This window comes from Vitis vinifera, chromosome 7 (genome assembly GCF_030704535.1).
Source record: "Vitis vinifera cultivar Pinot Noir 40024 chromosome 7, ASM3070453v1".
Lineage (NCBI taxonomy): Eukaryota > Viridiplantae > Streptophyta > Magnoliopsida > Vitales > Vitaceae > Vitis > Vitis vinifera.
In genome coordinates this window covers 9848191-9920279 of record NC_081811.1, presented here as the reverse complement: position 1 = coordinate 9920279, position 72089 = coordinate 9848191, and the positions used below count along the sequence as shown (strand labels likewise).

The window sequence follows — 72089 nt, the reverse complement described above, 5'->3', positions numbered from 1 at the left end:
TTTAAAAAGTGTTTTTAGTTTTTATAAAAAAAAAATTATATTTCAAATAGTAAAAAAAAAAAAATTAAAAACACTTTATAAAATCACTGCACACTTAACTAGGTTATATAAAATAAAAAATTAATTTTTTTTTAAAAAAATAGGGGATGGGATGGAGGGGGTATAGGAAATTTCTTATACCCATAGCCATCCCTCTACCTTGTTAAGGTTTTTTTTCTAAAATTTTAAATTATATTTAAAAACATAATTTACAAATAAATATAATAAATTTTTATAATTTATCATAAAAATATTTTAATATATTAAAAAATTTTAAATAAAAAATAATCATTTAAAATAATTTTAAATTTGATATTATATATGATTAGGATAGTACAAAGTGAGATAATACCTAAACTTGTCTCAAACCCAATCAAATTTAAAAATAAAATCTCAAACCCTCACCAAATCTATTTGCTTTAATCCTAAATCATATGCATATCTTAAAAAACTCATTCCATTATCATAGTCAAATGAGACCAATTAGAATTCTTCATCAAGTTTGAGTTTGAGATTAGGCCCCAACATCTTGAAATTTTGTGCATTTGAATTCTTTGCATATTGTTATATATGAGCAAAAAGTCATCCTTATAGTATTTGTGTATTTTGTAATTGAAAATTCAAACAAGGAATTGGGACTCAAAAACCCATTTTGTCTAGAAGGTTGCTCACAGCTTTGAGGGTGCGTGGCCAGATACTGCGTAAATGAAAAATCCATTATCCGGAAACGAGTGGCTCGGGCCAATCAGGTTGGCCATCCGCAGTGGGCCGGGCTGACTACGTGATTCATCCGCTCCAAGCTTGAGATATCCAAAATGAATCCAAGCCCATTTTGATACCTACGAACGTCTGTTTACAGGAATGGGTTCAGCTTAAGACCATGCTACCATAGAGAGCACATCTCCGATGTGCATAGGAAAATCAGTCTCTTTATCAATCCTTCTATTTAATTCTCAGAAAATACAAAAGAAAGAGAAAAACTATTACAAAAATATTATTTTCTCATATTAGATTTATTATGAAAAATAAAATAGAAAAAGAATATAATTAAAAATGATTAGAAATTTATGTACTTTCAAATTATTTCTACTTTATATAAAATAATTAAAATAAATGATATGGTTTAAAATATCATGTAAAATTTATTTTTTATTTTTATTTTTTTTTATTTCTTTTATTTTCTTTCTTCAATTTCTGTGGTGTAAAGGATATACATCACGTACAACCATCTGTGTTTACGTAAGATTGGCATCATAGCTGAAAATAAAATAAAATAAAATAAAAGATAAGATCATTGACCAAATCTGAGACCATTAACACGTGATACAATATTTAGAACCTAAATTTTCAAAGAAAGCTCAGTGAATCCACTTCCAGAATTGGAAATCCAGGTAAGAGATCACATTAGTGATGGCTCATTGAACCGATTGCGCCAAATCAAGGTTAAGTGATTGGAAGATGCCACCTGGCAAAAAAGGAAAAATTAACCAAGGAGAAGTGAGGAAATCATGGACTCACGTGGGGGTTACTGTTTTGAGTGCAAACAAAGTCGCACGCACCTCAATCTTATTATTGGCCTATTTTAATGGATGCCTGCGCACATGTTCCTTTGGCTGGGGAAGAGGGTTTCATTACTTGCTCTTTTGGACTTTCTAGAGAGAGTAGAAAGGGAGAGAGAAGGGCGAGCTATGGCTCTTGGGAAGAGGGAATTTCTAGAGGGGAAAAGGAGGAAGGATTTGGCTTTTGGTTGAGTGGCTATCGAGCGAGAGAGGTGGGGCCTTTTTTGGGGATTAGGCTTTGGTTTTTGAGTCTCCAACACAATTATGGAAACCAATAGCAATGGGTGGGCTTGCATTTTCCTTTAGTTGGATTGCACACTTCATTGCATCAATTGGAATTCATATGATGACAAGCACTGTGGATGAATTATCAATTTTCTATCATCACTTACCACTGAGGATTAAACGATTCTGATGTACACATTTAGAGAAAAAACTTAATATAAGAAAATTATTTTCTTTAATATCATTTTTTTTCTAATATTTTCTTGAAACTAAATATAGCCAAAAAGATTTTGATTTTGATTTTTTTTACATAAAAGTGTCAAATATGTGTTTTGTAATGGTGATTATTTGATTATGAGATTTTGATTTTAGGGCACATGAGATGGCTCTCTCTAAAGGCTTCCTTTGGTTAATCAAGGTGGGAGATTACGACTGAGCATTTTCAATAATGTCATTGGATTTGATCAGTAAAAAATTGAATATGTTCACGTGTTCTTATACTATGGCTATTTTTGGCTCAAAAAAAAATGGTAAAAATTTGAATATGTTTGCACATTCTTATGGTATAATAATAATAATAATAAATAATAAAAATAAAAAAGAGGAAATATGATGGAAAGAAAATAAAAGAAAATTTAAAATTAATAAATTATTTTATATGTTATTTTAAACTTATTTTATTTATTTTAATTTTTATATAAATATTAAATTATTTAAATTTTCATAATTTTTAATTAATTTTAATTATGTTTGAAGACAATACCACGAGATAAAATTTCCTCCAACTTTTCCCTTCTCTTATTCTTTTATTTTTCTCATTATTTTTTAAGGAAAATAGTAAGGAAAATATTATGATATTTTCTTTAATATTTTCCTTTATATTTTTTTCCCATCAAATTTTCCATATCACCCAAACTAAAGAAAATAATTTTTCATATGATTTTTTTTCATTTCCTTAGCATTTCCCCGGAACCAAACATAGCCTAAAATTATGGGGAATGTTGTGAATTAAGTTTCTCACATCCAATTGGTTTCATTGGTTGTTAGGCCCTTGTATTTTTAAAGGCTTCCATATAATAAAAGCTGCATTGAAAATTGGACATGGAAACGTTATCTTGCCATAGGGGGTAAGTACATGGCAAAACATGTGTGTGGCCTCTTATGTATTATCTTACAAAATTAAAGGGCCATGTACTATATATATATATATAGAAAATCGTGTTTAATAAATTAAGAAAAATATTTATATTCAAATTATTCACATGTAAATGAACTAGTCGGTAAGGTGACATTACAACTAAAGTAAGGTTTATAAGGTCCAATCATAGGATTGATTGTATAAGTGTTGAAATGCATGATCAATTAGTAGTACAAGTAGAAACATAATTGGTTATTGTTGGGAATTAGATCTTATGTTTGGCGACTATATTTTTGAAAATTTTTTTTTATTAAAGAAAATAATAGTTTTAACATGCTTAAAAAATTTAATTAAATAAAAATCTTTTTCCCATCCCATTCAAGGAAAAGCATGAATCTCCTAGTTTCTCCAAAATGTGGATAAATCCTACAATTGAAATTTTTGTCCTAATACTCTAAATAATCGTCAAATGTTCTCATTTTATTTAATTTAAAAAAAAATTAAATGTAAATTTTTTTTTATCTTTAATAAAGGTAAAGTTCAAACACGATCACCAACATTCCCAAAAAAATACTAAATAATTTCTTGAAGGAATTACAAACCTTGAATTAGAATTTTGAGTCATCATTTGATTATCAATAAGTATTTTATTTGGATCTAAAATTAAAAAAGAGAAAGAAAAATTATTTAACAATGTAACATTTTCCATGATTTTCACATTGTATCATTTTGATTTTGCATTAAATGTTTGGTTCTAAATGAAAAAATTAAAAATGATCCACTCTTCATCTTTATCATTTTCCTAATCAAATTTCTAATTTTCATTAGTTTCCTCTCATATATAAGTTACAAGCTATTTAATGTACTTTTAAGAAAAACTCAAAACAAGAAGATATAATTATTGAATGAACAATTGTAGAACCATTAAAAAAAACTATCTTTAACAAGCCTAATTTTCTTTGCTCCAAAAAGAATGAGAGTGTTAAGAGTATGGCTTCAAACAAGTACTCGTGTCATTAAAATTATAGTGATCCACCCAAAAAAGAGCTGCTAGGAAATGATGAGCCCACTCCATATTGGAATCTAAAATGGAATCACCATCTTAATAAATCAATATAGAGTCTAGAAAGAATATAACATAGCTAAATGATGTTGATAAAGCGACAACAACTCGATACATTGGTTGTTGAAGGAAAGATTTAAAAAATATTTGTCATATAGCAAATAACAACTAAATTGAATTACATAAAGGAAATAGGCTACATATTCCACAAGTCTAATAAGGAAAAACATTGGGCATCAAAAGAATATAACATAGCTAAATAATGTTGATAAAGAAACAACTACTACATAAATTGATTGTGAAAGCAAATGTTTAAAACAAATATGTCATGTAGTACATAACAATTATGTTGAAGCTAAAGTACATAAAGAAAATAGACTTTATGTTCCACAAGTCTAATAAGGAAAATTAGTAGAGTTAGGTGTCTAATGATTTGCTCTTTGAAGTTGATTTTTCCTCTTTAATAATAGACATAGAGAGTCCTCATGTGAAATATTAAAATCTAAAAGGTTAAGATAGATCCCCTAAGAAGATTAGATGCATGAACCTTTTGATCTAGGGCTTGGAATTTATTTATCCAAGGTATTCCAACAAACGTGAGATCCAATAAATAGTCATAATATAAATCTATTAGGATAGTCAATCCAAGATTTCTAAAACATATCATATAATAATTATGGTGTATAGAAAAAATATCATAACATAATTATAATAGCATCTAAACATATGAGATGAAAAATATGCAATCATAAATCTAAACATACCTATGGTCAATCCATTAACAATATACTAACCTACTTATACTCCATTACCGTTCCTTCATTAGCACAATCTTCAATGTCTTGCTATCCTAGATCATAATACTAATAAGCTCATCTTTTGTTTATCCCATTGATTATTATTCAAAAAGAGCACATTTGAAGTAATAATTCTCATGCATTTCATATCTTTTGAGTAGTAATTATGTCTCGAATACCTAATTAATATGTTGTTGCCCTTGCAAAAGGTACTAACAAGTTTTATGAAGTTTTGGAGTTATTTCAAGGTATTTTGATAAATTGTTAATGAAAGAGATGAATCGATTTGAAAAATACAAATAATATTAATGATGATCCAAATGCATAATGGAAGAAGCAATATAATTAGTTTGGATTGAAATCTGTAGCTAATTTCGGGGTAGTTAAAGTGGAGTCAAAAGAAGAAAATTGAATAAAGAACAAAGAGAAGCTCAAAAACCAAATGTTGCATATTTGCATGATCATGCAATCATTTCACATGATTGTGCGAATTGGACCAGATGAGGGACTTGTGTTGCAAGCTAAGAAGGATGTCTAAGTTGATTTCATATGAATACGCAAAACTTCACACAACTATGTGAAATGGTCTAGAAAGTTGTTGTTGTTGCTCTACTAATTTCGCACGATAGTGTGAAAATGATATTCTTGTGCGAAATGGTTAAAGCTCATGCGAAATGGTGATTTTGCTACTAAACTCCATATTATTAAATTGAGAAGGTTCCGAAAGACCTTTTAGATGATGTAAAGTATCTATTTAACCTTAGCATATAAATAGGAACTTGAATCTCTCATTAAAAAGTTTTTGGGTACTTTTGATTGTAGAATTTTCTAGATTCTCTCTCTTAATATAATTCTTTGTTTTCCTTCATTTTCTAATTGGTCAAACATGCTTTGTGAGACCAAATCTCTAAGTATGAGTCACTAAATCTCTTCTTCTTTTTTCTTAGAGGAATGAGGATCTAGAGACAAGATTCATGGTGAATTAGAGAAATGAGCTTTAATTGCCAAGGTAATTTAATATAATTGATTGATTACTTGAATTTTGGGGATTTTTCTCTTTAAATTATCTTGAATGGCTATTACATTTCAAACTAGGTAGATTCATTAAATTTTTAAAGTTAGATTTGATGAGATCGAATAATCGCATTGTATGAATCATTGGAAGATGATTTAAGATGAATTAAATATATAATTTAAATCGATCTCTTGGATTAAATAACCTAATTTGAAAATAAATTAAGTCTAAACTTAAAGCTAAATCTAAAATTAGTTTAGATAAAAATTTAGGTTTTCAATCTAACTTGATAAAAAATAGATCTCAACATCTATTCATCATAAAAATTGTTTTCTAAAAAATCCTAACTCTAAGAATTCCTTTTCTTTATTAATTTTCTCTTATTTTACATTTTATTATTCTTTCAAATTTGAAATCATTGTTATATTGATCAAATTTGAATTTCACTTTATTATAACCATTTCTTTTCCCTCATTCAAGCTTTAATTACCAAGAATAATTCATCATAGTGGACGACACCTAAAAACCACTATATTATGATAGTTTGTGCTAAAACTATTTTTGATCAGGTGTAAGCTACTCTAGAATAGTGAACTAGGGTATAAATTGTGTTTTGATCCGATAAATGATGAAAAATCAATCAATAAAAAATGGTGTCATTGTTGAGAATGGTATCAAGGTGATTGAGTCAATTTTATTTTTATTTTTTTGTGAAGATTAACCCTTGTGATTTACATCACAAGATTGGTAAAGTTTTCTTTACCGATTCTCCATGTTTCTTCTTATTTTTTTAATTCCATTTTTATCTTTTATTTCTCTTTTTATTCTTCTTGGTTTGTTTTGGTTTTTCTTAACTTGTTTTGTAGGCTCTCCATTGCATGATATATTGAGAATAAAATTTGAGGAAGAGATTGCAAAGGAATTATATTGCTAATCATCTTTGGCTTGTGATCCAACTTTGCAATACTAGACAATGAAAAACTTTATGCTTGTTGGGAAATATATATGGAAGCAGTCAATGTTTGTCCTCATCATGGTTTTGACACTTAGATGTTGGTAAGCTACTTTTATAAAGGCATGTCTCTAACTATGAAACAATTGCTAGAAACCATGTATGGAGGTGACTTTTATGAGCAAAAATCCTAATGAAGCCTTTGAATTTTTGAATTATGTGGTTGAAATATCAAGATCATGGGTTGAGCCACATGGAAAGGATTCACACAAGTTCAAGTATTAAAACAATTCAAATGGATGAATGCATATGGTGAATGAAGATGTTGATCTACAAGTTAAAATGACAATTTTGACAAGAAGGTTAAAGGAACTTGAAGCTAAGAGATTTCATAAGGTAAATGCAATATATGATAATCCAATTTACATGGTGCAATGTTCTAGTTGTCAATCTATAGAACATGAAGTGAGTGATTATCCTACAATACCAACTATGAGATAAACAAATGTTGAAAATCACCCAAACATGTCATGGAATTGTGGAAAACAACAATTTTCTTCATGTCAATACTTACAAAGCCAACACTTCATGCAAGTCTCTACACAACAAGTTTCTTTGGTTGAGCAAGATATTGTAAACTTGAGTAAAATTTTGGGAGATTTTATTGGTGATCAAAAGAATATTAATACTCAAGTAAACCAAAGAATAAACCATGTGGAGACATCTTTAAATTAGGAATTTGATAGCTTGCAAACCAATCTCATACAAAAAACTGAGAATATGAAAATTGTTACTTCTAAACTCACAAGCATGCATACGATCTAAGAAAAAGGAAAATTCCCTTCACAACCCTAATAAAATCCAATGAGAGTCCATGAAGTTGGAGAGGCAAGTGAAAATTCTACTAAGATAGATGAAGTGAAGACAATCATCACCTTAAGAGGTGGTAAGCTTGATCAACCTATGCCATAACCAAAAGAGAAGAAAGAAAAGGAAGAATGAAAGCAAGAAGAAAATGTGAAAAAACAAGAAAATGGGAAAAAAAAGGTTAACAAAAATGATAAATCAAAGGAAAATGAGATTATTAATGAAGAGGTTAAGAAGAAAGATAAGTTTTTATCCCCACCTTTTCTCATAGCTCTTCAATCTAGGAAGGTGGTAAACAATGCTTTAGAAATTTTTGAAGTTTTAAAGTAAGTAAAAGTCAATATACCACTCCTTGACATGAATAGACAAATTCCAACCTACGCCAAGTTTCTTAAGGATTTATGTATCATAAAGAAAGGGATGCATTTGAAAAAGAAAGCTCTCTTGACCAAACAAGTTGGTGCAATCATTTAATGTAAGACCCCAATCAAGTATAAAGATCCTGGATGTCCAACTATCTCAATGAATATTGGCATCACGTTTGTGAAAATAACATTTTTGGACTTGGAGACAAGTGTGAATCTTCTTCCCTACTCGGTATATAAGCAATTGGGGCTTGGAGAACTAAAGTCTACTTCCATCACACTTTCATTAATGGATAGATCGGTTAAGTTTCTAAGAGAAATTGTTGAAGATGTGTTGATCCAAATCAATAAATTCTATTATCTAGTTGATTTTGTGGTGCTTGATATAGAGCAATCAACTAGTGGACTCAACCATGTTCCTATTATACTTGGTTGACCTTGCCTTGCTATAGCAAATGCATTGATTAATTGTTGATATGGGGTGATGCAACTTACCTTTGGTAACATGACAATTGAGGTAAAAAATTTCCATTCATGTAAGAAACATGGTACTAAAGAATATGAGGAACTTATGGAGACTTGTTTGATTGAATTTCCTATGGAAGAGCTAGTGAAAGAAAATGTTGAAGAAAATTTTGGAAAACTTGGTAAAACAATTTCCAATGAGTAGATTGCAATTTAGAGGATTAATGAAGAAATTCAACCTCTGAAATTAATGAAGTGGTTCTTTGACTTCAAGAAAGTGAAAACAATGAAGCATGGTATGCACAATAATCTAAAGGCCATTAAAAAGAAGCTCAAGAAATGGTATGACCAGCTTATTCAAAGAAAAAAGTTCAAGGAATGTAATTTCAAGGCATATCTTTTTTCGAGAAAGCTTAAGTATAAAGGAGTTAGTCCATTCATTATTTGCAAGCCATATTCAAATTGAGAAAATGCAACATTTGATGGGCTTAGTCATGTCAATGGAATGGTTTCTTGTTTCTCTACTTTCCTTTGAATCTTGATTTTTTTATTGTTTGATTTTTTTAGTTTCCGTTGAATAAATCCATCTCAACTCCTTGATTTGTGCTTTGAAGGGCATATAAGGAAAATGGAGTCTATCAAGCAATGTAAGAGGACATTCTAATTGTCTATCACCATTTCACACAACCATGCAAAAATAAGGGAAGTCATACCAAAACAGGAAAGTGTTCATATTATTGAAAATTCATAATTTTTAAGCCTTTGTCTCATTTCACATGATCATGCAAACTTTTGCATGACTATGTGAAAGTTCTGTTGAAGGTTGCAATTTCAAAAAAAAAAAAAAAAAACACTCTTTGAACCAATTTGCATGTATATGCGAATTTTCGCATGATTGTGCCAAATTTTTTAAAAGAAGAAAGTAGTTTCAATACACTACACCTTCTTGTTTGATATTCAAACACTTGTGTGAAACTTTAAAATTCCATGTGAACCATTGGCTCATCATTGAAACCATGTTTCCTTTGGACATAGTTATCATCTATACCTTGATTTCACCCCACACATTGTGTATCTAACATAGTTTTTTATTTATAGTTTTTTTTTTTCATATTTTATTCTCTTATGTAATTTTATATCCTACAATGCTCATGTTTGATCTTATTTTTGCTTTAGCTTTTGAAGTTGAAATTCATAAGAGATTAAGGTATTTTTCCTTCCTTTCTTTGTATATTTTCATCACACATTGAGAACAATGTACAAGTTAGGTTAGAGGGAGGGTTAAAAGGAAGAGAAGGAAATATGTTATTAGTTTTGCTAGTTTTGCTGGTTTTTCTAGTAGGATTTCTTTTCAAAAATCATATTTGTGATTTATTTGGTGATATATATATATATATATATATATATATATATTAGATAACTAGAGCATTTGTGATTGATAAATGAGCATACCTAACTTGAAAGAATTTGATTTAGAATAATATCTTATTTGCTTAACCTTAGAAGACTTGTTACGTGAATTAAAGTTGATTTGACTTTGAAATTTTCATTTTCCTAAGGGTCATTTTTATTTGAGTCTTGACACACAATATGCACTCTAAACCCTGGATATAAGATAAAAAAACTAGTCTAATCTTGAGACTTGGTCTTAATTATCTTGGTAACATGGATTACTTTTGAATTAAGTTGAGATACCTTGAAAAGAGGCTAATGTGAACAAATTGAAAAAAAATGGAAAAATGGAAGGACATTGATGAATAAAAAGGGTTGAGTTATGCTTATCTTGAAACCCGAGCAAGGTGCAGGGTTATATAGCCCAAAGGTCTTTGAAGCCCGGTTTCTTAAGCCATTTTGGTTAGGAGTCGTCAACCTCAATGCTCGTTACATGGGTGGATAGGTGGAGTATGAGCTCAATTGTAGGTGTTAAGGTATTGGATCCTATTTTGAGGAGTCTGGGGTGAAGTTCAAGGAGTTAATTAGTGGTTGAAAAGTCTTATAAACTTAGTGTCCTATGCCTTAAGGTTGGGATTCATCGATGAATCCTTGCTACATGGACCGTGTACTTGGAGATACCTTTAGCATTGCACTACTACAATAAGTCATTAGAAAAAAATAGTAATAAATAAAGATAGGTGCATTCTTGACCTATGAGAGAGTGGTTTTTATTGTTTCATATGAATTGAGCTAGGTTAGAAGGAGGATTAGTTTTGAGTACTATATTCAGGGGCTAACATAATTACACTCAAGACTTGTTTAGAAAGATTGTTTGGGGAATGGAGATGGATATGTTTTTAATACCTTGATTTGCATGATATTCTATCTATTAGAAATAGTAAATAAGTTAGGATTTTTGTTGATACAAATGGATAGTAGGGTGTGCTTTCTTATCAACCATTTATGTTATGGAAATTTCAAATATATTCTCCAAATGATTTGCTTATATGACTTATGATTCTTTTTAGGTATTCTTTTTCTTTCTTTTTGTCATACCATTGCTATGAGACTAACAATGTGTTGGTTGGGATGAATGATTACTACTCAAAAAGAACATATTTTAAATAATAATTCTCATGTATTTCACATTTTTTTAGTATTAATTATACCTAAAATACCCAATTAATATGTTGTTGTCCTTACAAGAGTTACTAACAAGTTTTATGAAGTTTTGGAGTCATTTCAATGTATGATTTTGATAAATTAGTGACAAAAGAGATTAATCAATTTGAAAAAGGCAAATGATACTGGTGATAATCCAAATGCATAATGGAAGAAGTAATATAATTAGTTTAGATTAGGATTTGTAGCTAATTTGGAGGTCTTTAAGGTGGAATCAAAAGAAGAAAATGGAATAAATAACAAAGAAGAGCTCAAAAACCAAATGTTGCATATTCACATAATCATGCAAAAATTTCGCATGATTGTGCGAATTGGATCAAATAAGGGATTTGTGTTGTAGGCTATGGAGGATGTCTAAGTTGATTTTGCATGAATATGGGAAATTTCACACAACTATGCAAAATTGATAGTCTTCATGCGAAATGGCTAAAGCTCATGTGAAATGGTGATTTTGCTACTAAACTCCAGATTATTGAATTGAGAAGGTTTTAGAAAACCTTTTAGATGATGTCAAGTGTCCACTTGACCTTAGCATATAAATAGGAACTTGAATCTCTCATTAAAAAACTTTTGGATACTTTTGATTGTAGAATTTTCTAGATTGTCTCTCTTAATATAATTATTTGTTTTCCTTCATTTTCTTACTGGCCAAACAAGCCTTGTGAGACCAAATCTTCAAGCATGAGTAGCTAAATCTTGGTTTTTCTCAGAGGAATGAGGATCTAGAGGAATGATCCATGGTGAATTAAAGAAATGAGCTTTAATTGCCCAGGTAATTTGATCTAATTGTTGATTACTTGAATTTTGGGGATTTTCTCTTCAAATTATCTTAAAGGGCTATTACATTGAAAACTAGTTAGATTTTTTAAAGTCTTAAGGCTAGATTTGATGAGATCAAATAGTTGCATTATATGAATCATTAGAAGATCATTTAAGGTGAATTGAATATATAGTTTAAATTGATCTCTTGGATTAAATAGCTTAATTTGAAGATAAATTAGGTCTAGACTTAAAACTAAATCTAAAATCGGTTTAGATAAGAATTTAGGTTTTCAATTTAACTTAATGAAAAATAGATCTCAACATTTATTCACCATAGAAATAGTTTTCTAGAAAATCATAACTTCAAGAATTCATTTTCCTTATTAATTTTCTCTTGTTTTACATTTTATTGTTTTTTCAAATTTGAAATCATTGTTATATTGATTTTTCATCATAAATTATCAAACCAAATTCACTTGATCACAACATTCCTTTTCCCCCTTTCAAACTTTAATTACCAAGAATAATCCATCTTAGTGGATGACACCTAAGAACCACTATACTACAATAGTTTGTACTAAAACCATTCTTGATCGAGTGCAAGCTACTCTAGAATAGTGAATTAGGTCATAAATTGTGTTTTGATGAGATAAACGACGAAAAATCAATCAATCATCCATCTAAGGGCATAACAAAGTGTATTTTGTCACTTCAAGTTATACTACCTCCTAAGTTGACATCAAAACCCATACCTTATGCAATTTTGGAACAAAATTTTGCAAAATGCCTTGTGGGTGTACATGTTGTCACTCCCGTCAAATGTCAATGGCTAAAAGTGCAACAATTTATTTGGATCATAACAGGATATGTAATTTCATTAGTTGTAAACATAAGCGAGGTATTAAATAATTGCTTGAAGACATAGTTGCATTCATTTTTACTACTGGTATAAATAATGTTCCTTTCACTAAATAAAAATTCAACACATATATCATGCTATTAGTAAAATTAATCAAGTAATATGAAACATATGTAAAAACATATTTATTTTAGGAAAAAGTAAGTAAAATTATGCGTATCATAGTAACTCATAAAAAATCTTTATTATTAAAACTATTGTAGAATTCAAAATATAACACCTCTTAAAACTCCATGTTCTTCCTTAACAAAATAAAATTTGGATGAACATAGAGATTTTGAAATTTCATAAGTGATGGAAGTAAGATCCTAAAACTTTGCTAACTTGGACTCATTAAGAGAGCCTTTTAAACTAAAATCTGTGAATTTCTTAAAAGTAAGAATTTAGGCAAATGGAATCCAAATCAAGTGAAACATGGGCTAGTGAGTTCATTGATGAGTCCATATACCTTAAAAATTGGTAATTAAGTCAAATGGTCACTAAAATAACATCAACTAAGCCTCAACTTGGATTGGTTCTAGATTTGCTCAAAATAGACTATGATGAAATGCCACTCATTTTCTTAATTTTACTCACTAACCAAACAGTTCTAAAAAGTATGAAACTCACTAGATTTACACTATGATGAGTCTAGAAAATTACAAATAATTTCTAAATTCATAATAAACTGAAATAGAACTAAATACACTTCAAACTCATAGTAGCTAAGTGTATTTAGCCCAAACCTCATGGGAGGCGAGTGAAATTTACCAGTTATATTTATAAAAGTTATAATTAAGTAATTCAATATGTTAATAGAATTTCTTTTGTAAAACTATAATAGTCATTTTGGTTATTTATTGATTATCTTGGTAAGGTGAAGATGGTAATTTTGTGACACCTTAAACCCAAGGCCTAATAGCATAACTGTAATTTCACATGTAGAGCTTAAGAGCCCAACACATGGCTGACCTTAACTAACCAAACTCATAATATAGCTAGTTGTTAAGCTAACTATCTTAATTTGATTCACTTTGAACAATAAGTAGAGAATAAGTACAATTCAAAAGATTAAATCATCACACCAAAACTAATTGAAATCTCTCAACAATAAATTGAATAATTATCTCAAACTCTTAAAGCAAAAAAATTTAGAAATCATAACCAAGTCGAGTCTTAAATCATCAATCTTAAATTATCTATCCTAAAAATTGATCCTAACATAAGCTCCCTTCCTATCATGATCATTCCTCATTGATATCACTTGCATCTGAAAAGTGGTATAATAGAAAGAGCTAACCAACAGAGCAAAATAGTTCCATAAGAAGGATCAAGTACAATGTAGATTTAAATCTTGAGAGATACCCCACTTTTATATAAATGTATTAACAATTAGGTTTATTTAATTTAATAATCAAGTTCAATTTCTTCAAAAAGAAGGCACTAGCATGTAATATAAATTTATTTTCACCTCAATTCAAAGATTAAACGAAGTAATACACTTTTCATAATCAATTCACATTCAAAAGAATTATATAAATAACATTTTACTCTAATCCACTAATAGTAATGTTTTACCCAAATAGGAAGACTTACACTAGTGGTCATCCTGAATTGTTCCTTTTTATTGACGGGTGAAATAATTTCCAATAAATTGTGTGAAACCAAGGTTTGGTTAATCTTGATTTTGATGATAACAAAACAAGGTTTAGAACTAATGACTACATTTTAAGTGTGATTAGGCAAGACGACTTCCAAAGTGTCAATCTAAAGACAAATCAAGCCAAGGAGAAATCATGAAGAAAAAGACCACCTCAAAGAGAAGAGTTTTTCAAGACCAAAGCTTCTTAAGATCTCTTTGTAAGGTTGTTGGTGCACTAGGACTTTCATGCATTTCATTCTTTATTTATGCACCAAAATCATCAAAGAAATATCTTAAGAGTTGGATGATTTCATGTTTTCAACTAAAACCTTCTATTAAATGATTTTCAAACTTGTGTTAAAAGGTTTTAGGTTGAAAAAAGGTTGAGTGTTGAGCCAAAAAAATGGCTCAACCGGTTCAACCGGTCGACCGGTTGTGCTTGTCCGATCGAGGACCGGTTGAGGGAGCCAAAAAGTTTCTCTCTCTCCCAATGGCTTCCTCTTCCCGGTCAAGGTTGAACCTCAACCGGTTGAGGTCTGGTTGAGGTCTGGTTGAGGCTCAACGGTCACTTTTCCCAACGGCTAGTCAACCGGTCGACCCCTAGCTCGACCGGTCGAACCCCCAACGGCTAGTATGACTTTTTTCTTCTATAAAAAGGCTCCAAACTTCATTGTTTCATAAGCTAAACCTTCCCAAATCTTTCTTGATTATATTTGAGCCTTGGAAGAATATTTTAGTGCACTATTATTCCAAAACTTGCATATCTTTAGTGCACCATTCAATCCTAGTTTCTCTTGTATCATTTAAGCTTAAAGTTCTTGTGTTAGAATTTTTGAGAGATCATTTTATTTATCTTTGAGAGAAATTTCTCAAGTGAGGGCTATCACTTAAGAGGTTGTTCAAGAGTGGGATAACTCTTGAGAAGTGTAAAAGGTGTTTGGAGCTAAAAGTCCAAAAGGGTGAATTGGAACCATAATCCAATTGTAAAGAGATTGGAAACTTGGTTGAAGCTTCAAGATAGTGGAACCCTCACTCGGTTAGGAGGTTGAGGAGAGTGGACGTAGGCAAGGAAGTGTCGAACCACTATAAACTCTCGTGTTTGCACTCTCTCTTCCCTAACTCTTTTAAATTATATGCAATTTCCTTTATTTTGTTTATTATATACTTGCATATAATTGTCTCTTATTTTTGCATAATTTAAATTTGTGAAAAAGAGACCATCACCTTATTTACCCCCCTCTAGGGTGATTACCATAGTTTGGAGTAGCCTCAAATTCCTAACAAATTGTATATCAAAAACCAATAACACCCATACCGATTAAGGTTGCATTACATCATTACTCATACCAAAAGTCACATGGTCAACAACTTATTGATGGCTCTCCAAGGCCACTAATAATTAGAATTTCAAATTAATTACAATAAAATAAAAAGTCAACTGCACCTATTATTATTATTAATGACTTATTGATTGTTCTCCAAGGCCACCAATAATTAGAATTTCAAACTAATTGCAATAAAATAAAAAGTCAACTGCACCTATTATTCATAAGTCCAATGCCTTGTTGCCATGCCATCTAAGTATCAACATAAGCTAACAAAATTTCCTTTTTTTTCACTCACTTTATTATTACTATTATTATTTATTTTTCTCTCTTAGCACCACACCAACAACTTATAATTTATTTCTTTTCGTTTTAGCACGTCAGCCATTACAGCATGGTAGATGAGGGTCCAACCTGGACCAAGACTGTTCCCTTTATTCAAAAAAGGGCTTAACCAATTAGGCTGATTATGTTCTTGAATTATCTTCTTTCCAATTTATTTATGTCTTTCCACATCCAAGACACATGGTTTCCAATGTATAAAAATCCTAATTGAATTTAATATTCATAACTTAATTGCTTCTCAATATAACTAAAAAGTAAAATTAAATTAAGTTTGGCTTCAATCTATGGGGCATTTGGTGAGACTTAATATTTATTATTTAATTATTTAAATTGATTTTAGATTAAATTATAACTTAAAATTTATTATTTAATTATTATTTTATTTTAAGTATTAAGGTTATTTGATAAAATTAATTTAAATTTTATCTTAAATCATCAAATTGACATATTTATCCTCATAAATTATAATTATAGTAAAGAAAATTAAGTAACAATGAAAGTTATAGAGTAGCAGAAAAAAAAAATCATAAAAGTAATTAAAGTAAATAAGAATAAAAAAGTAAAATAAAAATGGAAACTTAAGAATAAGTAAAGTGGTTTTACTTATTGATATTTTTTATTTTAAGTTATTTTATCAAATATATTTAATTTATTTAATAACTTAAATTAAGTTATTAAATCACTTTAAATTATTTAATTGTTTTGCTAAACACACTATATTTGAATCTTTTCAAGAGAACACCCAAATTATTCCCTAAAAAACTAAATTTGTAATAAACATAAGAGTATAAAGAGAGGAATTAACCTGTAGCCTTTATCGGGAGAACAACTTCTATATAGAAAGCTTGAGATGTAATAAAATATGTATAACTCAAACCCAAAACCCAAAATCAAAACCTTATTATATTTAAATCACACAAAATATTATTTTATTAATCCATTAAATTACCAAATTTACCGAAACTTTTGGGTTACAAATTCATTAGAAAATTTTAATTATTCTATTTATAAATTTTTTAAATTGCGTTAAAAATTTTTAATAAAAAATCCAAAAAAAAATTCTATAAAAAATATGGGATGTATAGTTAATATTATGTGACAAGAATAATATTATAGCCCTTCTAACTTAATTAAAGCAGCTTAAGATTCGGAATAAATAAGGAACAAAAATTTCAGTGAATTGGCTAGGACTGAAAGACTTATGCTTGATTATGTCTTTTTATAAAATTACAACGTCCATGGCAGAGAGGGTCGACAGATGCAAGGTGATGATGGTTGAAATTAAAGATTTTACTTGTCTGAAAAAAAGAATATGCATTTTTTGTATTACTTATCCAAAATGATAAATTCAATTTAATTTTTATTCTTAGGTATTATTTAAATATGCTTGATATTTGGTATTTTTTTTAAAAAGAAAACAATAATTTCTTTTACAATATAAGAAATTTTTGAAACTTTCCTTTAATTCATTTAAAAGAACTAAGTTATTAAAAAAAAAATTATTTTCTCACCTTTTAAGATTTTCTGTTCATAAATAAATCCATACATTTTATATAAATGATATTATATCTTATGTGGAGATTATTATTATTATTATTATAAAATAAAAAAATCACCTTGTATTCAATTTATGTCACTTTTAAAATGCAATTTAGTAATATTTAATTCATGTTGTTTTGAATTAAATTAAAATAGTAGATTTCAACATTGGGGAGATGAAGCAGCCAGTAAGTCTATTTGAACAAGAACATGTGAGTTCATAAAACATCTATACAATGTACCATGCTTCCTCCTAATAATAAATAAAGAGAATTGAGTTCACTGCATCCGTCAAAATTACATTTCAAGAGTTAATTTCATCCACTAAAATCGCATTTCTAACTTGCTAAACTATACCAATACCGTCCCTTTTCATTTAATCCTCTCCAATATCTTAAAATTCAAACATGCAATAAGAACAAATAAAAATAATTTGTTATTTAAACTTATATATGTAATTGTTATTAAAAAAACATACATTTATATATATATATATATATATATATATATATATATATATATATATATATATATATATAAGAAATTGAGGAAGCTAGAACATGTTGCTTTAATCATGTGAAATTCATGAGCACAAGTAGTCACGCCAAACGTGTTACTTTAGAACCAAACAGAGTCATCTAAGGAATGGGTCATGAGTAGATAGATAGTCAGTCATGACTCGTGAGTGAAATGGGTCATCCAGAGTGGGCTGGGCTGAGTAAGACTAAGTGGTTCAACTAAGTTTAAGATTGTGAAATGATAGAAAGCCCAAGTGCATTTAAGCTGAGCGTGATTCAAGGAACGTCTTAGCATATTGGAAGGGTGGCTTTAAGAATCCTCGTGAAGTTAACACTTACAAGTTACAACCACCTAATCCTATCTCTAACCACACTAATCATGGTTATAATTTAAAACCATTCCATCACAATTCTAATAAATCAACCATGTTTCCAACCATTAATCATGACTCATGATTCTAACCGCTCGATTATCCACTCCATTTCAATATATATAATATTTAATTTGTAAAATTTAATCAAGTTTAAGAAAGAAATTAGGTAAAATAACTTTATTGTTATCTACACCATGGAAGATTGAAAATGGCTTCACTTCATACTTGAGATACATGTGTGGGGATATATACAACTCAAGAATCATTTATTTTTTATTTATTTATTTTTTATTTTATAAGAAAAAGTGTGATTCATTTCTTTAAGCCATGGAATACACATATAGTGCAACCATCTGTCCAAATTATTTCCTTTCATTTAAAATGGTAAAATTGATATTTTAAGTGAAAAAAATGTATAAAAAAAAAAAAAAAGGCTCAGTTAATCCACTTTCAGAGTTGGAAATCCAGGTGAGAGATCTCATTAGTGATGACTCATGCAACTGATTGTGCCAAATTAAAGTTAGGGATAAGGAAGTGAAGATTTGAAGATGCCACCTGGCAAAAAAAGGGGAAAAAATAATAATAATAACAGTAAAGGGAAGTGAGGAAAATAATGGAGTCACATGGGGGATAGTGTTGAGTACAAACAAAGCCATTATCTCAATCTTATCATTGGCCAATTTCGATAGATGCCTGCACACATGTTCCTCTGGCTAGGGAAGAGGGTTTCATTACTGCTCTTTGGACTTTCTAGAGAAGAAAAAAAAATGGGTGGGGGGAGAGAAAGTAGCATATTGCTTTTGGGAAGAAGGGTTTATTTCATGAGTTGGCGTTGGACTTTGTAGAGAGAAAAAGGAGAAAGGGGGTGGCTACACATGAGCCTTTTGCCAAGGAGGAGGATTGAGTTGGGGCCATTTTAGGGGATTTGGCTTTGGTGTGATTCTTTGTCTTCATCACAATTATGCAAACCAATAACAATGTCGGGCTTCCATTTCCTATGGTTTTGAACTAATATGATTGCATTTTGGATGAATTATCAATCTTCTATCATCACTTACCACTTGAGCATTAATCAATTTTGATGTACACGTGTGGACAAAAAAACCCTGAAAGATTTTGATATTTTCTTTGACATAAAATTTAAATTTTGTGTTTTTTGCCGTTATATTAATTGCCAAATTTTGATTATAAGGCATATTAGATGGTTAGCCTCCAAAAGTCTCGTATGGTTGTTTAGAAAGAGAGATTAAGAGCGAAGAGAAAATATCATTAAATTTGATAAATAAACAAATTAATTAAAAATTTGTTATATGATTTTTATAATGAAACACATGAAAAAATAAAAATAAATTAGGATGACTAAAATCAACTAAAATAAGTTCCACACATTTTGTTTTTAGAATTTTTTTTTTTTCTTTTCATTTAGGATTATAATTCAATAAAAGCTGCAAAGAAATTGGGACATGAAAGCATTATCTTGCAAAAATGGTGAAGCAACATTACTAAAGTGTGGGCCTCTTATTATGCATCATCTTACAAGATTAAAGGGCAATGTGCCCTACACTTTTTAAAAGAAAAAGAAAAGTATATATATCCATTGTTGAGGATCATGTTAATAAATTAAGAAAAACATTTATATTCGAATTATTCACATGTAAATGCACCATTTGATAGAGTGGCATTACAAAGCAAAGTTTATATTATCATCCAAAAATTCCGGGCAAAGGAATGACCATAAATACTATATTCTCTAGTACGGTCCAAGTGTGCCCAAAATCCAAAATTTTAAGGGGTTTTGTACATTGGGAAGATAATCATAGGCCCATATAGAGGCTTCATTGACACTTGTTTATATTTTTTTATTTTTTATTTTAAACTTATTTGAGGGAGAAGTCGTATCTCTAGCTTTTGAACATACTATGATTAGAATATTCGGATTCTTTTTTAATATTAATAAATATGACAAGGTTCGACATCTAAGTATAGGTGTAGCCATTTAATTAGGGGTCTTAATTTATATGCATCCCCATGTGAAAATAATTAGGATTCTTAAGTACCAATGGGATAGATAGATGCCCCCTCACATGGCTTCAACTTATGGTAATTGAATAGAATAAACTTTTTCTTTTTAGAACATTTTACTAATATGTGATTACATTTTGGTCTATCTTGAATTATTTTTAAACCATGTTAAAAATGTTTAAATTAAAAAAATAATTAAATATATATATATATATATATATATATATATATATATATATATATATATATATATATATAGATTATCGAGGATGATGTGCATGATTGTGTGGGGTAAGAAAGGGGAACACAATAAAGATTATGAATCTATGTCATGTACTACTATCATGACAAACTACTTTTATGGTTGTAACGCAAACATAAAAGGGTCATTCAGTTCTAACTCTTAACACCCGAAAAGAAGAAAAGAAAAAGAAAAAGAAAGCAAACGTCTTCTCCTGACAACTTACAAAATTTATGCATATGTACAATAAATAATTAATCTATATTGCATGGATAAACAATATTTTTAGACTTAGAACATACAAAAACGGGTTAATAATATTTGGTTTAATTTATATTTGGAAGATTAGAGAAAAATGGTAGCTATCTAGTGTTTCATATAGAATTAAAAAATATCAAGTTGTTTCAATAAAAAAATTCAGCTTCAATTTTGATGTTACAAGTCATGGTCCATAAAATATGCTAATATGATTTTATTAAATAAAGTTCATCATACGATGGATATGATTAGCACTTCAAGGTTTGGGTCTTCATAGAGAGTCGAGGTTGGTTATAAAAAAAGAATTTAAAAGAAAATTCTTATATGTTTTTTAAAATATATTCCTCTTTTCACAACTTTTTTAATAAATAATAAAAATATATATTTATATGGGTAGAAAATTTGAATTTCTCTTTTTCAAAATAAACCCTAAGACCATATTTGATTCTTAAAAAATTTAAGGGAAAAACAAGAAAAAAAATTAGAAAGGAAACCTAGGAAAAAGGAAAAAGTGAAATATATATATAAATTTTTAAATAATTTTATTTATGTATTTTTATAATAAATCCAAATATTTAAATAAAAGTTATTTTTCTTAATATTTTCTATTCAAACATAACCTTTGTTTTGAAAAGTAAGAGATGTTTGGTGTTCACATTCACCCATACGTCATATTACACTGAGGAATCTATTTCCTTTGTCCCATCTTGTCCACACTACGCATTCTAAGGTTAAATTAATTTCCCATTAGCTTACCACTCCAACCACGCTTCAAGGTCACATTGAATGGAGAATTTGGTCGTTAAAACCCCACAAGCCCACCAATGAAATGTTTGGTTGGTTTTCACTTTCACACAAGAAATGAACTAAACCCACAAACCCCATTAATTCAGGTAGGCCAAATTCCACCATATAATGAAAGTTAGCAAACATTGCTAGTGTCTAATGACTAAGCTCAATAACCCACAACCCACAAAATGCCCTTTGTCTATACCCTCAATGATTTTTCCTTTTTATTTATTATGTAGTTTGAAATAATGGTAATGATGGGAAAAGGTCCAATGCGGTTATACCTTATACCTTAATGGAACAAGTCTATAGTCAAAGCACAAGTGCAAGAGGAGTCGGATGGTTGGTTTGTATGAGAAAGAAAGTCGGCCAAATCTTCTTGGGTGTTCAAATTCTGTTGAGTTGTTTGAAAGGGATGGAAAGAATGAAACCATGTGGTTGGGGTTGGGGGGGAAGCTTCACCAATTGTGGCCTCATTTTCAAAGATGGTTATCCCAAAAAGTTACTTCTCATTCTTCTTGGTAGGTGTTCAAGCATACTGTTTGTTCCTAATCCACCTTTCCCTATCTTTTTCTTTAAAGCTGAGGGTGAATTTCCTCTTCTCACATACAAAGGTTTTGGCTAAAGATTAGCTTTTTTGTAAAGTAAGGGCCCACTAACATGTGGGTCATATCCCTACTTATTTATCATTCCAATTTATGTAGGGATACTTGATAAATGAACTAATATAACATGTATTTATATAAATACTTTTGTTCTTCAAATTGATATTATTTATTGATTTGTTGAACTATTTACCCAATTTTAGGTATTTATGAAATATGTCTAATAGAGGGATAAATAGTCAAAATTTTAAAATATATATTTATCTACGACATGAATTTATTGACTTAGAAGTAAAAAAATTTGCATAAATATCTTAAATTGGTATTTTAGGCTCTTTCTTGTTTTTAATATTGATATTGTAAAATTTTTATTAAATATTAAAAAAGTTTAGAAATTAAGATAAAACTTTTATAAAAAATAATATTTTTATGATTTTTATATAATTTTTTTAAATATAAGATCTTTAAATAAAATGAGTCAGATAGGCATAAAAGCTCTTATTAGGCTTAAAAAAAATTATGTTCTTAAAAGTCAAATTAAAAAGGGTTTTCATATTCCAAAAATATTTATCATTCTTTTCACAAAGGCCAACAAACCCTAAATCTGATAGGCACGGCCATGGGGTTAAATGAATCCATTCACTTTCCTTTTTAAAGGGGAGAAAAAAAAAAATCAAAAGCGACATACCTTTCTACTTTTCAAATACTTTAAAAAAAAAAAAAAAATTCACTAATGTCAATAAATTAAAAGAGGAAACCCTAGTATTGACTTTAATTTTTTTTTTTTTAAATATGAATAATAGAAGAATAAAATTATGGCTTCATGCAAACAGCTCAACAAAGCGCGGAATAGAATAGTGATGGAAAAGAGAGCGATAATCACTCCACAATTAGGCTCCCCCCCAAAAAAAAAGGGTAGAAGAAGAGAAAAGGAAGGGCTCCTTGATTGGCGGTGGGTAGCCATGTGAGAGTCATTGGGGTTAGTGGCCCTCCACAATCCCAACCTCCTCCTACCCTAATTCAATTCCCCTCTCTCACCAACATTTGACCTCTATCCTCTTTGTAATTATAAATTTGGGAATTTAGGTATGTGATTGAAGGGAATCCCATGATTTTTATTATTTTTTTTCTAGGAAAATCCTTTTTTTTTTTCTAGGGAAAATGACTGAAAACCACCCTTTCCCTTTCTGGGAATTTTCTTACCCCAAAAGCGTGAAACATGGTTACTGGTTGGTTCATCCATCCACCCTCCATCTGAAAATTTCAGAAATGGAGATGTCAATAGGGCCTTTCAAGGAAGTGAAAGATGTTTGACCTCTGTTCGCTCCTCTCTCTCTCTCTCACATTGGATGAATTACCAATTATGCACACTTTGTAATTTTTTTTCTGAATTTTTAATAGGTTTTAAATATTTATGTAAAAAAAAAAAAAAGTTTTATTATTTTATCTGAATATAAAATTTTAAAAAAATTAATTTTACTAATATTAAAAAATATATATAAAAAAAAGGAAATTTTTTGAGAGAACAAATATTTTCAGGCATTAAAGTATCAATAAATTTTTGTTATTAAATGGGGAAAGCAATCTGCAGTGTAAATGAAAAGGCCAAAACGACATTTATTTTGCTTTGAGCTCTGTGCTATACACATTCTCGATTGTAGAACCATCTCAATTTTCTAACATTGGGTTAAATTTAAGTGAGATCAGAACGTGGTTTAGTTTATTTAATAAGGGATTTGGGATGAATTAGTATTAATTTATCATAAATAACAAATTAGTAAAATAATAATATTTGTTAAGATCTTACTATAATTTTAATGTGTTTACCTTAACTAAATTCTTGAAAAAAAAATTGTAGTTTCTTTTTTGTTTACCATGTTCTTCAAAATTGTAAGATAATTGGTTGATAAAACAAAAAATTGATACTTTGATGATTTTAGATGGTTTAAAGCCTATTTGGAAATATTTTTAGGAAGTGTTTTTAGTTTTAAAATATCAGGTGTTTGATAAGACCCGTTTTAGTGTGTTTTTTAAAAATTGTTTTTAAAATAGAGAACAAAAATAGTCTTTTAGAATTTTTATTTTTTTTTTTAAATAAGAGTGTTTGGCAAGATATTTTAAAAAAAAATTAAAAAAAAAAAAAGAAAAAAAAAGCTTATTTGGATGAAAGAATTTGTATTGTTTTTAAAAATAATGTCTTATTTTCTGAATCTTTTTTTATCTTGTTTTTAAATATTATAACCTAAAAACAATTATCAAACATGTAAAAAATATTTTAAAAAAAGTTGTTTTCCAATTTTTTAAACTGAAAACCGTTTTAAAAAATTCTATCAAATAGGACTTTATAATATTGAAAAATCATTTGTAATATATTTTTAGAAAAACACTTTGATTCTCTTAAAAACACTTTTATTAAAATTGCTTCATATAAAGTTACTCACAAACATATTTTATTAAATTTATTAAATTAAAATTACTTAATTATTATTTATTTTCAAACATACTCGTAATATACCCCAAGTATAATTCCAAATACATTTTTAAGGATATTTTAGTTATTTCAATCTTAAAAAAAAATTAAATTCAAGGGGATGTGTAACAATATTTTATGTGTGCAAATATAAACACTTTAAATTAAATTATTAAATCGTGTAAATCCTTAAATCAATTCTTTCGTTGATAATTAAATACATTTAAATAAAATTAATAAATTTAAAAATAAAAAAGTCCTTTAAAAAAATTATAAATAAAATCTAAATTTTATATAAATGGAATCAACTTGAAGAAAATGCATGAATTTAAACCAAGACTCATGCATGAATTAGAAATTCTATATGAGATTAAAAAATTAGGCATCATTCTAAAAGTTGGTCGATTATACTTCTTTGAGATAGTGCTTTGCAACACCTTTAGGTAGATTTAAGGAACCATGCATTTGAGTTGACATTCATCTTTGGACTTTTTTTTTTTTTTTAATATTCCACGTATTAAAAAAGAGAAACTATTTGAAAATTGGGAGCAACATGCATATAGTCCACATCCACATTGATCTAGACCACTAACAACTATATCATCTTTTTTATTATTATTATTAATCATTAATTATGTTGTCCCAAAATGTGAATTGGATTGGACCCATCAATGGTACTAAACATTATGTTAGAAATCAAACCAAGGCATGCATGACAATAAAATTATCGGTTTTTGACCCCCCAAAAAAAAAAGTATGTGTATTTTAATAAAATTACAAATTAATGAATGAATAAGACAAAATAATTATTATAAAATTTTTAGTTGAGTCTTTTTCAATGCGAGACGTGTTGAGGTGAAGGCATGTGCCCAATGTATTTGGTAGGAAACATGAGAGTTTCATAACAAATTAACATGTTTTTTTTGTGTTTAATTTGCGAGGCACAAACACTAAATAATAATAATAATAATGAAAAATATGACAAAAATGGTGAAATATAATATTATTCTAATACAAATAATAATGATTAAAAATATTCTATTTTATAAAAGATGTGTTATATTACAACTTTTTATATTGATGATATTTTATATGTCTGAATCATCTTTTTCGGGTTTTAGTCGTATTTTTTATATTTTAACAACTTTTTTAAATTCTTTATATTGATTATATTTTTCATATCTCGACAACCCTCTTCGTATTATTATCATATTTCTTTTTTTAGATGTGATGATTAGAATTGGACGAGAATATCAAATATGATACCAAAAGTAAGTAATTTTTTTTTATGTGAAAGATCGACCCTACTAATAATAGAGATGGGTGTAGTTTTATTTGATTTAGGTGTCATATATCACGAGAACAAAAAATTTATTGGGTCGAGAAGCATTAATTATAGGGAGCTTTGAAGAATATTATTGGAGAAGCTTCAATTAGATAATTCCACGTATCATATGTTGAAAATAAATATGGTCCATTATAATGAGTAGTACCAAATTAATGATAGTTAATGGTACAAACCCACCACCTTTATTGTCATTGTGAAACATCATAATTCATGTTATCCTAATCCTTGCTTTGTTGACATTTATTTTTATAGGAAGCTGAAAGAAGAAATAAATAAATAATTAATGAGTTGGTGGTCCACCTTCTAGCTAGAGCTCTCCTTGGGGTCATGCAAACAATTAGGATAAAAAGAAAGGAAATAAAAAATTAATTTCTATTTATTTGATGGTAATGAGAGACAAAAGGCATGGAAATTAAAAGAAAAATTATAGGATATATTTGGTACCTATTTTCGAGAACAAATTTTTATTTTTTATAACAAAAAATAAGAAAATATATTTAACATTCAGAAATTATTTTTTATTTTATGTTCTTAAAAACAAAAAATATGGTGTCTTCAAATCATATCTTTTAATTATTTTATGTTATTTTCATTTATTTATGATGATTATTAAAAAATAATTATACAAGAAAGTAGAATAATTAAAAATAAAATACAATATATAAAAATTATTTTTTAAAATATTAAAAACATTTTAAGTTACTAAACAGACTTTTGTTTTACAAAACATCATAAAACAGTTTTTAAAAATTATTTTTCAAAATATTTTCAAAAAAATTTATCACACAAGGCCTTAAGATCTTTTTGGGATTTTTTTTTTAAAATATATTAAAAAACAGCTTTTGAAAATAATTCTTAAAAATTGAAATTAGTTTTAAAAAAATTATTTGCCTTAGTTCTTAATTATTTTTAGGATAAAAAACATTGATGTAAAATACAAAAAAAAAAATTAAAATATTTATTATATTTTTTATTATTGAATAAACCACTATAAAAATAACTGAAACCACTTAAAATTTATTATTTAGAACAAATTCTTAAAAAAATTGTTATTTTTTATCTAAAATTTGTCGAATGGAGTCATGTATTTTGAAACTTTTTAATACAAAAGCCTTTTAAATATTTATTTTAAGATCTAAAAAAAATTAGGGTTATTTAGTTGCAAATAAATCACTTAAAATTAAAAGATGTTCAAAACCTACAACCCAAAGTCAAAGTCGTACAAGACAAAAAGATTATAAATTAGCAAGTTGATGATGCCAAACACTTCGCCCACTTTTGGAGAAAACCACCGATTTTGGTTGGTTCAAAAGTTCCAGTTAGGCAACTTTAAGAACCACAAAATTCAAAACATCAATGGCATGACATACGCCATGAATAGCTAGCTGCACACTCCATACATTAAAAAGGAAGACCAAATACCAAACGGCACGACAGTCATTTGTTAGCAATGTCAAGAGTCTTGAGTCATCTAAATATCACTCAATTATATAGGAGCCGGAAACATGGTGCAAATAGGGGGTGTCGTATAAGAGAATTTCAAGGTAACGAAAATGAAGAAGTCGAGGGTCAATGGGGTTGAGGATGGAGTGAAACCAGCCAGATTTCTGGTAACAAACCATGGCCTACAAGAAGGTGCCTTTTTCTAGGCTTTAATGCCAGCAGACCAAAATGAGTAAAAAGTGAAAAGTAACCTCAAACTTTTGGGGGACTTTCGCATCTGGCTTGTATTCCACGAAATGGAACATGTTTGATGCCGGACAAAAGTAATAAGCAATTTTTTCTTCCCTTTTTCCTTGGTATGATTGGCAAGCATGTGAACAAGTGTTAAGAGATTGAGTGTACAAAAATTAGTTAATTTCTTGGTTTAGGGAAGGAAAATTTGAAATTCAATAATGCAAATTTTCAACATGAGGGCCTCTTTGATCATGGCATTACTAAAACAAGCCCATGTGATATTTGAAAAAAAAAAAGTATATTCATCTTTGTTTATATATTTATTCTTCTTTTCAAGGTTTGAAAAAATGATAGGTTTTTTCCCACTCTAAATTAAAAGTGGAAAAATAACCACCCTCAAGACACAAATTTTACTATCCAATCGATGAAAAGTAATTATATAGTTAATATAGTTAATATCTCTTGATATCTTATAGTTCCAATTTTTTATTTATTTTTAATAATTAGGTCATATTTCACTATACTTAGGTATTATTTCTTTGTATTTGATCGTATTCGTTTATATTTAAATTTCATTTCTTTGTATATTTATTTTGTAATCTAAATTTAATTATATATTCTAATTTTAATACGATGATGTATTTCTTATAAAAATTTCCTCTACTTTTATAATATTGCATTTGGAGGATGGAGGGATGTAATATTAAAACTTGTCAACACCTTGACTATTTTGATACAAGATTAAGATCTATGTGGTGGCACCTTATACCAAAAGTGTCTATGACATTCGAGGCAACATGTCATATACATTCAAGATATGATGACAAGAGAGGATAATTGTGAGACTGAGTTGTATGCTAATAGAATGTGATGAATGCTACATGTACCAAATAGTAACTTGAGGGTAGTAGCACATGGGCTTACACATGGAACCATGTAGGTAGTATGCTCAACCAAAATTCAAGAGATTTCTTTTGGTTGAGATTTTTTCCTTCAAATGGGATGTTTTGAGAATGAGTTTTCAAGTGGTTTTTCTTTAATTATAGGAAATATACTCTACCTATACAAGTAGTTATTATGTCTTTTCTTATCAAAATGAGAAATGCTTAAAATGTTCTTTAAAGGAGATGATGTGGTTACTCTCTTTTAGGATAATGATAGAGTGTAATTGTTAATGACTACATCACATCGAGAGCATGACATGAGACCTTGAATATGAGCAAGATGTAATGATGAGCATTATTAGATCGCAAGTGTAAAGTTATGAATATGGTGTGTGTCGTGGATTCAATGCCATGGGGTACGGTTGTGGCACACAACATGAATTACACATGCCTTAGATGGAAGGAATTAGTAAGGTTAACTCTTATAAGGCAACAATATAATAGATGCGGTTTATAAGTTACGAAGAAAGTTTAACATGCAAAGGCTATGTTGCAGTAAGCATGTGAACTAAAATGAATAATTACACATACGAAGTCATTTATACATATAAGAGTAGGTTGAATGACACAAACGAGCTCAACATGTAGTGCCTTGTATTTGTGAAAAACCTAGTAAGGGTTTTTAAGCATTAATATCATAATACCTAGAAGCTTAAGGATGTCATATCTTGTCATTGGAGGAAGCCCAAGTAAAGGGTACTAAAAAATCAACAAGATAATACTTGAAGAGGATGTTACAAGACATATGATGGGTTGAAATGTTTGATAAAGATATGATATTAGTTAAACAAATCTTTGTAATAATAAGCTAATTAACATACAATGGTGCAATAGAACCTAAAAATATGGCAAAACCAATAGAGTATGTTGTTGAGCATATTACGAGTGGTATGAGTAGAAGGAAACATTGTCACCACTTATCACGGGCATGAGCAAAAACAAGTAACTTAATTGATTGACAAATGAAAATAGTTGAAGCAATGGGAAGAAACACTACTTAGATGTAGGTAGGATTAGTAAGCTAATTCTTAAAATTATGTTGAAATCGCATTTTAAAATTCCGATTTCACTTGAAAATTTAAAAATAAATATAAAAAGGCAACATGGCATCCACATGGTCGTTAGAGGCCAATGAACAAAAATTTGAAATGTTGCCAAGATTTGGTATTATTTGACATTTTGGCTTAAAATTCATAATGTTTAAAATCTTAGGCTTAAATTTGGTAGTTTTGAGGAACCCTGCATTAGAGAGAACCCTACATGAATCAAGAGACTACTACGTCTCATGTTAAAAAAGAGCCCCACATGAAGGAGTGATCACTTATCAATCATAAGAGAACAAAAATGGTCAGATCAGGCTGAATCTACATGAGCTAAATGCATTGACAAAAGTGACCCATACATGATATCTCCCCTTTCATTTCCTGTTCCTTGGAAGGGTTGGCAATGAGTCAATAAGGGATGGGCAACTCCATCTGCCTTTCTTCTCATTGTTTGGATTATTATTTCCTCTCCGATCCACCGATCCACCGATCCATAATTCCTATTTTTTTTCCCTTGGGGTTTTCCCCATACATATTACTCTCATCATTCACAAAATATGTCAGTTTTTAAAATGAATCATTCTTAGAGCATCTTAATTATCATTCTCCATTGTTTTTTTTTAGGTTTGTCCCGGAAAGCACTGAGAAAAGAAAAAAAAAAAAGTTAAAAAAATTATTATTATTATTATTATTTTATATTTAATTGTCTTATGAAAAATGTCAAAGATAATAAAATAGGATTAAATTAGTTAAAATTTTATATATTTTTAAATTATTTAATTTTTATATAAATGAATTAAAAGAAATAAAATGAGTTTAAAGTAACAAATAAAATTATTTTATTGAATTTAATTTTTTTTTCCTTTACTTCTTTTTTTCATCTACTTTTTCTTCCTATTTTTTTCATTTGCATTTTCTATCAAATTTTTCGAAACCAAACATAGCATTAATATTTAAAAGTTGAGATGTTGGAAAGTCATATTTGCACTATTTTTTTGAGTTAAAAAGAATTTGCGTTAAAAATAAATCTAATATGAAAGTGAAGAAAATATTCATTTTCACAATAATTTTATATAAAAAAATATTTTTTATTTATTAATATTTTATAATATTAATAATTAACATTTTTTGAATTATATTTTTTACTTAATTTTAATAGGTGTGTGATAAACCAACTTAATAACTTAAAGTAATTAAATAACTTAATTTAAGTAATTAAATAAATTGAGTATGTTTGGAAAAATAACTTAATGGTATAACTTAAAATAAAAAATTACTTTAAATAATAAGTAAAAATAATTAATTTATTATTAAGTCTATATCTTCGTTTTATCTTTTTATCTTCATTTGTCCTGTTTACCTCCAAAATCTCCTTTATTACTTTATGATCTCCTTTGTTACTTTACGACTTTTATTATTACACGATCTCATTTACTATAATTATAATTTATAAAAATAAATATACCAATTTGATAATTTAAAATAAATTTTAAGTTAATTTTATCAAATAACTTTTATATTTAAAGTAATAAATTTTAAGTCAATAATTTAACTTAAAATCAACTTAAATTATTAAATAATAAGCCTCTTAGTTTCCACTTAAATAAAAAATAAAAAATTACCTCCATGAGGCTTAAAAATTGTTCTTCTCCCCATCCACGTTTTCATTCCCTTGATCCCATACAATGCTTGAAAAATGCTACTCCCTCCCATAATTTTCAATTGAGAATTTTGATTTAAAAAGGAGAAAAAGCCAGATGGGTAATAGCATTTGCTTTTTATAATAACTTTTTGTTTCTCCAAATAATTACTAGAAAAAGTGAAAAAAAAAAAAAAAAGATAAAAAATGAAAAGAGATTAAGACAGGCGTGAGATTGAGTTATGATGGCAGCAATTTGGTGGTTGCATGGCAACATGATCGTTGCTTCCATAAAAGCCAAAAAAACCTCCAACCAAATAATATTAAAAAATTTAACTATAAAAAATATATAATAAATACTCCACCGGTAAATAAGCGCAAAATCATGGACATTTCTCGGGATTCATGCTAACCGGAAGGACCGGTTAGCACGGTTGTACCGTACGCCTTTGGAAGGACACCTGTCAACGATCTCAAAATTTTTCTTCTTCCATATTTTTTTTTATAGTAAATAATAGAATAATAAAAATACGTAGCTATTGTCAGAGCCAACCTGTACAGTTATCAAGAATTCCTTACGTGTACGTGGCGACTCTGATTCAGCGAGTACGAACTACGAATAAAATGTTTTTTTTAAAAAAAAAAATCGATGCTGACGTGGATAAGTGGTCCTAGTTCAACCGCAGTTAAAACGGTGAGGTTAGTTGGGGAGTGTCAGAGAGGGGATGGTCCGACACGTGACTAACCGACATTGGTGACACGTGGGAGAAGCCGGCGTCGGTGGCATGTAAGATACTGTTATTCACCAGTTACGTGATCAAAGTTTTAATTTTTTTGGAGAGAGGGAGAGAGTCAGTTAGTGGCGGTTAGGGTTAGGGGTAAAGGAGGTTAAATGTGGTTACGGTTAGAGTTAATTGACTTAACCATGGTTAGCGTTGGAGGGAGGGTTAAGTGGAGTTGGGCGGAGGTCGTGCCTAACCTTTTTTTTTCCTATAAAAAGACGACGTTGTTCGGGTTTTTCTCCGGCTCGGTTTGTTTCCTTCTCTTTCTCAGCTTCCAAACAGAGGAAGAGAGGGATTTAGTGTGGTTCTAAAGAGGGAAAGTAGGGAGAGAAAGCTCTGAAGCTACAATGGCTGTCTCTCTGAGGTGGTTCTCGCTTTGCTCGTTGTTGGTGTTGGTGCTGTTCCTCCGCGTCAACGCCGACGAGCTTCAGAAATTGAGGTAGCGGCTTATTTAGCATTTCAGAAAAGTGTTTTTACTACTTTTGAAAACAGAATTTGCATTGATTATAAGCTCTTAGAAGCAAGAAAAAAAGCATATGAAGAATGCTGGTAAAACAGAGTCAGGTTTATGACTTCTCTGCCAGCATTCTCTGTTCAGTTTCTGCAGAAATGTGGAAGCGTTTTCTGTTTTACATTGAGATTCAGTGTTTGGATACCGGAATTCGCTTACATTACGTGTTTTCTTCTTTTCCGCAACAATTGTAGAGAAATATATGAAGAAAGAGTGAAGCTAATAGAATTCTTACAAACTATATCTTTTGGTCTTTGTTGCTTTGAACAGGGTTGAAGAAAAGCCGGACCAGTTGCAGAGCTTGGAGAACTCCACAATGGCGGAGAGGTTAGTTCAGAGTAGTTCCGGTGCTCGAAGCTTGGATTTTAGATTTTTATCTTTTGAATGACGGATCTAGACAGTCCAATTTCATTCCGGTGCAATAGGAACCGCTGGATAGAACATTGCGACAATCTTAGCCGTTGAGATCGGGATCTGAAAATCTGGATCGTTAATTCGGTTATTTTAGTATCCCGATCTGTTTCGGTCTCAAGCTTCGAGCAAAAAAGTTCACTGTAAAAGCTAACTATTTTCTTGGCAACTTACTCAATTACCATATTACCCTTCTTAAGAATTGAGATTCCATAATTAGGGTAGATTCAAAAATCACATGAGGACAAGCTTAGTCATTTTACAGAAATTTCCCTACTACGGGCGACGACTGCCTCGAGCTCTGAGTACGGAAAATTTTCGTCCTTTCTTTAAGGTGAAACTTCAAAATTCACATGGGAAACGGAGATGTCAGATTTGGGACAACATCTAAACGACGTCGTTTTATGTTTTCTGAAAACAAACGACGTTAGCGTTGTCTTGGTATAACTTTTCCTACCTTTTCAGCCCAGGTTGTTATACATCATTTTGGGCTTATAGTTTACGTAAATCACCAAGGAGCCCCAAGTATTTATTTATTTCCTGATGCCCCACTGATGTAATGGTTTTGATTATGTATTTATCATTTTCCAATACGGGATTTTCTTGGCCCTGATGTAGTTACTGCGGAATTTTGTTTTCAGGTTGGATAAAAGTGAAGGGTGGAATGAGCGGAATGAGCACGCCGTGGAAAATCCAGAGGAGGTTGCTTCCATGGTTGATATGTGAGCCTCTCTTTCACTAGGCTAATTGTTTAATCACAATATGTTTATTCCTGGAAATCTTGTGGCTTCATTGAATGGCTTTCCTTGGGAATTTGGACTGGTCATCACAGTAGTGAACAGAGCCTCACATGATCTCTACACTCCATAAAAGAGCACACTCACAACAGTCCCTTTAAAATATCCGTTCAGCATTTCCTAACAACCAAGTCTTTGTAAACCCACTCGCATTGCCTTTTTCCCCTCCTTCCAGTCTCCTCTCCCATAAGTAAGTAATTTCCAGTCAAACCCTTTTACCCTCACACTCGGAAAAAGGAAAAGATACAGTCAAAGTAGAAAAAAAATAAAGTCACTACTGATTGGGTTTATGAATTTTAATTTTTATGGCCTCTACTCAATCTTCCTTTTACTAGTGTATACCCTCAATGTTTTGATGAGATTTGGTGGCTCGTATCATTCCTCCTTGAGACTGTGATCCTCATTTTCTTTTAAATTCATTTACAAATGCAAAAACTAACTTGGAGTCTGAGGAATCAACCCCATGTTATTCAACTTCTGAATCTCTTCACCTTTTTCATATTTTGTTTGCCAGCCTACCCACATGCCCTTGTCGAGAGATCCGCTCATTACGCATTTAATTTATTACCTTCATGTGTCTTTTTCCTTATCCAAATTTCATCAGTGTGCACTCTAGCTTTTCATATCTATGCCAATGTATCTCTGATTTTGGGTTTATTTCCCTTTCTTCACGTTGGTCTCTTTAATTGCTTTTGTAAAGCATTTACTTGACTGTATATGGCTCTATGTGCATATAGTATGAAAATTTTCAGAATAGATGCCATTTGCTCTTACCTATGGCGTCAAAGAAGACCCAGATTGCTTTTTAGCCTTTTCAATGGATTGTGGAGATCCTGTATAGAAATCCTTCCTTGAGTATTTTGAAATTTTTTAGATCAGATCCTGGTTTTTTTTTTGGTGTACCCTGGTGCTGATCTACTCAATCAATTCGTAAATCCCATTCGCATATTTTAGAAGTAGGAGTTCAATACTGCATATAATCCATGAAGTGACCGTTCGGCCATTCCTTCGAAATTGAATCTTCCAAAAGGACGTATAATTCTGCCTTTTCATATCTTCACCATCATTCATTTTGATCGATGCCGTATATTTTTGTACCCTCATTCACATATATTAGATTTGTATGTAAAATTAAATATAAAATAGAATGGGAGGAATTCCAATTCAATGTGACTTCTGAGCGTATGAATTATTCCCATCAGTAGTTTAGTTCAATCCAATATTGAAGTTGTGAAGATCACGTCCTCTGCTTCTGCCTTTCATCCTCCTCCAAAGCCTCTCACACAGGCGAGAATCATACCATTACATTCATTTTTTTTTTTCCTTCCCATCTGTTCCTGCATTCAATTGAAACCACCATTATTTCGTGCAGTGCCTTGCCCTGACCCAACTAGTTGGCGTAGGCAAATAAATTATACTACTTTTTTCCAGCCTGTCAAGAAGAAATAAGCTCTAAACCATAGGTAGGGATTCATATGAAGACATTTTAGGAGAAACAGTTGCCCAGCCAGCAGCTGCCAACTGACAGAGCTGAGTCATTCAATGAGACCACCATGACCTCATTAAATGACCTTCCACCGACACACTAAAGAATTGGTTCCTCCACCTTTGCATTTAGTTCAAACTTCAAACAGTGAAGTGTGGGCTAGAAAATCAACAGATTTTCCGTATGATCCGTATCCACCTATCCGTATAGAAATCCCACGTTAAGTCACATGGCCCCCTCATAATTGTTGGACGGCGTGCTTTAACTTTCTAGTGATGGAATTCCTTACGTTACAGCGAGTTATGACTCTTAAAACCGGCATGTGTTCTTAATAATTATCCATCTGTATTCCCTGCTCCCACTCGATGTTAAATTGATTCATATGCTTGAATAATGAGTTGGACATGAATATTTCAATAATAATGTGTTTTAAAATTTTCAGGAGCATCCGTAATAGTACGGAAAGGAGGAACCTGGGTTATTTCTCATGTGGAACTGGAAATCCCATTGATGACTGCTGGCGCTGTGACCCACATTGGCAACTTCACCGCAAGCGCCTTGCTGACTGTGGCATTGGCTTTGGACGCAATGCCATTGGTGGCCGGGATGGACGGTACTATGTGGTGACAGACCCTGGTGATTACGACGCTGTCAATCCCCGACCTGGCACTCTTCGCCATGCTGTCATCCAGGACAAGCCTTTATGGATCGTGTTCAAGCGGGACATGGTGATTAAACTGAAGCAAGAGCTGATCATGAACAGTTTCAAGACAATTGATGCTCGTGGAGTGAATGTCCACATCGCCAATGGGGCGTGCATCACCATCCAGTTTATCACCAATGTCATTATCCATGGTCTCAATATTCATGATTGCAAGCCCACTGGCAACGCCATGGTCCGAAGCTCACCTAGCCATTATGGATGGAGGACAATGGCCGATGGTGATGGCATTTCAATTTTTGGCTCCAGCCACATCTGGATTGATCACAACTCCCTCTCCAACTGCGCCGATGGCCTTATTGACGCTGTGATGGGATCCACTGCCATTACCATCTCCAACAACTACTTCACCCACCACAATGAGGTCATTTCTATGTCGCCAATGCACCAATTCGCCCTTTTTTAAGTAAATTAAATCAGAGAGAGGACTAAAGCTTCATTTTCATTTTCATTGGCATTAATTTAAAAAACAGGTGATGCTATTGGGTCACAGTGACTCTTACACAAGAGACAAGCAGATGCAAGTGACCATTGCTTACAACCATTTCGGCGAGGGACTTATCCAGAGAATGCCAAGGTAGCCTATATTATAATATCATTTATTTGTTTTCAGTCTCTTCATCATAATATCATGGATATAGTTAATCAGTAACTTGTATTAATTAACAATGCAGGTGTAGGCATGGTTATTTCCATGTGGTAAACAACGACTATACCCACTGGGAAATGTATGCTATTGGTGGAAGTGCTGAGCCCACCATTAACAGCCAGGGCAACAGATATCTTGCCCCTGCCAACCCCTTTGCTAAAGAGGTACTGTACTATCAGAATAACGACAATGTGTTCATTTCTTTCTACTGTGCAATTCTCTCCCACAAACAAATAATCACGAGGCCCATTGATTTCAAAACTAACAATGAAATTATTTATGTGAACAGGTGACAAAGAGGGTGATCACCTCTAACAGTGTGTGGAAGCACTGGAATTGGAGATCAGAGGGAGACCTTTTGCTAAATGGGGCCTACTTCACTCCATCCGGAGCTGGGGCTGCAGCCAGCTACGCCAGAGCTTCAAGCTTAGGAGCCAAGTCCTCTTCCATGGTGGGCACCATCACATCCGGTGCCGGTGCTCTCTCCTGCCGCAGAGGCCGCCAATGCTGATTACAGCTCAATCCCCATTTTTAAGAAGAAAAAATATCCAATTTTTTCTTTCTTTTGCCCCTTAAGTTTCCGCCAAATCTGTTTATCTTTGCTATATCTGTCAATCCATGTTTGACAAGTGTACATTTTTTTTTTTTTTTACTTTACAAGGTGCCATAACGTTGTCACACACCCATATGCTTATTCCACGCCTCCCACTCCCACCACATTGCTCAACCTCGGCCTGCTTCAAAGCTGGCGCGGAAGCGTTGTCAATCTCTCTGTTTCCCTTCACAAGCACCCTTTACCTCCTCTATCCATCTCATTCTCATTCCTGTTGGCCTTACATTATTTATTGATGTTGCTCTCGATTTATAGGTGTAGGGACCAAATGATTCTCTTGGTTTTTTTTTTTTTTCCTTTTTAATCCAAGTCATACATGCATAGTTGAAAACTCAACTCCGGTGTTTGGAAAACTCTGTTACAGATATTATTTAGCATCAAGATCTTCTGCTTTTTGTCCTCCTGTTTTGTAATTATGGCTCTTGTCCTTTCTGTTTTTTCTTCTCTCTGGGTTTCTATTCCTTTGCCCTGCATTAGACAAGCTGCAAACAAAAGAAACATAATTTGATGCATTCATCTCTTTTTACTCCTTTTCCCGGCTTCAGTTGCGTGCATAATTGGTGTTTGAATGATGACAATACCACATCATTTGCATGTGAGCTGGGGACCCACCCCATAAGCATGAGTTACATTCCTCACCTACAACACCAATGGCGTTTTGTCACGAATCCCCCATTCCTTCATTTTGGTCTTTCGTGGGGTGGATTTGAAATTAAAAAAAAATGGAAAAGAAGATGATTGAGTTCAGTGCAGTCCTCACACCCTATCATTATAAAAAGCCAACTCTGTGGAACTTCTCTGTAATGGATAGGAGGCCAAAGCAACCATGTTGAAAACCCCCCATTTGAAAATAGAAAAATCATATCTTGATGGAGAGTGTCGCTTGGTGGGTTCCGATGTCCCCCACACACTCACAATGGTGTCGAGGACAAGGGCTTTCATAAATGCAAGCACTTGGGGGACATAGGATTCCATTTGAGTGTGTTTTTCACATAAGGTGGGTACTGACTACTGCTTGGCCAAAGCACAAAGGTGGACTGCGCCTTTGACTTGCAAGTGTCCTTCTTTGTAAGCTTGTGTTCATTCTCTTCACTCGTGTCAACCTCGCTACCCCCAGGGATACTCTCTGATAATGTTTGTGTTATCACTTGACCACTAGTCCTTTTTCCCCCCTTCATTCACCTACAAGTGGAGGACTTCGAGGGACATTTTTATGATTTATCACAATTGTAGGATACGCCTTCCTCCCTTTATTCATTTGGAGAGAGGAGTGGGTTAACATTTAATATGTACAACCGATTCAAATCTCTTTTATATAAAGAGTCCCATGAGAAGATGAGGATGATGTAAACACTTGTAAAGTAAAAGTGATGCCCCAAATGAGCCCTCACTACTTAGTGAACTTCTTCAAGAATCTTAGTCACACAGATTTTATGCTTTCGTGCTGTTGAAGACAGCCACTCCTGCCCTAACCTAAAGGGGTTGGGCCAATTTTGTAGAAATTCCAGTGAGAAACACACACATCCCATTCAATTTAATTGGGATGCCTCCGCTCTGACATGTCTCTTAAGAGGAGTACATTTGGCTCTTCACCCATTCCAATTTAAAGGATTAGTCAATCAAATAATAGATAATGACTAGATCGGTTTGAAAATAAATGAATTGCTTGCTGCCATGAGGATAAATCTAAACCCTTTAAATTATGTTCTTTTCACAGTACTCGTTTTCCCAATTATGAAGTGTGGCAATCCTACCGGCCCAAGTGGTTCAGCCAATAGTGGGCCCTTGGTCCGTCCGGATCCCACAAATGAATACAAAGTTGGATCTACATTGGATCCCACACTAGTCTGCCCCATCTATCCTCTTGAGGAAAAGTTTGAAAACTCTGTAAGTGTACTTGCTAATTTTATCTTCGTTCTTTAGGAAGATTGGTTAGTTTTTATATCTTCAGAATCTTGAGATGATATCGGCCCAAAACAGGACATGCTCCTCATAAATTCCCTTCATTCCCCTTCCTTCACCCGGGTCCTTGGATTTTCTCATCAGGTCCTCAAACCCTGAATTTGTACTTGGTTTTTGAATAAGGAGACATGCATATGGTAATGAAATGGACACACTTTTATTGGTTCCTATTGTCCTGCCCAATGTGTCTTCATCACCAAAAGCCATCCCAACATTTAACAACTCAATCCACAACCTCAAATTAGAAATTAGTGAGTAAAAATATACAAAGCTAGACACTAAATGTAGCAGCACCCTACTAGAAAATTCTCAAATAGCTTCACTGCCCTCAAGTTCTAGCCCCGTTTTCTCTTTTGATCATATCAAAATGTGAATACTGAAAAATCAACCATATTAACACTTTGCTGGTTGAATAGTTCCAAAATTAAATATTTTTTTGTCTAAGCCCACCTAGTTACTAAATGAGGAAGACATAGTACAACTTTTATTAGCTAAGAAATTCAATATGAGAGGAGCAGTAATCCCAATTGCTTACTGAAGAGAAAAAGATGGAGAAATTGCAACCATTGTGGGTATTCACCAAGTAGGTATGCTGGGTTTTGGTGGATGGTAGAGCAACTGCCCTCTGCTTGGCAAACCTAACAAATTTTGCAAATTTCCATTTGGTTTACAACAGTTGGATTTCATAAGAGAAGAGAATATAGGCAAACCCTTGAAAGCAACATCTTCTTCAATAGATCATAGATAATAGCCAAAAGCAAGATCTTTGTTAACATCTTAGAGGGGACAATGAAGGATAGAAAAATCAAAATATGGAAGACAATACAAAGAGAAATATTTTAGAAATTGAACAAGTTGCTAATGGGATAGGCATGTTCCCAACCTTCTAGGCGATAGATTTACTTTATTTCACTTGTGTTTATGGGCTCTCTAGATGCACTAAACCAAAACTTACATCTTTAAAAAAATGCTCACAAGGACAAATGTTTAGTGAGATATCTAAGTATCTCTGATTGACCAAATCTTCTTAAGACTTTCTTCCTGATTTTGTTTTCAAATTCCCAAGGATTACAAAATTCCAAGCCACTAACCATTCTCTTATGCTTTTGTCTTTTTAGTGTATATGCGTGCATGTCGGTTCCTGGCCTTCGCACTAATCTTTTCTGATACTCAAAAATAATGTATGATAAGAAAACATCTGAAACCGAAAATGCAACATAGAAGAGCTGTTATCTGAATCATCTTCCACTGCTTAATGCACATTACAGAATTAAATACAAAAGTAAACGGCATTTCCCTAGTAAACAACATCTCCCTAGTTACTCTTATACTATTTTCACAATGCAAGCAAAGTGATGAAACATGATGCTAAACAGCCTCTTAATCAAACATACACATTTGTTTTGTGCATATTCCTAATATTCAGAAATACTGTGTCTAAGAGTTGAATGTCATGAATTACAAGCAGAGCACGAGAAAATTGATTCCCATTCTCAGAAATGCAACCTCCATGGGAATAAACATCATCACCATCACCACAATTCCCTCCTTAATGAGAAACAGATAGTAAAATAATTAAAACTCTTAATTTGCTGAAAATGTGGAAAAATGAGGTTCAAAAGGGGGTACCAATTTCACTCCTTGTTTCACTGGGGCTGTACAAAGCAGACCTGTTCCTTGGTCTATTCTCCTCCAACTGCTTCACAACCTCATCCATTGTGGGTCTAACTGAAGCTACAGGAGCACAGCAACCCATTGCAAGCTTCAATGCTTGAACCAACCCTTCCTCCATTGGACTCCTTATTCCCTTCAAAACTTCCACATCGAAAACCTCCATGGTGGTCTCCTCTAGAACGGCCACTTTGACCATTGAGGGCAAATCCACGAAATCACCACTTCTTCCATTTTTCCCAGGCTTCTTTCCTATCAATATCTCCAACAACAGTATCCCAAATGCATAAACATCTGTCCTGGAATTGCATTTCTTCATCTTTTGAAGCTCTGGTGCCTTGTAACCATCAGTTTTTGCAAGTGCCACCATTTCATCTGCTACAGCTGGAACCATTACTTTGTCAAGCCCAAACTCAGTAAGCCTGGCCACAAAAAATTCGTCTATAAGTACATTCTTGGATCTCACATTCCCATGAGTAATAGGTGCTTCAACTGTATGAAGAAATGCTAGCCCCCTGGCTATACCCAATGCAATCTTGTGTCGCCGAGCCCAGTTCAGCACTGGTTTTCCTGCTCTAGTCTCTGAATTCAACCAGCACAGACAATTTTCAAAAAAGAGTTGGATGAGTTTCCATTCAACAGCCATAATTTACAGAACAGCAAAGCTATGGGAGCAAGCAAATAGTCTGAGGAGCATCTAAACCAATTTCTTGTTATTATTACTTCAATCTTTAAATCATTTTCATTTTTTGGTTTCGGCAATCTTGAAGAAAACATACAACTTATACTGGGGGTTGCATACTATTATTGCTGGATTAGAAATTGCCATTTGGTTCTGAATCTATCAAAAGGCCAAGATTGTGAAACTTTCACCGTATCCAACTCATGGTCCATGAGTTTAGGAGTGACTCTTGGCATCGATTTTGTCAAAGAGACTTCTAGGTTAAAATATGTGGGAGAATTTGTTTGAGACTGCAAGTGTTTTGAGTTGAAGGTTCTTAATTATTTTTGTGCATATCCAGGTTCTAGAATCTCCATTCTTACTGGCTCATTTTGGATCATATCTCTCCCAAATGAAGTTCTAGAATGGATAGACATGGTACTTATTCTAGTTTGGAAAACCAAAATTGGGATGAGCACACCAAAATTTGATCAGATCTGAAGTTTCAAGCTTAAGTATTTGAATTTGCATGGAGTACAAAGCTACTGCCACCATTGTTTAGGTTATAAGGGTTAGTTTGATTTTTATTAGGAATGCACAACAAAGAAAAGATTATAAAAATTATGCAATGGTTAATCAAACTATAATGTTTGGAGGAAATGAATGATGAACATCTTTAGTTTTGGCATCTTATCGGGCTTGAGACTGTTGGAATGGGCAAACATCAGGCATGTTGGGACTATGATGACCCAGTAGTCGGTCATTAGCTGGTTTTTTGGTAATGGGCTCTCAGGCATGAGCAAAAAGCCTAGACTTGACTGGGGGCCTAAAATTTCCAGCTGGGCTTCAGGATTTGGTACATTTTATGAACCACCGTCTTTTCTGTTGTGCCATGTCAGCATCAAAACAATGGAGCTGAACTTAGCCTAAAAACCTATCACACCTACAACTCATACAAACTTGATACTCTGCATCATAAGCAAGGCTAGGTCGATTTAATATCAGGGAATCCTTAAAAGAATAGAATCTCTTCACTGTTTTTCTAATACATGAGTGGTAGCATTGATTTTGGAATCCTGTTGGTGAGAATGTTTGGTGTTGCCTTAAGGAATGTTTGGGTGGTTAGCCTGACTCCAGCATTCTTGTGTATTCTTAAACATAGCTTGGTGTGGTGATCCATGTAACATATGTTTTGTTATGTTCCTTTATTCAGTTCATTTTTCACTCAGTCATTAAACCCTAAAACTGGGATGACAATCACAAGAGGTTTATCAGATTCAAAATTCAGTAATCACAATAGTTTTAAGAGTTCTAGAATGGCAAGCATGCATGCAATCAAGAAAAGCACCATGTACATATACAAATGAATCAAATGCAGAACAAGGCTCGAGGAAAAGTGGACTCACCATGCAAGAGGTCATGGAGGGATCTGTTGGGCAGATAGTCATAGATGAGAAGCTTCTCCCCTCTTTTCCCCTGATAGAAAGCTCTCAATGGAATCAAATTCTCATGCCTAACCCTTCCCAATTGCTTTATCACCGGCAAACACGAATTACTATCCTTACAACTGCCTTCCCTCAGTAGCCTCAACGCAATGCTCCCTCCATCTGCAAGCTTTGCTTTATACACTGTCCCGTAGCTCGTCTTCTCCATCACTTGCCCCGTTGCATTCAACACGTCCTCCAGTGTCAAATGCTCGCCTCCCTGAAACAGTATAAGCTTCCCATCTCCACTTCCTCCACTGCCATTTTCGTCATCTTCGCCTTCCTCGAATTCCTCCTCGTTTTCTCCCCTACTCTTCCTCTTCTTCCCCTGCACATACCCAATTAGTAATGAAGCTAGGACTACTGATCCGGTCATCAAACCGATCACAATCCCGGCGATTGCCCCGGGGCTCAATCCTGAGTTGCTCTTGCAACTCCTCAGAGGAGACCCACAAAGCCCAGCATTGTTCCCTTCAAAGACCTCCACTCCATACTTGGATTCACCAAAAACTGGCAACACTCCACTAAAATTATTGTACGAAAGGTTCAATTTCTCAAGATTCAACTTGGCCAAACCCTCCGGAATCGATCCAGAAAACAAATTGTTCCCAAGATCAAGCTCTTTGAGGCCATCAAACCTGGTGACAAACTCCGGAAACGACCCGGAAAACTGGTTGTCACCCAAATCAAGAAACTGCAAATTATTGCAAGTGGAGTTGGGTAAAACAGGTTCTGGCACAGACCCAGATAGCCGATTGGCGTGAAGCCTCAGAGAAACGAGCCGGTCACAAAGGTTCCAAATCGCCGGGGTGAGAGCTCCACTCAACTGATTATTCCCCAAATCGAGGTCGGAGAGAGAAGGGCTGTAACCGAGCTCCAAAGGGATAGTCCCAGTGAGCGAGTTGACATTGAGGTAGAGGCTCTGGAGCGCAGAAAGCTCCCCGAGCTCCTTGGGAAGTGAGCCAGTAAGATTAGCAGAAGGGAGCTGAAGAGAAAGAAGGTGGAGAGAAGGGTCTTTGGAGAGAGAGAGGTTGGTCCAGTGAGGAGAGGACAGGTCAGTGCAGAGGAGAGGAGAGCCGTTGGAGAAGACCCACTTAAGGCCCCGCCATTGGCAGAGTGGCACAGAGGTGTTCCACGAAGATAGAAGGAGATTATCCGAGTAGCTGCCTTGAAGCGAAGGCTTGATCTTGTTCAACAAAAGCTCAACATCCGAAGAAGAAGAAGAAGAAGAAGAAGGGGAATCAATGAGAGAGATGGATGAAACTATGAAGAAAAAGAAGAAGAAGACGAAGAAGAAAAGTTGAAGCTCCATGGAAGAAGAAGCAGCAGGAGAAGAAGAAGAAGAAGAAGAAGCGGAGATGAGAGTAAGAGAGAGTAGGAAAGGTGGTATGGAGATGTTTGAAGAGTGCTTTTCTGGGAAAGCTGACACACTGTTGACTGTATGCGTGAAAGTGTGAGTGATGCTGCCTGCAGTTGCACTACTCTTCACTCATTAGTCTACTAAATCTACGGTCCTCATTTCCCATTTTTAAATTCCCCTCCCCTTCTTCCTTTTCCCTTTTCTTTTCATAAAGCAGCAGCTTGATGATTGAGTTTTTTAAATTTTACACCACTCCTCATCAAAAAGTAGAACAGGAACATGTACTCTCCAGATACTCTCGAACACTCACTTGCCCCCCATATATTTTATTTTTTGTATTTAATCTGCACGCTCACCTTTGGAATTTGCAGATTTTTTATTTTTCCTTTTTTATTTTTTATTTTTGTACTCCTTCAGAAACAGAGAAGCCGATGTGCAGGACTCCACCAAGTGTTGTCTTTTCATCTCAACCGTACATGCAGGTGCATTACAACAATCATGCTCCCTAGCTCCCCCACCACACACGTGTCCAGGGTGCTCTGATGGGTTTATGCAATGGGAGAAGACGGTGAGGGTGCATGGAATGCGATGGTGGTGGGGTGGAGGTCGAAGTTGTCCTCGATAAGGGCCCACATGTTTGTGGGCTAGAGCCCAAACCCCAAAAGCAAAGTGAAGAAGCTAAAGAAAAGGTCAACATTTGTCCACAGGTATGCATGAAGTGGGCCCCATTAAGTAACATGTTTAGTGGGAAAAGTATGGCGGTGTTCAAATGCATGCAACTCCATCCCTATATCATGGGACCTCCTCATCCTACACAAAAATAAATAAATAATTATTTATTTTTAATTTTAGATATTAAAAATAATTAATTTATTTGTCATCATCAAAATACATTTTTTTTAAAAATATATAAAATTAAAAACATAGTAATTAAATTCATAAAAAAAAAAAAAAAAAATTGGTAATCATTTTTGCTTTTGACTTATATAAAATGTTTTTTTTTTTAAAAAAAAAAAGGATAAATTTTCCAAAGTAAAGTAGCCATGCTTCAACATTTTCAACCTAATTTATCATTACTTCTCCCGCACGGTACAGGTATTTATGACTGCCTTGAATTTCCCTTTTTTTTTTATATATAATTTAATTTTCTTTTATCAATTTAAAAATTAGAGAAGGTTGCTTTTAGAATTTTATTAGAAAATTTTTAGCTTTATAAAAATTAGATCTTTATTAAACATAGAACTGATTCCCTATATTGCAATTTTTTTTTAGTAAATGTCAGGTTCTCAATAAGTATTTAAGAAAAAAAATTATTAAGAAAAATTATTTTCTTATATTTAATTATTTTATAAAAATACAAAAAAATCAAATATAATTAAAATTTATATATTTTAAAATTATTTAATATTTCAAGTAAAATAATTTTAAAGAAATATTAAAAAATAATTTATTAATTTTAAATTTATTTTCTATTTTTCATCAAATTTTCTTTTCACATTTTCATTTCCTCGTCTTTTTCCTTAAATTTTTCAGCAACCAAACACACAATCTTAATGTTTTTATTTAATCATGAAATTTTATGTTATTCATGTTTAGAAAATACATATATCACTTTTTGGAAGTTTGTGATAGTTTTTAAAGCTAAAATGCTAAAAAAAATAATTAATTCTAAAAAAGTTCGAATTGATTTGTTTAGGGTCCAATAATTGATCTCATAATTAATGGAATTTTTTTTCAAAAAAAAAAGGGAATTTTTAAAAACTAATGGCTTTGATTGGCAACGGTTGTTTTGAAACATAAAACAATTTTTATTAATTTAAAAAACATGTTTTACAAAAGGGTTCTCTACTAAAGCTCATTTTTTTGTAAATATGAAAATCAATATTTTTGAAAAGTCTTTCTATAGTCTAAAATATTAATTATAGTCTAAAATATTAATTACATCCATCAAATGATGAATTTAGAAAACAATTTTAATCTAAATTAGATATTGGACGAAATTTTAAAAATAATTCTAAAAGTATGAAAAATAACTTATTATATTTTAAAAAAATCATTTAATAAACGATTTTTTTTTAAAGAAAAGTTTTCATTAAAAACACTTTAAATAAAAACAATGAAGAACACATTCTTAGTTTTTTTAATGTAACACAATCACCTATATCCATCAAACTTAAAGCTGTCATTTGTGCTTTTTATTTTCATATTTTAAATAATTTTTTTATTTTTTAAAATTTTTTATTGATTTGTTCCTTATTTAAAAATAATAATAATTCAATAAAAAATCAAAATATTTAACCCTCTTCTTTCCAAAGTAATTCATATCGAAACCAAGTTACAAAATACTTTCCAAAGTAATTCATATCGAAACCAAGTTACAAAATACAACACGATCTGGAAGATTTGTCCCGACCCTCCTAAATAGAATCCAATGGAAATATGAATTAAAACGTGGAATGGTGAAAACTTTTGATATAAAAACAAAAGCAAAAGTTTTGTATTTTTCCAAATGAAAAAATTGTCCACAAATTTTACATAAAAGTTATTTAAGAAAAAGATTTTCTTAGCCTTTCAATTGAAAGCACTAAATTCCATTGTCCCTTGTTTTAGTTTGTCTTTTTTGGTCACCAACTCCAAACTTAAAACAATCCCTTTGAAAACACACCAAACATACCCTATGGGTATATTTGGTAACTGATTTTGAAAAGAAAAAAAAAAAGCTTTTAAAAGTAATTTTTCAAATGTTTTGTATTGAAAACTAACGTGTTTTTAATATTTAAAAATATATTTTAAAAATAATATTTAAGTCTATTATTTTATATGTTTGTATAATTATTTTTAAAAAATAAGTGAAAGTAGTATAAAATAATTAATATATTCTTTTTATAAAAATATTATGCATTTATGTATAATAAAAAAGTTATGAAAGTATTTTTGTTATTTTTATTTATTTCTAACTATACTTTTAAAAAATCTATGAAAAGTCCTAAAAAAAAGTTTATTTTCACTAAACATACTTTTCAAGTTTAAAACTGCCTATTATTTTTAAAAACAAAAAAAATATTCTAAAAAAATATATTGTCAGGAGTAGTTACCCAACAAACCTATAATGATCACTGGTTTTTTTTATTAGTTACAACAAGTTATAGGCAAAAGGAATCCTCACATGAGCCACCATGAATTCTAAGTTATTAAGTACCCACAAGGCCTTCATGTCCCTATTTATTTGTAAGACATGTATCATCTGTTTTTAGCACCCCAAAACACTTTTCAATATTACATTGAATGATCTCATCCAATATCATTGGAACCCATATACCTTTATTTAATTTCATAAAACAAAAACATTAAGGTTATATTTATTTTCCGAAAAGTATTAACGAATGAAAAAAATGTTAAGAAAAATGATTTTCTCGTATTTGGTTTTATCATGAAAAATAAGGAAGAAAGTTAAATATATTTTAAATTATTTGATTAGAGTTAAATAAGTTAAATGAAATTGAAATATGATATAAAAATAATTTATTGACTTTAATTTTTTTTTTTTTCGTATTTTTTCTCAAACTTTTTGGGAATCAAATATAACCTAAAAAAAATTCTAAAGTGCCATTTGGTACACTTTTTTTAAAAAAAATAAAAAATAAAAAATAGTAATAACTCAATGCAAACTTTTTATACAAATAGTTAATTTGTCTTAAAGAGATAGTATTTTTACAAATTATTTAAAAAAAACACATGTATTTAAAAAATATATTAATTTTATATGATAATTTTTTTGTTTTTAGCTACAAATATCCCTTTTAGGCATTCATCAGAGCAAACTATAAATGGGGAAAATGATAATAAATAAAATGACTTAAATTCATAAGACTTTCCCAAGTATTTCATACATTTGAGTAATATAGGGAGGAAAGCCCTATGTTTTTGAGGAACCTCTTATGGGTGATGATAGGTAGATTTGTAAAGCATTCACATTAATCTATGATTTAAAAATGTTTTAAAAAGAAATTTAGGGTTGAAACACATCATTCATTACTTAAGACATCTATCATTTTCGTCACTCTTCTTCCCAATCTTGTTTTTGGACTCAACCCCATTATTACAATAACACCAAACATGTTTTAAACTCATCATTATCATAATTTCCATCACTTTTCAAGTTGATTTCAGCTCAAACACAGCTCAAGATACCCCTAAAACACAGTGGTGGAAAAGTTGAAGTTCAATGTCTTAGACCTTTCAAAATCACTATTATGATTTTGTGAGCACACCTCTTCTCTGATACCAGGTGCTTTGGTTTTTGCTCTACTTTAACAATGGTCAAATATGGGTGAAGGAAGAGGGAAAAGTGGTTGTAATAAAGTCCATTTGCAGGCCCTAAAGGGGTGAGCTGTGGACAGTTGAAAAGTGGTGATTGGTGGTTGTTTCCAAAGTGAAGGTGTTGAGCAAAGAGGAAACATGAGCATGGCTTCCTTGGCTCTGCACTCACAACATTACACTTAGCTGATTCACATGCCTAGAAAGGAAAACCCCTCATTTGATTTGATTGGTGCAGAAAAATGGTATTTTTGCTTTTTTTCAAAATCATGAAATGTTCTGTTCACCCATTAAAGTGTTGGTGTTTTTTTCTTTCTTTGAAGTCTGTTTCCATGCACACAAGTAATTTAGGGGTTTATTTCATTAAAAAGTTGATCAAAAATGCAAATTTGAAAGTTTAAGCTTCCTCCTATGAAAAGATGAAAAATAAACTCTTCTAATAAGTGATTTTGTAATCACTATTTCACCTCAAACAATTTTTGGATGATAAATTTGAAGATAAAATAATAAGATCATTTATGTCCTATTTCTTTCTTTTATTTATTTGTTTTTTTCATCATTTTTCATTTTCTTTACTCTTCCCCTATTATTTTTCATTTCATGTTCCAAACAGACCCTTTAATTTGTATGCTATTTCAAAATTACAAAGAAGAGCCCTCAACATCTGTGGATGGTACACCAAACAAGAGGCCTAAGCCAACTGGCAACTTTACAAACTGTACAGTAGCTTGAAAGTGATAAAGAACTCAGATAATGAATATACCTTTGTTCAAAGGAAGATAAAGATGCAGCCTGCATATAAAAAGATGAATGTACTCCATTGAAGCAAAGTTTGTCTTCCCTTTTTTCCAGTGCATGCCCACAGCTTTGCATGGAGCCAGTATAAAGGAATAAACATATCTATAAAAGCATCAGGAAAATTTAACCTTAAAAGAGCATTAGACATTTAGACCTACCCCAAGCGTGCCCCATTCCTTTCCCATATGTGCCGGGAATCAGAAAATTTGTTACTTGTACTTTTCCATGATTCTTCTTGCTTCTTCTAGACTGTCTTCCGTAGAGGGGGTGCCTCCGTCTACGCCTCCTCCTCCTCCTCCTCCTCTTGGGCCATCATCCTTGTTCAAGGCAATGAATGTGAAATATATGAGGCCCATCATAGCCTGTTCATCAACCAGAATGATGAGTCATGATCATTAATACACTGTTTAAAAGCATGTTGTAAACCTGTTTACTGTTAAGCAAACAACAGTTCTTCCATGTTCCAATCAACAAGTCTCCCCCTATTCCCAAAAGCTTCACTTGGTGAATACTAGAGAAGTTTATTAACAGATTAGAAGGGTAAAAATAGCTGGCTTATTCCCAAACATGCAGCTTGAGAAGTAGTCCACATATTATAAGGATTTTACATCAGCACTACAATGCTAATGAAGGAATCAGATCTGTTCTTTCACCATATGATTTAGAAGGACACTGCTAGGACCAGTGCACTACGTTATCACTAGTTTCAAGATGATTGCTCCAATTGGCAAAATTTGCCTTTGGCATCAAACTTAGATGTTGGAGAGCATGTTCACTAATAACATTTTAGTCCTCTAAAAGGCAAATGAACACACAAAAGAGATCATCCCAATTCACACTTAAACAACTAGGCATTGGTCAGTCTCAGAACAGTGCATAATTTCTAGATAAAAAAGTCATTGCAATTTCTTCAACTGTTTTTATTTCCACAACCCGTCTGTTGTGTGAAAGAAATTTAATGCATAAACTCCAAGAACCAGATGGTTACAGCTAGATTCAAGCACGCATTTGTATGCATTTTAAGTGAACTCAAGTAATGTGCACATATCATTTGCAAGACAGAAATGAAGGCCAATCCACTATTTTCTCTTCTTGGCCAAGATTCTGAATCTTAATTCTAAATGGACGTACTTATTCTGTCTCCCTACTGTTAGCTTTTATGTGACAGATGTACGTTAGGTGAGAAAGAACTGAAGCAGCTGATCATATGTGTTTGTAATTCTAGCTCTAGATTGAATGGGGTTGATATAACCATCTTCCTGAAGGATCCTGTTTGGAGGGATGAAAGTGGTATTGGGCTTGAAAGAGAGACTGTTGGGAACTTACTGTTATCTAATCTGGAAGGAGAGAAATATCCTGCCATCAAAATTTAATAACAAGGAAAAATGTAATTGTTAAAGCTTTGGCTGCCCTTCTTTCTATGTCAATTGAGAGAAAGTTGGAATGGCTTCTTTCTATGTTTGAGAAAACATTTGTTTAAATTTGTTTATTTTTATTAAAATCACCATATTGTAGGAGAAATGATATTTAAACTTCTTTTAGGAGATATTACCTAACATTTGTAAGGATTTTTTTTTGTCCTTTATGTTAAAATTCTATAGTTAACATTACAAGTCAAATGATTTGGCACCTCCAACTGGATGATCCAATCTTGATGAGATTCCATAGGCAAAAGTTAGACTAAAATAATAATAATAATAATAATAATAATAATAATTTTTCAACCTTCAAAGGTGAAACATGAAAAGAGAATGGGTCAAGTACTAGGATATGGTCGGTTGGACTTTGGTGGGGGAAGTGAAACTCCTTAAGAGAGCTAGGGAGGGTGGTTATCTTATGGGAGTTAAGGTGAGGGGGAGAGGCGTCATAGGGGAGGAGGTGTCTCATTTATTGTTTGCAGATGACACTCTTGTTTTTTATGAGGCTTCCCAAGATCAAATGGTTCAAGTTGGTTGCCCATGTGGTTTAAAGCTTTATTAGGGCTGAAAATTAATCTGGATCAGAGTGAGTTGATTCCTACTAGTAGAGTGAATCATGTTGAAGAGTTGGTGTTAGAATTAGGCTGCAAGGAAGGCAAACTTCCAGTTACCTACCTAGGTCTACCTTTAGTTGCTCCCTTTAGATCTATGGCAGCTTGGGATGGGGTGGAAGAGAGGTATCGTAAAAGACTCTCAATGTGAAAAAGGCAATACATCTCTAAAGGAGGAAGACTTATGTTAATCAATAGTACTTTATCTAGCTTTCCCATTTATTTTATGTCTTTATTCAATATTCCAAGGAAAGTCAGATTGAGGTTGGAGAAAGTTCAAAGAGATTTCCTCTAGGGAGGAGAGAGTTGGAGGAAAAATGCATCTTGTGATGTCGTCGATGGGGTGTGTTTAGAGAAGAGAAAAGGGGAGGGGGGGGGGGGGGGGGGGGGCGCGGAGTTAGGAACTAGACATCTTTCATTGTTGAATAAGACACTTTTATGCAAATGGAATTGGCGGTTTGCAACTGAAAGAGAAGCCTTCTAAAATCAGGTTATTAGAGGTAAATATGGAGGGTAAGAGGGTGGTTGGTGATCTCGCAAAGTAAGAGTTGGGTATGGAGCAGTGCTTTGGAAATCTACCAAGGAGTGAAATAATTTCCATTGTAATTCTTCTTTTTTGGTGGGTAATGGGAGAAGGGGGAAGCTTTGGAAGGATAAATGGTGTGGGGATGAACTGTTGAGTCTTTCATTTACTTCTTTATATGCCTTAGCTGTTTCAAAAGATGCATGGGTTGCAGTTTTTTATGGTTTCATGCAGGGGAAAGAGCCTATTGGAACCCGTGTTTCTCTAGACCTTTAAATGATTGAGAGATGGAAATTGTAGAGGATCTTTTTTCAAGGCTACAAGGGGAGGTGGTTGATAGTGACAGGGAAGACAGGGTGGTGTGGATGAACTTGAGCAGCAAGAAGTTCTCCATTAAGCTTTTATATGCTGCTTTGAAACTTGGGGGAACATTTAACCTTACAAAGAGTGTGATTCGAACTCTTGGATGTCTTCTAAAGTTAGTTTCTTCATGTGGGGGAGTAGCTTGGGAAAGGTTTTCACAATTAGTTAGCTTCAGAGAAGAGGGTGGTCTATGGTAAATTGATGTTTCCTTTGTAAAGAAGAGAAAAAAAAAATCCATAAATCACATCCTTCCATTGTGCCAAGGCTAGGGTTCTTTGGAGTTGTTGTCTACTCTTTTTTATGTCCAACAGGTACAAGTTGTTACAGTTAAGGACACTCTTCTAGGGTGGATTGGTCCCTTTGTGGGTAAAAGATGTAAGAAGGTTTGGAGAACGACTCCTTTGCGTATCTTTCGGATTGTTTGGAAGGAAAGGAATCAAAGGCATTATTTGAAGACTTCCTTTCATAGTATTTTGTTTTCATGGGTGAAGATGTACATAGAGATAGGTTCCATGTCTTTATTAAATTTTGTAGAGTGGTTAGGCTCTTGTTACGAGAGAGAGTTGTTTTGTTTGTTCTCTCTGGTTCATTGTGCTTTTTGGTGTGGCTTGTATAAGTCCTATGTACTTTGCTATGTCCTTTTTTTGGCGCTTTTTAATATAGCTGCATTTGTTGCATATAAAAAAAATAAAAATGCATGCATATGTATAGTTGAGAGAAGTGAAGTAATGTTCCTTAGCCTAAAACTGTTAAGGTTTTTTTTTTTTCCATTTATCAACCCTTGTCCAAATGCAAATTGGAATTTCCAATTGAAAAGCAAAGATACACTTCTCAAAACTTACTATTTAATGTTTTTATATGGTATAATATAATTTAACTATTTAAATCCAACTATTTTTCATGAAATGGTTATGTATTATTCTATACTTCCTGCTTCCAATCTATACACATGTCTGCATACTTTTTCTATTTATTTTCATTATATAAAAAAACTTACAATACATGATATGATATGATATGATATATGATATGGAAAAATAGAAAAACAGTACACGATCCATTTGATGAATCATCTATCCTTAATCCTTTTAAAATGAAAAACAAAAACAGACAACATACCAGTACAAAGAAAGCTGTAGACAAGAATGACTTGAATACAAAGAGGGCCACTGCCAATGTAACTACAGTAACAGAAATCCTTGCAATTGGTCTTGGAACAGATTCCTGATAACAATTAAGAAAATGGACAGAAAAACAACTTAATGTCTAATGCAATTGACCAGAAGAAGGTGCTTTAGATCATCTATACAATCGCTAATGAGTTCAGAGAGATAGACAAAATGAACTTACAGGCACCAGGTTAGTTCCTGCCTCAATTCCATCCTTCCCAATCTTCCATACTGTTTGAATCACTATTCAGCAGGATCAATCATAGAAATTAGCACAAATGAAAATTTAAATCAATTAAGTAAATTGTTTCTTGTTCAAATAAGGAAGACAGCAGCAACGGGACTTCATGCAGCAGTATCAAGCTTAGCTTAGTTGTGAACTTCTGAAACAAATGTTCAATAGTAATCAAATGTTGACCTTGGAGCTTTTTTTTTGGTCAAACACAAGCATTTCATCACATAACCAAAATCAAAACCTTCTATGGGTACTTGTCATGCTACACCTTAAGATATGGCTCCAACATCTTGAACAGAAAAACAAAAAGAAAAAAATTGGGGAAATGGTTGAGTAGGCATATCTAGTTACATGGACCTGTGCATGGATGTCACCTACTGAAGAAGTTTACAAAGGTGCTAGAATCATCTAATATCTAGATTACAGGACTCTAGGACAAGGTTGAATTATACAAACATCCAAATTTTCTTCATTTCATCTACACCACCAGTGCTCAATGATGGAAATTCACTCATTTGAAGTATTCAAGCACAAAAATAAATTCATCATAACTCTATCCCTGTAAACCTATTACAAATTCATAATGTGTGCCTCACTTCCTTTGTTAGACTTGTGTTATGTGTCCAACAGTAATTATATCAAACACATAGCCCACGCCCTGACCCAATTGTCTATCCAACAGGAGTATTTACATATTTTGGTGTGTCCATGTATTACACATGAACTTACACCATCAACTGAAGAATGCGTTCCTACATTCCACACAAGGCCTCAATCATACTTGATCTAGGAGTGGAACCTGCCATAAACAAGTTGCCTTGTAGTCATTTAACCCAGAAACAATCTAATCTGGAAGCTTGACATCATCTAGGGTCAGTTCTCTCCGACACTCAAAACCATTTTTTTCCCAATCAGAGATACACACATAAAATAGATTACAGTTTAAAGGACTTAAACATTGACCTAAACTGCCAAGCTATCCCCTATCTAGTTCTCAGCTGCAAGCTGTTTGTTCAACCTGGTGCCAGAAGAACCCAACCCAGTTCTTAAGAGAGGCCTGGAGAAATCATAAGCTGGATTATGCTTGGGCTCAGAAGCATCTACTTGAGTTCAATTCAGGTGGGACTGCAGAGATACAATGGGCAATCCAACCCATAAAAAACAGGCCAAACTATCACATATGTTGCAATTATTGTTATTGTGGTTATGGTTATTGCTGTTGTTTTTAGTGTTCTTCTTTTCTTTTTTCCTTCCCTCAAATCAGCAAAACATAGTCACCAATGTAAAGAGGAATTACACAAAATTTCTAATCAAATGGAAAATTCGTATGCTTATTCTATTGCAAAATCATTTTAAATTACAAGAAAACTTGTTACATGGTAACTCATTTTCAGAATCTCCACTAAATTATTCACACCACTCAGTTCAACGAACCAATCTTCCCTTTCTTCATCAAAACAACATAAAACCAAAATCAATGGACAAACTAAAAGCCCATAGAAAGAAGAGGAATCCAAATAAAACCAAGATGTTCAGCTAACCTAGTTTTTCATGTCTAGAAACCCAAACAAATCATTACACCGAAACCTTTCATTTTTCTCTTCCACTATTTCTCAGCAGCCAAACAGGACAAAATTTAGAAAGAAAAAGAAAATGTTAAAAACAAGCAAACAAACAAACCTCTCAAGAAATTGGATTGGGAAGCGCAAACAACGGGCCTGGAGCGAGATTTCCGGATTCTGAGCTTCTGGGTTTGGATGTTTGGGAGCAAACAGAATGATTTGGAGGAAAATAACTGAGAATTTGAGAGAGAAAGGACTAGGGTTTGAGTTCTGCAACATTTTGGGCAGTATGGTGGAACAGAGAGGAGGTTAACTGACGAAGCCATTGTAATATAAATGTAATTTTTTTTTTCAAAAATCCATAGTGTAAAATATCAACAATTTATTTTATATAATTTTACCCCCAAAACAAAGGGTGCATGGTTTATGATAATGAATGGTGTGTGAGACTTTGGACCAGTGTGAGGAGGAAGAAGAGTCCTAGACCCAGTCACAGTCACACAAAGCATGGAGGGCTTATTATTGGGCTGGGCCGGGCCCAATAAGTTAGGGAGAATGTGGCCCAAGTTACGAATACTTTCGAGTCAAAAGGTAGTGTCAACTGTCAACATCATTCAAAAATAGTGGGGAAAATAGTGCTTTCGACCTAATTGGACCAAAAAATTGGCCTTAAATCTATAAAATCTCGAAACTTTAATATTTCTCAAAATGTCTTTTGCTGATTGTGAAAAAATAAAAGCCCAAAATCAAAATCATATCAGAAAAAAATTGAAAATCGGTTTTCTTTAATAAAAATAGAAAAAAAAACATTTTTAGAATAAAATTGAAAAGCAAAACAAATATATATATATTTTAAACAAAATTGAATTTCCATTTTTAATAAATTGAAATTTTCTTTTAATAAATTATTTTTTTAAATAAATCTTTTTTTTTTTTTAGAATTTGAAATCACATTTTTTTAAATAAATTTGAACATTTTTTTCTCTTAATTTTTATAATTAATTTAAAATATTTTTTTAGGATAAAACGGGGATAATTTTTTTTAAAAAAAAATATATAAATTGTAATGCTTTTCTAAATAAATTTGAAAGTTTTTTTTTAAAATAAATTTATTTTTTATAAATATTTTATAATTCAAATAGAAATTGGTTTTTGTCAATAAAAAAAGATCGAAAAATATTTTGTAAATAACATTTTCTTCTATTCAATCAAATAAAAAATTAGGGTCTTTTCCAAGTCATTGCCATGTGTGTAATCACCCAGCTTTAAAAAAAAAAAAACTGATGTATCATCTTTATGAGTATTTTTGTCTATTATAATTTTATATTTTTTCTATCAATTATGTCACTTACATAGAATAAAAGTCAATTTCAAGGTCCAATCATGTGTAAAACACAATTCTCCCAAAATAGTACATCAGTAGTCAAATGTACTACTGTGGATCCCGTATTTCAACTCATGTACTTCCACTCGATGACAAACTCGATTTTTATTTGAAAAATGATTTTATTTTTAAGAAAATGACTTGGAGTCACCACTTATTTTTGTTTTATTTTTTAAAAATAAACAAAATAAGAAAAAAAAAACCCTAAGTGTGACTCCTGAAGGAAAAACGAGTATGTGGAAAACCAAAGTCGAGTTCGGGGGTCAGCTTACTTATTGGGAAGGTATAGTGGTGAGCCGTAACACCCTTCTAAGTCCCTAAAAACGGACTTCTACTAATGAAATGAAGCAATCATGGCTATTGGTAAAGAAAACAATGGATACCTAGAACAATTATGCACATATGAGAATCAAAACATGCGTAGAGAAGGACCAGAATGAGGGTGCGTGCGTACCTGGGCAACGAGCCACTATGTGCTATAAAAAAAAGGGGTTAGTATACAAGAATGAGCATAAAATATGTCACACATGTCACTAAACAGAATGTGAAATCATCAATGGTGCACATGGCGCTTCACTCAAGTTCGTTTTTATTTCGAATAAAATTCTTTGATGTAGGGCCCTTACCAAAGCTCAATTTATTTCTGAATGAATCAATTTCATAAATTCCATCACTTGGAACTACGAAAATAAATTCACACTTATTTTAAAACATTTTAAAAATCATAGACAATGTAAAAATGGCTTGCCGAAGAGAAAAATAGCAACCAATTTTATTGAAAGAAATGGGATTTTTGAGATGAAAAATTGTGGAAAGCCGAAATTATTTTGAAAATCAGAATTTGGAAAATCATTTACAACATGGGATTGAGAGAATTATTTTAAAAATGAGAGGATGAGAAAGTGGGGGATGACACATGACCCAAAGGTGGCCATGCAAACCATGCAAACTGGAAACATGCAGGAGAGATGTGTACATGATGCCCAACGGATCATTGATTTGGTCACTTATGGGACAAGCTGATCAAATGCACCAAGGACAGTGATTCTGTTCCTCATACTGTGAGTGCCCAACATCCTGTACCCAGATTTCCCTCCAGCTTTATTGGAATCTCCATGATCGAAGTAAGTAGATGCAAATGAATAAGCGACACCAAACTGAATGCTTATTGTCCAACTGCTTGCATTATTTGTTGGAATGAAAACGCTCCTTGATGTGGAAGAAACACCATTCTCTCGCGTGGGTTTGGAAAACAAGAAACTTTCCATGAGATGTTGGAGGAGCAAATCTCATATGTCTTTGAAGTGAATGGGTGGCTGAGTATGGCGAGGAGGGCTGCTGCTACTCTTTTGTCACCCCATCAACACTCTGTATTGCATTTGAGTAGCCTTTTCAGTTGCAATATTAGCAGAAACAGAGTCCATTACGTTTTCATTGGGACTCAAGGAATAAAGATGACTCGATAAATGTGCTTCTGCCAAATATCTAGCAACTCCTTTATGTCCTCTTCTGGATTCCAAATTAGCAGTTGTTTGTCCTCTAGGAAATACCGGAGTTGGGTCCTCTACAACATCTGGAGATGTGCCCAGTTCAACAAGTGCATGACCGTTTCCTCTCTCCCAAAGTATGATGCCCAATGAAACCCTGTTCTTCCTCTTGCATCTATGAAATTGAGACTAACACTAGCAACGATTATAGGGCCTATGGCCCACTCATAACCAAGAGTAGCTGCCAAATGTATAACACCTGCACTACTACAAAAATAGTTTATGGTGTCACTATTTATGGTGTCACTTTTAAAATAATGACACCATAGGGTTTATAATTAATAAAGGTGACACATCATATAAAAAATCTTCAATTGAAGTAGTTAGATGATATTAGTTTTATATTTATAGTGTCATTTTTTGGGAAGTGACATCATATAAATTTTTTTTTTTAAGTATTATAACTTAATGAGCCCACTTTTAGAATTAATAATGATGGATAATATATAAAAAGCCCATTGTTTCCATATCTCACCCACAATCCAAAATATCTCAATATATAAACCCTATATATAAAATCATGGTCTTCTTCTACGTTTTCTCTCACCCATAGTCAACACGCTCACAACCGACATTCTTCACTTGGTGGACTCATAGGTAACCCAAAATCTCTTAAATCTATCTTTTTTTTTCTTTTATTAATGTTATTATATTAATTGCTTCAACATCTTTGAATTATGATTTTTGTGAATTGTGTTTTCTTGAGTTGTAGGGAAGAAAACTTAGGTTTAATCTTCTAACATAGAAGAAAAAATTGTAGATTAATTGATTTTTTAATCTAAACCAAACACATGATCAAGTCCTTAAAAAAAAAAAAGTGAAAAATAGGAAAAAATGAATAATTTTTAATAAGTAATTGTGTGAAAATCGAAACCCTCTTAGATTCATCGGATCCGAATTCAAACTCGTCGGTGTTGGGATTATAGGTATTCGACACAGGTTCGTTTTGCAGCCTCTTGATTCAGCCTCCGTGAAGGTCATGGATTTTGATTTCTTGATTTCGTGATTTGTTGATTTGTTGATTTCGTAATAAGAATGAAAGGTAAGGGTATGAAAATTATTACATCATCCCAAATCAAAGCAATGTCCTTGGATGAGCGATCCTTTACCCTCTCGATATCAAGAATTGAACCTAAGGGCTTTGGTTGCAACGACGTGAACCCGAAAGCGAAACCTAAGGTCCGGTAGAACCCAAGTGAACCCCATTTTGGAAAATCACTTGGAATACCTTGTTGTTGCAGTTTTCAAAAATTTGGTTACAAAGAGAAGGTACCAAACGTCTGGGTGGATGAAGCATAGGCGAGGAGACGCGGGCTGCCACTTGGAGATGTGAGGGTTACGTAGCATATTGGGATTAAAGGAGTTTCACACACAGTCCGGAAAAAATATATACAATGCGCATGATTGGACGATTTACACGCGGGCTGCCAATGTTGATAAGGATTGACACACAGTCGGAGTGATTTAGGAGGAAAACTAACCAAACATTCATAAGGGTGGCCTGCAGCATGCATGGTCCGTAAATTCAAAAGGCAGCCAACAACACGCGTCCAGGGGTGGAGACCAATGGCACGCTTCTTCAAACACATTGCCCAGATTTCTGAGGACACACAAATGCACAAGGAACACGCATCCAAGGTTTAGGTTTATGATTATTGTTGATTCCAAGTTTCGAATTTTTTTAATTGTGTAGCATAGATTCTTGATTCCTTTGTTAACTAACTTCGATTCCAAGTTTTGTTTTGGTTTTTTTTTTCATTGAGAACATTGATTGATTATGTTGTTTATCATTATTTCGATTCCAAATTTATGAGTTGATTGATTTTTAGATTTAAGAATTGGATTGATTAATTGTGATTGTTAGAATTTCAAGTTTCGATTTTTCTAGATTGATTCAGTTCTTGATCGATCTCACTTTAGACTGTGTTTTAGGAATTTTTTTGTTAGTTAGTTTGAGTCAACCCATGTGATTATATTTACGTTTGAAAAGGGTTTATTTTTAGTTTTGATTGATTCTATGCAATTGTTGTGTTTTAGGAGTTTAAGAAGATATTTAAAAAAAAAAAAAACTATTTTTAAAAAAAAATTATATTTCTTGCAATAAAATTTGTAACTTATTATTTATTATTTTTTTATGTTAATATTTTGCCATTTAGTAAAAAATAAATAAAATTTAATTTGTAACATTTTATATTGATAATATATTATTTTTGTAACAAGTTCAAATAGTAAGCAATTCATTATCAAAGATGCTACCAAAAGTGTAAGTGTACGTTTATTTATTGCATGCTCTTATATAGTATCAATTGTAAGGAAGATAAAATTACCTTGTAAAGGTAATTAAACATTCCATATTTTATTTTTTTTTCTATATATTATGCTTTTGAAGCTTGTTTAATTAAACATATTAGTTAATTGACAAACTTTTCACAAATGTTTTGTATACTTATATGTTTTATTTTGTTATAAAGTTTTATGCATATACTTATGTATATTTTTTCACAAACTTTTTACAACTATTTTGTGTACTAATGCATATTAATTTTTGTTCTTGTATATATAAGCTACATTTAGTTATTTAAATATATCCAATATTATGTTGAAGAAAAATGTACTTAATTTTTTTTGTTCTTAATATTAACAAGTTTTGCAGTTCTCTTGTCTAGGATATATATTCCATTATTTTAATTGAAATGGAAAATCGAGATTAGATGTCAAAAGATAGAAGGTTAGTTGAGTATGATGAAGGAGTTGAAGACTTTATCAATTTTGCATTAGCACATTCAACCAACCATACCTCTATAAAATGCCCATGCTTATGTTGTGGAAATCTGTTATGTCAAACTCCTCAAGTCATTAGAGAGCATTTGTTCTTTAATGGAATAGATCTTAGTTATCGAGTATGGTATTGGCATGGAGAAAAGGGTCCCAATGGAGGATTTTCAAATGTCTCACAACAACGTTATGACAAATGCGAGTATAATGATGTTGCTGACACAATAGATATGGTTAATGCTGCACAAGTTGATTGTATGAATGATCCCCAAGTGTTTGGAAGGTTACTTGAAGAAGCAGAAAAACCTTTATATCCTGGATGCATGAAATACACAAAGTTGTCTGCATTGGTAAAACTTTACAACTTAAAAGCACGTTATGGTTGGTCTGACAAAGGATTCTCAGAATTGCTTCAGTTGCTTAGAGATATGTTGCCATTGAATATTGAGATGCTGTTGTCCATGTATGAAGCAAAAAAGACTTTCAGTGCTCTTGGTATGGAATATAAAAAAATTCATGCATGTCCTAATGATTGCATTTTGTATAGAAACCAGTATAAGGATGCTATTGCATGCCCAAGTTGTGGAAAGTCAAGGTGGAAGAAAAACAATGAGGGGGGAAAGATTAAGAAGGGGGTTCCTGTAAAGGTTTTGTGGTATTTCCCACCAATCCCTAGATTCAAAAGGATGTTCCAGTCCTTAGAAACCGCTAAACATCTTATGTGGCATGCCAAGGATAAAGAATTTGATGGTAAACTACGCCACCGATCAGACTCCTCAGCGTGGAAACTAGTTGACCATATGTGGCCTGATTTTGCTTCTGAATCGCGAAACCTTAGACTAGCATTCTCAGTAGACAGTATAAATCCTCATAAGTTTATGAGCAGTAGACATAGTTGTTGGCCTGTTATATTGATCATATACAACCTTCCTCCTTGGTTGTGCATGAAAAGGAAGTTTATGATGCTATCATTATTGATCTCAGGACCACGACAACCTGGTAAAAATATAGATGTTTACTTGAGTCCATTGGTGGATGACCTTAAAACTTTGTGGGAAAAAGGAGTTGAGACTTATGATGCACACTTACGTGAGGCTTTTACCTTAAAATCCATCCTTTTATGGAGAATTAATGATTTCCTTGCATATGGAAACTTAGCTGGTTGCACTGTGAAAGGATATTATGCATGTCCAATATGTGGATAAGGAACATGTTCCAAAAGATTAAAGCATGGTAGGAAGAACTCGTATATGGGTCATCGACGATTTCTTCCACATAACCATCCCTATTAGAGACAAAAGAAGGCATTCAATGGTGAACAAGATTTTAGGATTCCTCCTAAAATTTTGAGTGAGGAAGAAATACTTGAAAAAATTGATCTCATTCCTATTTCTTGGGGAAAAATGAAGATAAAATCTCTTGATTCTGATGTGAACACAAATTGTTGGAAAAAAAAGTCCATATTTTTTTAGTTAGAATATTGGAAATATCTTCATGTCCGTCACAACTTGGATGTTATGCACATCGAAAAGAATGTCTGTGAGAGTATTATTGGAACTTTGTTTAACATCCTAGGGAAAACAAAGGATGGACTTAATGCTCGACTTGACCTAGTTGAAATGGGTTTAAGGTCTGAACTTTTCGCAAGAGTTGACTTGAAACGGACCTACCTTCCCCCTGCATGTTATTCACTATCCAGAAATGAGAAAAAATTAGTTTGTCAAACGTTGTCTAATTTGAAGGTCCTTGAGGGGTATTGCTCAAATTTTAGAAATCTTGTCTCCTTAGAGGAATTGAAGTTGTTTGGTCTAAAATCTCATGACTACCATGCACTTATGCAACAACTGTTGCCAGTGGCATTACGTTCTGTTTTGCCAAAGCATGTGAGAAATACTATATCAAGATTGTGTATCTTCTTCAATAAATTATGTACAAAAGTGGTTGATGTGTCAAAATTGAACGAAGTACAGAATGAGATAGTGGTCACGTTGTGCTTACTTGAAAAGTATTTTCCACCTTCATTTTTTGATATTATGCTTCATCTAATAGTGCATTTGATAAGGGAGGTGCGACTATGTGGTCCAGTTTACTTTAGGTGGATGTACCCATTTGAGAGGTATATGAAAGTTCTTAAAGGATATGTTCGCAATCATAATCGCCCTGAAGGATGCATTGCTGAGTGCTATTTAGCAGAGGAAGCTGTCGAATTTTGTACTGAATATTTATCAGGGACTCATGCAATTGGAATTCCAAAAAGTAACAATTATGACAACAAATTTGGTAGACCTATAACTGGTGGTTGTTCTACCAACATTGATCATAAATCGTGGTTACAAGCACATCATTATGTGTTAGAGAATACAACTATTGTCCAGCCATACATTGAGTAAGAAAAATATACCTTTATTTATTTATTTTTATTAATTTCATAATAGAATGATGAAATCCTAAGTTTTCATTCTTTGTCTATAACTTTATAGGGAACACATGAATTGGTTGAAGTCTCAATACCCTCGACAATCTAAGAGACAAATTTGGTTGCAAGAAGAACATATGCGTTGTTTTACATATTGGCTTAAAGGAAAGGTAATCTCTTAGTTTTCAGAAATTATTTTAATATGTTGAAAACACCACAAGTTTCCAATTATGTTTTGATTACACACAGGTTGAAGAGGCTATCCATAATGGGCAAGATATTCCCAACACGCTTAGGTGGTTAGCACATGGCCCCACTCACCAGGTGGTCAAATATCCTGGATATATCTTTAATGGGTGTCGTTACCACACTAAGGAACGCGATATGACATGCGTCACCCAAAATAGTAGTGTTAGCATTTTAGCAAGGACTATGCAAATTGCCAGTTCTAAGGATAAGAACCCAGTTTTTGGTGAACTTTGCTTTTATGGGGTCATTAGTAAGATATGGGATCTCTATTACAACATGTTCAAAATTCCAATTTTCAAGTGTGATTGGGTTGACAACAAGAATGGTATAAAAGTTGATGAACTCGGGTTCACATTAGTTGACTTCTCCAAAATAGGTCATAAATCGGATCCATTTATTTTAGCATCACAAGCCAAGCAAGTCTTCTATGTTGAAGGCCAACTTGATCCCAAATGGTCAATAGTTCTCTCAATTCCTCCAAAAGATTTCAACAACATGGAAGGATTGGATGACTTCACCGATAATTGCATGGAACATCACCCCTTTATAAGTTCAATGCCAGAAGTTGAATCATTTGATGCTATGGATGAATCAGAGGCAATATACATGAGAGAAGACTGTGAGGGCATATGGATTGAAAATAATTAAATAATATATTGTACCCTTGACATGAGATATATAATAAGGCATTTCACTTATTAGTTTTCATGAGTTGCACATTAGCTTAGCTTTTATATATTGCTCATGATATATATATATATATATATATATATATATATATATATATATATATATATATATATTGATCATCCCAAATTTCTTTCATGCATCATAAACATATGTTATTCAAATGTACCATTTCAATCTTCATTTAACTATCTTTTTTGTTGTCCATGGAACTAGATTTATATTATTTTTTATTATCATGTTTTGATTTTATGCTCACATAACTTGAAACTCTCATTCATTAAAACTATAAATCATAATTGAAACTATGCACTAATTTATTTATTTTATTATCCTCACAAATAAATTCTTCATTATTGATAAGAAATCAAAAAACAAGACAAACTTTGAAAGAAAATTTCAAAAAATATATTTGTGAATGACCAATTTAATTATAGAAAATATATGCAAGGCTATACTAATCTTGCTTTTGAGTCATTTTACAGGTTTGTAGGTGAAGTACTAATTTGCACATTTACTTGATATCTTCCACACAAATATGGATCCAGAAGAAGAGGAAATGCCAAAAGTAAAGCATAGAGGTAGTACATTGAAACCAGAGATTGCAAAAAATCGAAGTGAAGGGATAAAGCTTAAGATTGAATACAATAGCCTTGGTAGTCATATTGGGGAATATTCAGTTGAACTAAGTAGTTATCTTGGTACAATAACTAGAACCCATGTGCCAATAATTATTGAGAGTTGGAGGAAAGTCCCTAAAGAGGCTAAGGAGAAGTTATGGGATTTGATCACGGTAAGTCTATCTATAGCTTTCATATATAATTATTGTATACATTCATTAACATGAGCTAACATGGGTTGCTATTTTGTAGACAAGCTTTAATGTGAATAAAAAATCCAAGCGGAATTGTTTCCTACTAATGGGCATCAGGTTTCGAACCTTTAAGTACAAGTTGACAAAGAAATATATATTGCCTTTCAAGAATGACCCAGAAAAGTTGAAAAAGCCACCTCCTATCTACCCATTCATACAAGAGGATCATTGGAGACAGTTTGTTAAAGATAGACTTTCTGAACATTTTAATGTTAAGCATTATTTTTAATACATCTTCAATTTTTACATTTACATAGTTTCACCATGTACTAATTTTGTGTCTATATTTTGTAGGAATATCGCAAGGTTCAGAAATTGAGAAGAGATAAACACATTTACAATCATTATCTTGGAAGAAAAGGATATGCACGTTTTGAGCAGGATATAGTAAGTTATCAATATTAGTAAAAAAAAATGGAGTATATATTTTGTTTATGGGAAAATGATTCAAAATTTTAAATATCATTTATTAACTTGATCATATTGAACTAATGAGTTTTATTGTTAAAATTTTTATAGTTACAAGCAGAAGGGGGTATCGGTAGGGTTGATAGAAGTGTTTTATGGAAGAAAGCACGTGAGAAGAAAGGAAAGTTTAATGAGATTACAGAGCCAGTGATTAACATGATAGTAAGTTACCATATTTATGCCTTTTAGAGCCTATAGTGTTAGTATGTCTATGTGACTATGGTTTGTGATGATATTGTTAGGTGTTAATAGGCAAGAGGCTTAATGCTATCATTTTTATGAGTAGTTATGTTATACATCAATTTTTCTGTTATCCTTTATATTAAAAAAATTCATTTTCTAGCTACCTTGAATTGGTTGTCTTTGATTGATATGTAAATCATCTTCATCAAATTATTACTAATATATGTTTTGTTGTAGGATGAATTACTAGAAAAGGCCAAGGAGACTGGACTACCTCCACCTGGTCCAAATGACATATTATGTCAAGCATTGGGTAAGCCTAATCATCCAGGACGTGTGGTAGGTCAAGACCGTTTGGTTAGGCCTAGCTCATACTTTCATCAACCATCTGATGACATGAAAAAAATCAAAGAAGAAATATGGGAAATGGTACGAAAAGAGATGGAAGATGCTGCAACAAGACAAGTTATGTCTCCCCCCATACCCCATTCTGATATGGGTAGTAATAACATGAGACAACAACCTGTTTTACAACCAATTGTAACAGAAAAACCAATGTTTAAAATGATGGAAGAGCCCCAACCACCACTACCACCACTGAAACACAAGGTATGCATTTACTTACTAATAATACAAGATTAATATAAGTGATATAAAGCCTATGCAAATGATATTATTTGTTGTATTGAAGGTAATTGATTACTACTCAAAAAGTGCTATTTGATAGCTTGTAATTAACTCTTTTAAACACTTTTGAGTAGTAGTTATTGCCTTTTAACCCAATTAACATGTTAAGGACCCTTGCAATCAATTCTAATCAAATTGTGTTAAGTTTTGGTGTTTTTGTTAGTAATTTGATCACCAAAACAATCCAAGAATGAGGGAGAATTGTATATAGTTCATGGCAAAGCTTTTGGAAGCTCAAATTCATGAAGAACCAAGCTTTGGAGCTCCATAGCCCTTTGCCAAAGTCGTTCAAAGTATGCAAGGAGAGAAGCAAGGAGAAGAGGAAAACAGAGTGAAGAAAACAGAGGACAAGCAGCTGCAGTCTTCATGCGCACTTTTGGAGCACTTCCCAAAGTCCATTTTCTACATTCTATATACCATTTCAAAGCTCAGGAAGTCAAGAATCCAATGCTTCAAACGGTGCGCGATTCGGAGTTGAAACGAAGGAGTTACAGCCATTGCAAGCAGATCACTCCAAAGTGTTGCGAAATCAGCCTTTTGTTGCGAGAATTTCGCAGCCTTTTTGTACAGTGCTATGGAATTCCTCCTGAAGCTACCCGATACATGCCGCAAGTTGGAACGCTGAGAACCTCAAGGTGGAAGCCAATTTCGCAGCCCTGCGAGTTTAACTTGTTGTTGCGAAAATACTTCGCAGCCCTCTTGAGTGTCTGCGAAATCTCGCAGACACCATTTTCACCTGCGAAATGTGCCTGAAGCTTCCCGATATTTTTGCACCGACTCTTTTAGATATTTTCTTCAGATATTTTTGTATAAATTTCCATTCTTCTCCTTGTAAGCCACCAACCATAAGATTTCTTAGCTAGGAAGGTTGGAAAAACTCCTCTATATATATTCCCTTGCATCCACTGTAAGAAAAGGATGTAATCATATATGTAATCCAATATATAGAATCAACGAACAGAGCACTTGCTCTGTTTTTCATATATATTCTTGTCTTCTCTTTCATTTTCACTTTCTAGCCAACCAAACTCTGAGGATTTTTCCACAGAGGATGAGAGGCTAAGCTTTTTGTCTCTTGGAGTAAGGAAAGCCGGGTAAGTTTCCACATACATAATTTGGAAGTTTTGTTGTTTTAGTTTTTAATGAAGAGAAAGTGTAACCCGTTAGTGATTTCTATGTTTTTAGTTAACTTAAAACACCTTAGAGTCACCTGGGCCAACACTTGGTAAGGCAAGTGATTTCCAACCATGGAGATGCACTAGTTTACCCCTTGCGAGCCTTTGGGAGGTGACTTGAAGGTAGGATTTTCTGGAATTGCCAACACTTGGTAAGCTTTTGGACTCCAAGGAGACATCCATTAGTTATCTCTTGCGAGCTTTTGAAGGGAAGTCCAAGGTTAAAGATCATCTTGAATGGTAAGTGCTCGTGAGAGGCATGAACCATTGCAAGGTGCATCAGTGAGAGGGATTTAGTGTTTGAACCCATTGATGGGAAGCATCTGTACAACACCGGTTGGAGAAGGAACTATATGTTAATTCTCTAATGCGAGGAAAATAAACAAGTGACCGGAACTCTCCATTTTGTATGAGGAACGAGCCTAGTGATCTGAACTCCAAGAAACATCTTTTCTTTGTAAGTAAAATCAGTTACTATTTTTAGTTAGCTTAAAACCAAACCTTTTTCATTTAAACATCTTTATGTTTTCTTTTAAAGCTAACCTTGAAATGAAAAGGCACCAATTCATCTTTGAATTAATATCAATTGTGAAGTGAAAACCCATCCCAGTGAACGATCCTAGAGCCACTATGCTATAGTAGCTTTGTCTTTGCTACCCTAGTATATGGTGTAATAGGTTATAAATTTTGTTGATCAATCCCTCAATCAAGGAGCACCAGCTGGACACGAATCAGCTGAGACACCAAGTGGGCACGAATCAAATGGCGCCGTTGCCGGGAATCGAACCCCGAATCAAATGGTGCCATTGCCACTTCAGCTGCTAGGGACGAATCAAATGGCGCCGTTGCCGGGGATGGTGCCACTTTACAGTGATATCACCTTTTTAGAGTACTTGTGATCTTCATCACAAGTTTGGTGACTTTTCTTTTCCTTTAACTAACTCTTTTTATTTCTTTATTGTTCATATTTTAGTATACCTTTTATTTAGTTTTTAGTTTACCTTAATTTTCTTTCTTTGAATTGTTTTTCTTTTGTTTTCTTTTGTGTTCTCTGTTTTTAATTCACAAATTGCTAGTTGTGCATGCCATATTGAATACCATAGCAGAGGAAGCCATGAACTTCATGAGTTATGTGGTTGAAGTTTCAAGAGGATGGGATGAACCAAATGCTAGAGATATGGGAAGAATGACATCTCAACCTAAAGCTAAGGGTGAGATGTATATTTTGAATGATGGTATGAACATGAAGGCAGAAATTGCAGCTATGGAAAGGAGATTGGAAGAGCTAGAAATGACAAATATGCAACCAGTGCAAGCCATCTCTCAAACACCATTGCAAGCTATGCCTTGTGCCATTTGTCGATCATATGAGCACTTGGTGGATGAGTGTCCTACCATTCTAGTCGAGAGGGAAATGTTTGGTGATTGCAACACCTACAATTCCAATTGGAGGGACCATCCAAATTTCTCTTGGAAACCACAGCCACCTCAGTATCAGCAACCTGCTCAAGCACCACAGCAAGCCTCAAGCCTTGAACAAGCTATGATGAATCTTTGCAAGGTCGTGGGAGATTTTGTTAGAAAGCAAGAAGCCATCAATGCTCAACTCAATCAAAGAATTGACAGAATGGAGAGTACTTTGAATAAAAGGATGGATGAAATGCAAAATGATATGGCCCAAAAGTTAGATATTCTCCAAGATTCAATCTCAAGGTTAGCCAACCTCAACACAGTGCAAGAGAAAGAAAACTCTCCTTCTCAACCTCATCAAAATTCCATGAGTATCCATGAAATGGAGGCTCAAGAGGGAGAATCTTCAATGGTGAAGGAAGTTAAAGAGTTTATCACTCTGAGGAGTGGTAAAGAGGTTGATCTGCCCACATGCAAGCTAGAGCATAAGGTAGAGAGTGCAACAGAGAAAGAAAAGAGGGAGGAAATCAAAGGAAAGAAAAAAGGGAAAAGCATAGAGAAAGATGGCTATACTGTTAATGTACATAAAGAATCACAGAGGATAGTCATCAAGGAAGAATTGATGAAAAAACACATGCCTCCACCTTTTCTCCAAGCTTTGTATGGCAAGATCATACAGAGAAAGTCCCAAGTGGGAGATGCAAACTTCATATGGGATCCGGGCAAGCTAAATCAGGATCAAATTTTTTGATGGACTTAGTCTTTTTAAAGACTAGCTAGTCCATATCCTTTTGTTTTGTTTTTTTTAGTTGTTTTAATTTTAATTTCAATGCTTTAATTTTGATTTCAATGCTTTAATTCTGTTTGTTTTGATGTAATATAGGTTTTTGGATGATCAAAATCAAGAGGAATTGCAAAGAAATTGAAGAAAAAAAAATCGGAGCAAAATCGGAGCAAAATTGGAGTCAAACGGAGCGAAAACAGGGGAAAAACAGGGGAAAAACAGGGGTCTGCGAGATTTCGCAGCCTCTGCGAAATCGGCATTTTGTTGCCAAACCATTCCGCAACACTGTAGAAGTCTCTGCGAGGGCATTTCGCAGCTGCGAAACCAAATTTGGCACACGAGTGCCACTTCGCAGCACAGGAGCCCCCATTTCGCAACTGCGAAAGCGGCTGCGAACCACCAAAGCATGAAATCCTCCATTTCGCAGGGAAAGCTCCATTTGGCAGGGTATTTCGCAGCTGCGAAAGTGAATTTGGCACACGAGTGCCACTTCGCAGTACAGTAGCATCCATTTGGCAGCTGCGAAACGCATTGCGAAGTGGTAAAGCCTGATTTCGCACCAAAAGCTCCATTCCGCAGGGTATTTCGCAATTGCGAAGCCGGTTTTGGCACACGAGTGCCATTTCGCAGCACAGTGACTCCCATTTTGCAGCTGCGAAATGGCTGCGAAGTCCCAAAAATTGAAAAATCCCAATTTCACAGCCGCACCCTCATTTCGGAAATTGTTGGGCACATTTCGATCACTTCCCGAAGTTCAAATTATGCATGAAATATCTCGTTGGAAAGCTTGGGAAGTCACGAGTCCACAGCTTCAAACGGTACTTGATTTGGATTTGAAACGGAAAAGTTATGGCCGTTTGAAGAAGACTGTGCAAACCATGAGCGGAAATGTCGCACCTCAATTTTGCTACTGTTGGACACATTTTTGAAGCACTTCCTGGAGCTCAAATTATGCATATGATATCTCGTTTCAAAGATTGGGAAGTCAGGAGTCCATAGCTTCAAACGGTACTTGATTTGGATTTGAAATGAAGAAGTTATGGTCGTTTGAAGACAAGCGCGCAAAGTTGAACGGGAATTTCGCAGCCGAGACGCCATTTGAAAGGGTGTTTCGCAGCTGCGAAACCACTTTTTGGCACACGAGTGCCATTTGCAGCACAATTCCCCTCATTTTGAAGCTGTGATACACCTGCGAAATCACTTTTGAGCTTTGAAATGGCTATGAAATGATCTCCAAGCTTCGATATGGCTGCGAAATCACCTATGAGCTGCGAAAATGCTCCAAGCTTCAAAAATGGTCTGTGAACATGCCACTTTTCTGCGAAATGATCTCCAAGCTTTGAAATGGTTGCGAAATCACCTCCAAGCTTAGAAATGGCCTTCAAATTACAAAATTGACTTGCGAAATGGAGGGTGATTTGCAAAAACATTTTGCAAAGCCAAGAGAAGTTGCTAAAATGCCAATAGAGCCCTGCAACCATGCATATGAAGAGGAGAGCCTCACACACCTTGGGATCACACACACTAAGCCTCTCATTCCATTTCTGACCTCCTTAAACCATCAAATCTCATAGCTCCAACTGAGAGCTCCAGTTGAGGAGACTATGCCACCTAAGGAGACTACCAGAACAGAGGCCAAAGTCCTGATCCAACCCACTCAAGAGGCCATCACAGACACATCAGCTCCACAGGACCTTACCATTACTTGATCATCTCTTTATTTTTTGGTCTTTACATATTATATTAGTATACATAGCTCCTTGTTTTGATGTCTTATATTCTAGAATTGGATGTATTACTGATGAT

The 72089-nt window shown here is 32.9% G+C and overlaps 3 protein-coding genes across 3 annotated transcripts; 1 reads left to right on the top strand and 2 right to left on the bottom strand.

The window, feature by feature from the left end:
* Positions 1-32545: 32545 nt before the first annotated feature.
* LOC100251082 (probable pectate lyase 8) lies at positions 32546-37910 on the top strand. The gene is made up of 7 exons (XM_002265064.5): positions 32546-32761; positions 33104-33160; positions 33886-33966; positions 35970-36612; positions 36722-36825; positions 36923-37061; positions 37187-37910. Exons 1-7 carry the CDS (start codon positions 32670-32672, stop codon positions 37406-37408), a joined length of 1338 nt encoding a protein of 445 aa, XP_002265100.1. The 5' UTR covers positions 32546-32669; the 3' UTR covers positions 37409-37910.
* Positions 37911-40701: 2791 nt separating this feature from the next.
* Positions 40702-44914, bottom strand: LOC100254567 (putative kinase-like protein TMKL1). The gene is made up of 2 exons (XM_010654164.3): positions 43211-44914; positions 40702-41725 (listed from the first exon to the last, which is right to left on the bottom strand). Exons 1-2 carry the CDS (start codon positions 44598-44600, stop codon positions 41088-41090), a joined length of 2028 nt encoding a protein of 675 aa, XP_010652466.1. The 5' UTR covers positions 44601-44914; the 3' UTR covers positions 40702-41087.
* A 4848-nt stretch (positions 44915-49762) lies between these two features.
* On the bottom strand, positions 49763-56169 carry LOC100256241 (uncharacterized). Its single transcript, XM_002264820.5, has 4 exons — positions 55763-56169; positions 54029-54090; positions 53798-53902; positions 49763-50125 (listed from the first exon to the last, which is right to left on the bottom strand). The coding sequence occupies exons 1-4, from the start codon at positions 55968-55970 to the stop codon at positions 49973-49975; spliced, it is 528 nt and encodes a 175-aa protein (XP_002264856.1). The 5' UTR covers positions 55971-56169; the 3' UTR covers positions 49763-49972.
* Positions 56170-72089: the final 15920 nt, after the last annotated feature.

What these genes read in the sequence shown, in the direction of transcription:
- LOC100251082 (XM_002265064.5), top strand. Translation starts at nt 32,670, where the DNA reads ATGGCTGTCTCTCTGAGGTGGTTCTCGCTTTGCTCGTTGTTGGTGTTG. An exon ending in AACTCCACAATGGCGGAGAG is followed by an intron (nt 33,161 to 33,885) that starts GTTAGTTCAGAG and finishes TTTTGTTTTCAG; the next exon opens with GTTGGATAAAAGTGAAGGGT. An exon ending in ACTTCACCCACCACAATGAG is followed by an intron (nt 36,613 to 36,721) that starts GTCATTTCTATG and finishes TTTAAAAAACAG; the next exon opens with GTGATGCTATTGGGTCACAG.
- LOC100254567 (XM_010654164.3), bottom strand. Translation starts at nt 44,600, where the DNA reads ATGGAGCTTCAACTTTTCTTCTTCGTCTTCTTCTTCTTTTTCTTCATA. An exon ending in CCTCCATGACCTCTTGCATG is followed by an intron (nt 41,726 to 43,210) that starts GTGAGTCCACTT and finishes GGTTGAATTCAG; the next exon opens with AGACTAGAGCAGGAAAACCA.
- LOC100256241 (XM_002264820.5), bottom strand. Translation starts at nt 55,970, where the DNA reads ATGGCTTCGTCAGTTAACCTCCTCTCTGTTCCACCATACTGCCCAAAA. An exon ending in CCAATCCAATTTCTTGAGAG is followed by an intron (nt 54,091 to 55,762) that starts GTTTGTTTGTTT and finishes CCTGCTGAATAG; the next exon opens with TGATTCAAACAGTATGGAAG. An exon ending in CTACAGCTTTCTTTGTACTG is followed by an intron (nt 50,126 to 53,797) that starts GTATGTTGTCTG and finishes GTTGATGAACAG; the next exon opens with GCTATGATGGGCCTCATATA.